Genomic DNA, 62,406 nt, shown 5'->3' with positions numbered 1-62,406 from the left:
ACCGAGGTAATAATTTTTAAAAATTGCTGCCTGGGACCCACATTGTTAGAACCACACACAGTATCTGAGGTGGTTCATAGGCTGTTTGCTCCTAGGCCCCGGAGAGCATCAGAAGGGAGAAGAGATACATTAGCAAAAGGATGGATAAAGCGCACAGGTTGATTCCCCATTGAGCAGGAGGCTTTGCAGACATAGGAGATCAGGGATTCAGGAAGACTGTGTATGGGCCAAACTGCACCGTGTGGGAACTGCACATTCTCCTTTGTGCATCTTAGCTAATTAGACGCCTCTCCCCACCCTCAGCATCCTATCTGTGTGCCTCTGGTTACCTGAAGAGATGTCCCTGGATATTGCAGCCCTCCTGCCCAATGGACTGGGAAGACAAGTATTCTGGTGGGCTCTCTGTAAACTGAGGATATTTCTGGATATTTTAAATTACTCAAGCAGAAGTCTGGAATTCATCCTTGCCTTCATACTCCCATAGCCAATCAATTGATCACTAATATCTGTGAATTCTACCTCCTGTTTATTAGACCTATGCAATTTTCTCCCTCCCTACTCCCACAACTAGTCATCTCTCACCTACACTACATCAACTGCTTCCTAACTGGTCCCCACACTGAGAACCAATTTTGCTCTCTTCCTATCTATTCTCCACTTAGCAGCCAGTGAGCTTCTGAGATGCAAGGATGAACATGCCACTCCTCGGCCTCAAACCCTTTGATGATTTTCCATTGCCCTTAAAATAAAGTCCAAACCCTTAGCAAACCCTTACAAGGCCCTCCTTGATTTGGCACATCCTACCTTTTCAGTTCATCTTATGCCATTCTTCTCCACTCTCTCCCATACTGGCCTTCTTGTGCTTCTCCTTTGACTTGGAATAATTTCCTCTTCTGGCTGACCTTCTCCTATACCCCATTCCCCTCACATAAGTGCCAGTTCCTTATGGAAAGCCTTCCCAAACCTCTCCAGGCTAAATTTAGTTCACTCACATAGCATCCTGTACACCTCCTTCAGATACTCATCACAAATAGCTAAGATCTGGAAATAGCCCAAGTGCCCATCAGTAGATGAATGGATAAAAAAGCTATTGCAAGTGAATAGAGAGCTTCAGCCTGCGGACTAAAGTGTCCCAGGGAAGTGTAGAAAAAAAAAAAAAAGTAGGGAAAATGGCGACGGAATAGAGTCGGGTTTGGAGTCTGTTCCTGGGGCGGAGAGTCGGAGCAGCAGAGGCTCGCAGAGGGAGTGTATGTGGGCAAGCCAAGGGACAGCTAAACTCCAGGAGAAGGCGGGGGAGTGCTGGGCAGTGTTCCTCTGACCGCGCAGCACCCACAGGGGCTGGGTCCCCTCCTGGAGCTGCGGGCTCGCCGGGCGCCTCGCCATCTTGCAAGGAAAGGAGGATTTTAGTGGAAACCTGACTTTCCGCGACAACTGCAAAAACTGAACTGCTGGGAGCACCAGACCACCGGTCCCCTATCAGCGCAAACATTCGGATTCAAAGAAACTCTTCACTGCACCACGGAAAGGTCAGATTTCGCTGGAAATGAGGGGCGGTTTCTAATCCCCGCGGTGGGTGAGGGAAGCGCGGCAGCCGCAGGACCGCAGGAGCCGGGAGGTCTGTGCCTAGAAAAATCGGCGGCAGTTGGAACTGCCATGATCTGTGAATGAGGAGGGGGGTCTTCTGAGCTGCTAACAGAAATGACCTCTTGAAAGCAACTCATTTTAATCTGACGAGGAGGGTCAGACTAAGAATTTTCAAAGGAGTGCAGGCTCCTTAGTCTGGTGCACAGACCCACGGTCCGAACACCTGGGCTCTTTCCGACTCTGATTGCTAAGCCCAACACATAGAAAAACCCAGGTGGAAACCCTGAAAGACTGCAGGGGGAAGGTGTTTTTTCGGCACACCTCCACAAACCGGTAGAGAGTGCCATAGAGGGGAAAAAAAAAAAAAAAAGAGCTAGAGAGGCCCGGAAGTCAATTCAGAAACACTGCCACCCAGGGGCTGAAACGCTAATTGTCTCTGGTGTAATAAAAAATAAATACGAGAAATTAAGAAACGGCTGGCTTAAAAAGCAGGACTGGCTTCCAACACTGAGGAGCCCTGGAATGAAGCTGAACTGAAATACCGCCCAGACTGGGAAAAAGGCGTACCAAACAGAATAATAGAGGAAGTGAATGACAGCCGCTACTGCACATTTTAGTCTTCCTATTTTTTAATTTTCAATTCTTTTTTCAATTTTTTAATTTTTTTATTCTCATATTTTTTATTTGCATTTTTTGCATCTTTTACTTAAGAAACTAATTTTTTTTTCTTTTTCCTCACTCGATTTTCACCTTTTTAATTATTACATTTTTATTTTCAATCAGCAATATTATTACTATTATTTTACTTTTTTTTTTTTTTTTTTAATGTCATTTGATTTTCTCTTTCTTTTATTTTTGGATTAGTGTCCTACATTTGATTTGCATCTTTCCCTTACAATCGCTTTACCCTATCTCAAAGCTAACATTATGCCATCACTCTCCTCCTAACCTTTCCCCCTTGGTCCCCAGTTTATCTTAACCCTTTCTGGCTTTAGATTTTCCCTACTTTTTCAGTTTACTCCCTGCTAAAACTTCACCCTACTTATATATCTAATTCCCAACCCCCTGCTCCAAATCCATACAAACCTCTCTCTATGCTACCTTAAAAAAATTATTTTTCTCTCGGGCCTTTTGTTGTTGTTTGCTTGAATGTTGATTAGATTGAATTTTTATGCTTTTTTATGAGATTGTTTTGATTATTCTTTTTGTTGGTTTGGTTGGTTCTTTTGTTTGCTTTGTTTTTGTTTGTTTTTTACTTTTGTTTTCCCTTGCCTCACTTGATATTAGCTGCTGTTGCAGTTTGTATTAATCTCCAGGCTCGTGTTGCTGGAATTTGCTGGGAATAGTGGTTGTTCTAGTGGAGTTTACTCCCCATATATATAGTTTGTTCCCCTTTTCTCTCTTAGTATCATTCTTGTCTCTCTTACTTTTTTTTTCTTCTTTTCTTTTTCTTTTCTGTTATTTCTTTTTCTTTTCTTTCTTTCTGCTCTTTTCCCAAGTTCAGATTCACACTCTTTGTTTTTTTTTGTTTTTTTTTCGTTGTTGTTCTTTCTTTTTACTCTCCCTCTTCCACTCCTATTCCCTAATTTGTCTTTCTCTGGTGGTTACCTTTATTGGAGGTTATTAATATCGTGAATACAATTCTGTTCAGTGCCTTGTCTGTTGTGCCTGGTTGTGTTGTATTTTATACCTTTAAATCAACGCCAGAGAGAGAAATCTATATAACCAGACATCCGGAGAAGAGAGACAATGGGGAGACAAAGAAATAGCCCCCATAGGAAAGAGAAGCAGGCATCACCAGAAAAGGAAGTAAACGAATTAGAGGCAAACAACCTATCAGAGAAAGAATTCAGAGAAATGATCATAGGGTGGCTGAAAAGGATGGAAGACAAATTCGACAATATGAGTAAGAACCAAGAGGAAATGAAGAAGAACCAAGAAGAAATGAAAAATGACATCGCTGCTGTAAAGAACTCAATAGAAAGCATCAAGAGTAGACTAGATGAAGCAGAGGACCGCATAAGTGAGCTAGAAGACAAGATGGAAAAAAATACCCAATTACAACAGCTTCTAGAAACAAAAATTAGAAAGATTGAGGAGAGCGTAAGGGAACTTCGGGACAATACAAAACAAAACAACATCAGGATAATAGGGGTGCCAGAAGGAAAGGAAACTGAGCAAGGAATAGAAAACCTGTTTGAAGAAATAATAACAGAAAACTTCCCTGATATAGGGAAGAAAAAACCCACACAAATCCAAGAAGCTCACAGAGTTCCAAGCAAAATGAACCCCAAAAGACCGACGCCAAGGCACATTATAGTTAAGTTGGCAAACACCAACGACAAAGTAAGAATCTTACAAGCGGCCAGAGAGAGACAGACAGTTACATACAAAGGAACCCCCATCAGACTAGCAACTGATTTCTCAACAGAAACTCATCAGGCCAGAAGGGAATGGAATGAAATATACCAAGTCATGCAAAGGAAGGGTCTAAATCCAAGAATACTGTACCCAGCAAGGCTATCAATCAAAATTGAAGGTGAAATCAGGAGCTTCACAGACAAAAAAGGACTAAGGGAGTTTATCACCACCAAACCAGCAATGAAAGAAATGCTAAAGGGTCTGCTGTAAAAAAAAAAAAAAAGAAAGAAATAGGAAGCAAAGAAGGTACACAGGGGTATAGAATAAAAATGGCGTCAAATAAGTACCTATCAATAATAACTTTAAATGTAAATGGATTGAATGCCCCAATCAAAAGACACAGGGTAACAGACTGGATAAGAAAACAAAACCCAGATATCTGCTGTCTACAGGAAACCCACCTCAAAAAAAAGGATGCATACAGACTGAGAGTAAAGGGATGGAAAAAGGTTTCCCAGGCAAATGGAAATGAAAAAAAAGCTGGGGTTGCAATACTTATATCTGACAAATTAGATCTCAAAGTGAAGGACATAACAAGAGATAATGAAGGCCACTTCATAATACTAAAGGGAGAAATCCAACAAGAAGAAATAACTCTGGTAAACATATATGCACCCAATACAGGAGCACCAAGATACATTAAAAAACTCCTGGAAGATATCAAAGGAGAGATTGACAGTAATACAATCATAGTAGGAGACTTCAATACCCCACTATCACCATTGGACAAATCCTCTAAACAAAAAATCAGCAAAGAAACATCAATCCTAAATGACTCACTAGAACAGATGGAATTAATCGACATCTTCAGAACATTTCACCCCAAAGCCACAGAATATACATTCTTCTCAAGTGCACATGGGTCATTTTCAAAGATAGACCATATGTTAGGACATAGGCAAAGTCTCTCCAAATTCAAGAAGATAGAAATCATATCAAGTATCTTCTCAGATCACAGTGGCATAAAACTGGAAATCAACTACAATAAAAACAACCCAAAGAAATCAAACACTTGGAGACTAAACAGCATGCTATTAAACCATGACTGGGTTACCAAAGACATCAAGGAAGAAATAAAAAACATCATGGCAACAAACGACAATGAAAACACAACAATCCAAAATCTATGGGACACAGTGAAAGCAGTCCTGAGAGGGAAGTTCATAGCTCTACAAGCCTACTGCAAAAAACAAGAAACAATGGTAATAAATTACCTAACCCAACAACTCAAAGAGTTAGAGAGAGAGCAACAAGATAAGCCCAGTGTAAGCAGAAGGAAAGAAATAATAAAGATCAGAGCGGAGATAAACGACATAGAGACCAAAGAAACAATACAAAAGATCAACAAAACCAAGAGCTGGTTCTTTGAAAGGATAAACAAGATTGATGGACCTCTAGCCAGGCTCACCAAGAAGCAAAGAGAGAGGACCCAAATAAACAAAATCAGAAATGAAAGAGGTGAAATAACAACAGATCCCGACGAAATACAAAGGATTGTTACAAAATACTACGAACAACTCTATTCCAACAAACTGGACAACCTAGAGGAAATCGACATATTCCTAGAAAAATACAACCTTCCAAAACTCAATCAGGAAGATTCTAAACAGCTCAACATGCCAGTAACTATGGAAGAAATTGAAGGAGTCATCAAAAAGCTTCCAGCAAACAAAAGCCCGGGGCCAGATGGCTTCACAGGAGAGTTTTATCAAACTTTTAAGGAAGAACTAAAACCTATCCTCCTCAGACTATTCCAAAAAATTCAAGAGGAAGGAACACTTCCAGGCTCCTTCTATGAAGCCAGCATCACCCTAATACCAAAACCAGATAAAGACAACTCAATGAAAGAGAATTACAGGCCAATATCCCTCATGAACATTGATGCCAAAATCCTCAACAAAATTCTAGCAAATCGGCTCCAGCAGTACATCAGAAAGATCATACACCATGACCAAGTAGGATTTATTCCAGGAATGCAAGGATGGTACAATATCCGCAAATCAATAAACGTGATACATCACATAAACAAATTGAGAGATAAAAATCACATAGTCATATCAATAGATGCAGAAAAAGCATTTGACAAAATCCAACACCCTTTCTTGATAAAAACTCTCAACAAGGTGGGAATAGAAGGCTCATACCTCAACATAATAAAAGCTATTTATGATAAACCCACAGCAAACATCATACTCAATGGGCAAAAACTAAAACCATTTCCCCTAAGAACAGGAACAAGACAGGGATGCCCACTCTCACCACTCCTGTTTGACATAGTACTGGAAGTATTAGCTATCGCAATTAGGCAAGAAGAAGAAATAAGAGGCATCCAAATTGGAAAAGAAGAAGTGAAGCTGTCCTTATTTGCAGATGACATGATATTGTACATAAAAAACCCAAAAGATTCCATCAAAAAACTAATAGACTTAATAAATGAATTCGGCAATGTAGCGGGATACAAAATTAACGCCAAGAAATCTATGGCTTTTCTATACACCAATAATGAACTTACAGAAAGAGAGACTAAAAAAGCAATCCCATTTACCATCGCACCAAAAAAATTAAGATACCTAGGAATAAACTTAACTAAGGAGGTAAAAGACCTATACGCAGAAAACTACAGGACACTGAAAAAAGAGATAGAGGAAGACGTAAACAGATGGAAGAACATACCATGTTCCTGGATTGGTAGAATCAACATCATTAAAATGTCCATACTACCCAAAGCAATCTACAGATTCAATGCACTCCCCATCAAAATACCAACAGCATATTTCACAGACCTAGAAAGAACTCTCCAAAAATTCATCTGGAATAAAAAAAGACCCCGACTAGCCTCAGCAATCCTCAGAAAGAAGAATAAAGTAGGTGGGATCTCAATACCAGATTTCAAGCTGTATTACAAAGCCACTGTTCTCAAAACAGCCTGGTACTGGCACAAGAACAGACATATTGATCAATGGAACAGAATAGAGAACCCAGATATCGACCCAAACCACTATGCTCAATTAATATTTGACAAAGGAGGCAAGAACATACAATGGAGTCAAGACAGTCTCTTCAATAAATGGTGTTGGGAAAACTGGACAGATACATGCAAAAAAATGAAACTAGATCACCAACTTACACCATACACAAAAATAAACTCAAAATGGATACAGGACTTAAACATAAGACGGGAAACCATAAAAATACTAGAGGAATCCACAGGCAACAAAATCTCAGACATATGCCACAAGAACTTCTTCACTGACACTGCCCCTAGGGCAATGGAAGCTAAAGAGAAAATTAACAAATGGGACTACATCAAAATAAAAAGCTTTTTTACAGCAAAAGAAACCATCAACAAAACAACAAGAAAGCCCACTGCATGGGAAAACATATTTGCAAATGCTATCACTGATAAAGGTTTAATCTCCAACATCTACAGGCAGCTTATGCAACTTAATAAGAGGAAGATAAATGATCCAATAAAAAAATGGGCAACAGACCTAAACAGAATATTTTCAAAAGAAGACAGAAGAAAGGCCAAGAGACACATGAAAACATGTTCAAAGTCACTTATTATCCGAGAGATGCAAATCAAAACAACAATGAGGTACCATCTCACACCTGTCAGAATGGCTACCATCAACAAATCAACAAACAACAAGTGTTGGCGAGGATGCGGAGAAAAAGGAACCCTCGTGCACTGCTGGTGGGAATGCAGACTGGTGCAGCCACTGTGGAGAACAGTATGGAGTTTCCTCAAAAAACTGAAAATGGAACTCCCATTTGACCCAGTAATCCCACTCCTGGGAATATATCCGAAGAAACTAGAAACACCAATCAGAAAGGATATATGCACCACTATGTTCATAGCAGCACAATTTACAATAGCTAAGATTTGGAAACAGCCTAGGTGCCCATCAGCAGATGACTGGATCGGAAAACTGTGGTACATCTACACAATGGAATACTATGCTGCCATAAAAAAGAAGGAATTCTCATCATTTGCAGCAACCTGGATGGAATTGGAGAACATTATGCTAAGTGAAATAAGCCAGTCAATGAAAGATCAATACCACATGATCTCACTCATTTAGGGATAGTAAAGAACATTATAAAGTGGTGAACAAAAAGATAGATACAGAGACAGTAAAGCATCAAACAGACTTTCAAGTTACAGGGGGAAAGTTTGGGAAAGGTGGGGGAGTTATGAAATCAAACGAAGGACTTGTATGCATGCATATAAGCATAAACAATGGACGCAAAACTCTGGGGGGGGAGGGCATGTGTGGGTGTGGGGTGGGGGGGTAATAGTAAGATATGTACACATATAATACCTCAATAAAAATATTAAAAAAAAAAAAAAAAAAAAAAAAAGCTATTGCACACTGATACTATGGAATACTATGCAGCTGTAAAAAAGAGGGATCTCTTACCTTTTGGGACAGCATGGATGGACCTAGAAAATATTATGCTAAGTAGAAATAAGCATAATATTTATTTATGAGAAAGACAGGTATCGCATGACCTCACTTAATTTGTGGAATCTAATGAACAAAATGAATTGACCAAAAAATTAACCTTTTGCACTCGGATGTCGAGTGTGACTTGACACGCTTAGCATCGGTAGCAGCTTGAGAAAAAAGCAAGCGAGTGCAAAGGGTTAAGACCTGAAGCACAGAGGCATGGAACAGACTGACATACCTTTATGTGGGGTTGGGGGGATGAGAAGAGATAAACCAAAGAACATATATACTTACTAGAGGACCGGTGCACGCAATTCGTGCATGGGGGGGTGGTGGTGGGATCCCTCAGCCTGACCTGTGCCCTCTTGCAATCTGGGACCCCTCGGGGGGTGTCTGACTGCCTCTCACAATCTGGGAATGCTCACCCCTAACCGTTCGCCTGCCTGCTTGCCTGCTCGCCCCTAACCACTTGCCTGCCTGCCTGCCTGCTCACCCCAAACCGCTCGCCTGCTGGCTTGCTCCTAACTGCTCGCCTGCCTGCCTGCTCAGTGCCCATCATAGCGACTGGTCATTCCCATTGTTCTGCCTTAATGGTCACTTAGGCTTTTATATATATAGAAATGCATAGCCCATGGGCAAAAAGGTAGTGAAGACCTGGGGGTGGGTGGGTAGGGGCTAGGGGAAGGGAAGTAAGGGGGGGGGGAAGTGGGAGATATCTGTCATACTATCAACAACAAAAATACATTTTAAAAAGAGATACTCATCACATTTCTAATCACGTTTAATGTCTTTCTCATTATTCAAGCTTTAAGAAGGTAGAAACACAATCTTGTTTCTTTATGTGTTCCTAGCACCAAGGACAGTGCCTCACACATTAAAAATTATTTATTGAAAGAGAATGAATGAATGAATAAGGACAACTTTCTTTTTCTGGATAATTCTTATTCACCTATCAAGGACCCAGGCCAGATGTTATATCCTCCAGATTGGGTTACATTCAAATCTGATACATCTTTGGATCCCTAGGACCTAGTGTGGAACTTGGTACATGATTCATATATCATAGATATTTGTCAAATAATAATAAACTCTTGGCCAGGAGTTGATCATTGTTGAAACTGAGTGATGGGTATATGAGGGTTCATTACACTGTTCTTTCTCCTTTCACCTATATTTTTAATTTTCCCATAGTAAAAAGTGAAAAACATTTATATTCACCTAAAGTCAAGCGAAAGTGTAGTCAAAGAGGATCTTGAGGTTTCTGGCTGCCGCAAACCAGTAGATGGTGGTGCGGTTCACTGGGCTGGATGAAGCGGGGCTGCATCCAGACTGGAATGTGTATGTGCATGGGCTATCTTGGAGAGGGTTCCTTTTCACCCCAGTGAAAGTTCTTCAAAGGTCAATAACGGGGATGAAAGAATAAATTTTGATTTCAACGCCTTTAGTTTTAATTACTCGAGGGCTTCTCCAGTCAGCTGTGCAATAGTTAGCAGCTACAATAAATCAAAACCTCTGCCTTAAACAATGAGCTACGAGAGGGTTTCTGGATGGTAACCTTCCCCCTCGTGGTCCCCCATGGCCCCTGGGACTCTGATCTGACTGACCACCGGGAACTGTCCTGCAGTAGATACTGTGCCCCACCAACGCTCCCTTCACCCTTCTCATCCACACTCTCCCCTTCTTCTTCACCGCTCTTTCATTTCTCCTGGGGAGCCATTTATTGACATCAGCCAGGCCTGGGTGGGTGTCCCGGCTTTCTGTTCAGCAGCGGGTAGGGTGTCAGGAAAATTCTGGTTCCCTTTTAACTTCACCACCTTCTGACTGCAAGTCGCTCGACCGTTCCGAATCTCAAATGCTGCCCCTGAAAAAATAAGGTAACAGTCGCGGCGACTTCACAGGGCTGAGCGAGGAGGAACGCACGCAACGGGTGCAACACGGAGCCGGGCAGTGTGAGCGGTCGATAAACGGGAGCTATTATTATCGCCAGCGCCGCGTGCCCCTCGGCTCTTCACCGGGGCGCTGGGAGAGCTGCCGCAGGAGCGGAGCAGGCTGCCCCCCGCCACCGCCGCCGGCCCCTGCCCGGTGGGTGCGTGGCCCCGGGGGGCGCGGGGAGGGTCCCGCGGGCGCGCACGGACGACTCCGGGCCAGGGTGGAGGGTGGCGCCGGCCGGGCAGGGTCCGCATAGGCGGGGGCTGCGCTGCGGGACCCGGGAACCGCGCGCAGGGTCGGCCGCTGGCGCGGGGGTGGGGCCGCGGGCTCACCGAGGCCGGAGGGTCGCGCTGGGTGGGACCCTCCGGGACGCCGCGGCCCGGGCCACCCCGAGGAGCTTGCGCCCGCGCCGGCTAAGATGGCGCCCCTCCCCGCGCGCGCCCGCCCCCCGCGCGCCCCCGCTCCGGGCGCAGCCCCGCGGCCCGCGCGCTCCTGGGCGGGGGATGTTGTGATGGAGAAGCCGCCGCGGAGCCGGAGTCCCGCAGCCTGAGCCACCTCCGCCACCTGGGCCTGGGGCCTCCCCGCGCAGGTAGGAGCTGCCCCAGCCCCGGGCCCAGCCCCGGCGGCCAGATCCCGACCCCCAGCGGCCCGCGGACCCGCAGCACCTTTCCCACGGCGTCCCGGGTCCCCCGGCCCGGCCCGGCCCATCCCCGCGGGCAGTGCTTTCTCCGTGCGCATTCCCGCTATCTCCGGCCCTCCCGGTAGATTCCACTTCGGTCTTCACACCGTCCCTCCCCGACCTGTACCTCCTGCCCCTGCGGGATGAATAGGGGGCGAGTACGGGGGACGCGAAGGGAGGGACGGTGGGGGATGGGGCGTGGGGGGAGGGGAGGGGAGGTCAAGGGCTGGGAAGGGGAGGTGCAGCGAGGTAGGCAGAGGCCGCGGGTTTTCCTGCAGTGTCCCAGGCCTGGAATCTGTCAGGCCGCATTCTGTCGCTGTCGGCGACCGAGCAGCGTGCCCTGGGGCCGGCTGTGTCCCCAGCTCGGCCAGGAGGCCTAGCACTCACAGGGCCACACTCGTTAGGAGCGGTTTCCCCACAGACAATTCAGAGGTTATTCCGGAGCTATTTTGATTCTGCCTGTGCGTTTTTTGCATTCCCAGACCCTCTATGGTAGTCCCAGCTCTCTCCACTCTTCAAAGCCAAAACCTTGTCTACACTTGCTGTGTTCATTGCCTCACTTCCCATTCATTCTTAAAGCCGCTTTCCTGGGTCTTCTGTGTCACTCACCCACTGAAACTGCTCAAGCCAAGGTCACCGGAGACCTCCATGTGGCCAACTCCAGTGGGCACTCTCCTTCACCTTTTCATAGGATTCATTCAAAACTCTCCTTGAAGCATTTTCCTGGATTCTCTCCTGGCATTGTTGGCTCCTTCGCGATCTCGTTTGCTACCTCTTTCCTCTTCTTTTAGATGTTGGCGAGGCTCTTCGTTCTGTCCTGAGCTGTCTTCTCTCATTCTGCACTTTCTCCTTGGGCATTTCATTCATTCCCAAGGCTTCATACACACATGCTGATGGTCCCCACATTTATACATCTGGCCTAGACCTCTTTCCTGGACTGCAGATTCAATATCCAACTGCCCTCACGATCTCCGTTTGGAAGTCCAACAGGAATTCCAAACCTATGGGTCCATGCTGAATTAATTATCTTCCCCGCGTTCCCTCTCTACCCTTCTTCCAAGTCTGTTGTTCCTTTAACTCTCTGAAATGGCTACTTTCTAATCAGTTCGTTACCCAGGCTAGAATCCTGGGCAACAGTCTAGGTTAGCCTCTACTTCCTCACCTTCTACATCTAATGTCACCAAGTTCTGTCACATCCACTACCTAAATATTTTTCAAATCCATTCATTTCTCTCCATCCCCACTGCTACCAAACTTAATCTAGGTTACAACCCTTTTTTTCCTTGGCTGGCTACTCTAATAGCATACCTCCCCTCCTTTAAAAAAAAAAAAAAAAGCATCCATCTGATCATTTATTCATTCAACAAATGCTATTTGAGCACCTAATATATACCAGGTATTGTATTGGGCACTGAAGATGTAATTATGCGCAGAATAGACCGGGTCCTTGTCCCATGGAACTGACAATCTACAGGAAGGGGGAATCAGAAAAGAATAAAATTACAGCCCTGACCGGTTTGGCTCAGTGGATAGAGCGTCGGCCTGCGGACTCAAGGGTCCCAGGTTCGATTCCGGTTGAGGGCATGTACCTTGGTTGCGGGCACATCCCCAGTGGGGGGTGTGCAGGAGGCAGCTGATTGATGTTTCTCCCTCATCGATGTTTCTAACTCTCTCTCCCTTCCTCTCTGTAGAAAATCAATAATAATAATTAAAAAAGAATGAAATTACAGATTTAATAGATATCACGAAGGAGCTAAAGTGGTCTTGGGGGTAGGAAGAAAGGGTCAAGGAAGACGCCTTTGAGAACATGACATTTGAACTGAGATGTAAAGGATGAGTAAGAGTTAGGCTGAGAGGGTAGGGGAAGGAGGGTCTAAGCAGAAGTGAAATCACATGCAAACACCTGGTGGAAAGAGACAATAGGGTGTTTTTGAGGAATCAAAGAAGGCCAGTGAGGCTGGAGAACAGAGTGCCAAAGCTGGAGAGGAAGGCAGGGGCCAGACCGAGCAGGACAGTTGAGACCATGTTATAAATTTTGGTCTAAAGGTCTTCGTTCTTGATGCAGATTGTTGATGGTAGTGGATGTGGAGAGTAGATCAAATCTAGAAATGTCTTCAGAGAGAAAATTGTCAGTACCTAGGGATGGGTTGAATATGGGGAATGATGGAGAAGGTAGTGTCAAGGATGGTTGACACTCCCTACTCAGGATGGTTGATCATATCATTCCATGAGCCAGTTAGGGGGTGGGCAAGAGAAACGTGAGTGGGCATGTTAGTCTGAGAAGCCTTTGAGACATCCAAGTGGAGATGCTGAGTAGAAAGATATGTACATGTCTGGAGCTCAGACGAGGGATCTGATGGAGGGGAAACCATTGGTACATAGATGGTAACTGAGGCTATGGGCATGAATGAATACCTATATTGAATGGTAGGTGAGAAAGACAAAAGGGCATAAGGATAACATGGGAAACTCCAGCTGGTAGAGGATGATGAGCCAGCAAAGGGGTCTAAGAAGCCACCAGATAGAAACTAGAGTGTAGGAAGGACACCAGGAGACGTAGCATGTAGAAGCCGTGGATGAAAGTTGGATGAGAGGCCCATGGTGTCAAATGTGCAGAGCGTGCAACCCAGATGAGGACTGTGAGTGTCTGTTGGATCAGTGACCTAGGGGCCATGTTGACCTTGGTAAGAGCTGCTACTGAGGTGTGTCGGGAGTGGAAGCAAGATTGGAAACGGTTAAGAAGTGAGTGTGAGGTGAGAAAATGGCCGTTGGGGGATGTGCGGGAGAGAGAGAGCAGTAAGTGGCACTGGAGGAGGAGTGTTGGGTCAAAAAGTGTGTGTGTGTGTGTGTGTGTGTGTGTGTGTGTGTTTTAAGTTGGGAGATAGTAGATCCCATTGAGAAGGAGAGATTGATTATATAGAAAAGAAAATGGGGTGCTTGTTTCGGCAGCAAATATACTAAAATTGGAACGATACAGAGATTAGCATGGCCCCTGCGCAAGGATGACACGCAAATTCGTGAAGCGTTCCATATTTAAAAAAGAAAAGAAAAAAAAAAGAAAATGGGTAAGCAGTGGTATAAAATTCCTGGAAAGGCATGAAAGGAAGGAACCAAATGGTAGGCGAAGCAGTTGGTTTTAGGAAGGAGAGAAAGGATAGGTCCTGAAGTCAGCAAGTCTGTATGTTTGAGGACATTCCCGACTGATGGCTTCCATTTCCTCTGTGAATTAGGAGTGGGTGGTCATCCTCTGAGAGGGTGGGTGGTGCAGGGGGTGGTCAAAGGAGAGTTGTGTTCTTGCCTTAGCTAAAAAGTCCCTTCCTCAGGAAGGTCTTTGCTGATGTCTAGGCTAGAGTAAGCCTCAGGCTGCTACAGTGTCCTGTTCTTCCCCCATCGTATTGCTCAGTCATGTATTCAACAAACAGGGAGTGGTTTTAGGTTCCACGTACTAGTCTACATACTGGCATTACATTTTATTGTAACGACCTGTCCAATGACTATTTCACCACTAGATTGTGAGTTCCACTGGGGAGGAACCGTTTCTTTATTATTCCTCACTCTCCCCCATGCCATGCCAAGTGCCTGGCATAAGCTACCAGGTTAGAAGACCCTTGACCTTGAGCAGGATACCACCCCTCCCCCCGCTCACACTCTGATATCAGTTTCAGGTCTAGTGGCCTCTCTTAATTTCCGCCCTGAATTCCTTGCCCAACTCCCTGCCTTGAGCCAGAATCCATTCGGCTCTTTCCATCCTTCAAGGGGATCCAGGTATGGATGACCCCAATGAGAGGGGAGAGGTTGGGTCTGGAAGATATTGGGCAGCTGGTCATCCTTTGATCTCAAAGGCAGTGTGATCACCATCACCTCAGAACTTCCCCATTCCTCCCCCGGTACTTTCGGCCTTGCTGGCCAGGGATGGACAAGGCTGCCCTGAAGTCGGCCAGGCTCTTTGCTGTCCCAGCCTCACAGTGCATGTGCCCTTCCCAGGTCACACTTCCAAGTGCTAAGGAGCTTGGTCCCAGCCTGACCTCTGCAACACCCAGCTCATACGCCACTGCCTTAGGGAAGCACTCGGCATGAGCTTGCCAGAGTCGCGGCTCTCCCACCTCCTGAAACTCATGGAGATGGCACTCGTGAACAGCATAAGAGCCAGGATGTCAGTTTAAGTAAAGTCCCTTGCTCCTTTTCCCCCTTAGGTCTCAGCCCACACCTGTCCTGCACCCCAGACCCCTCCTACTTCCTTCTCAGGGACCCTTTGCCATTCCCCAGCACCCTCTCTACACTCCCATTGCCCATCCTCAGCCCGTGGGGCCACACAGGCCTATCTTAGTGTCTCTTTCCAAAGCGTTTCAAGCTTCCCAGTGTCTCTCACCCTGTCTGCCCCACCCATCTTCCCTTCCTTCCACACTGAGGGCCAACTGTGTGGCAGATGCACGCTGTACTCTCACTGTGAGTGGGAAAGTGAAGTTGAGCAAGATGTGGTCTCTGAAGTGCTGATAGGATGCAGTATTGGGTATTGTGAGACACAGAGGAGGGAATGGTCCCTTGAGGATGGGGAGAGAGGACTGAACAAGAAGAGACTTACTGCCCCAGCTGATTTGGCTCAGTGGATAGAGCGTTGGCCTACGGACTGAAGGGTCTCAGGGTCGATTCCAGTCAAGGGCACATGCCTGGGTTGCAGGCTCGATCCCCAGTAGGGTGTGCAGGAGGCAGCCAATCAATGATTCTCTCTCATTGATGTTTCTATCTCTCTCCCCCTCTCCCTTCCTCTCTGAAATCAACAAAAATATATTTTAAAAAAAGGAATAGATTGACTGTTTCGGAGCTGTGACCACTGAGCCACGTTTTGAAACATGAAGCAGAGTTTCTCATGAGGGGAGCTAGAATTCCAAGCTGAGGGCAAACAAAGAGCCAGGGCTGTGAGCGTGTGGCATGTTCTAGAACCCACCATACTTCACGTGGCTGGAGTGTAAGGTGTGAAGGAGGCAGGGCGGAGGAGGTCCGAGGGGCCATCGGGATTGGCTCAGGAGGCTTTTGGTGTCCTGCTAATGAGCACGGATGTTTTATCCTAAAGGCAGGGGTGAGCCATCTTTTTCGAACCGGGGAATTACACAATCCCGTTTCCATTTTTGGAAGATTACTGTGGTTTTGGGTAGAGGCAGAGCTGTTTATTTTTCTCGTTGCCCAGGTGGAGCCACACGGAGCAGACCAGCAGTCCCACGTGAGGCAGACCTAGACAGGAGCCTTTCCCATTTTATCTCACAGACGCGTGCATCGCATTGTGCTAGGGTCTGAGGAGCCAGAAGGCACAGAAAGGCGAGCTACGGCTCCTGCCTCAGGACCACCACACCTGAGAGATGGCAGAGCCTTGCTCGGCAGCCTAAACACCTCGCTGCAACCTGTGCTTGGAGCTGAGAGCCACACTGAGGTGGCAGAGAACTGGGGCAGAGGGTCGGGGAGTGAAAGGACTTCTTAGTGGGGAACAGGGAGACAGAACTCTCAGGTGAGAAATGAAGGAGATGGAACTGTACAGTGGGAGTCAGAGAGAAAGGTGGCGTGTGAGGGGCAGTCAGTGAGGGAGAGCTGTGTTGGGGAAAGGGTCAAGTAGGAAGAGAGAACTCTAAGAGTGCCAGGGAAGTAAGAGTGTCATGGTAGGGGCTGTCGACAAGGGACAGGAAGAGAAAGAATTGGGAAGTGGTTGGTCAGGAGGCATGGACTGTGATGTGGGGGGCTATCAGGGGGCGAGCACTTTGTAGTGGGGGTCAGGGAAAATGGGGAGGGTGGTCTGGGAGCTTGAGGGTGGGGTCACTGGGGTGATGGGGCTGGAAGGAAAGGTAAGTGGAGAAGGTGATCCGTGAATGGCTTGTGAGGAGGGAGGAGGGGTCCGAGGGGTCAGGATACATGGGCTGTCACTGCGGAGCAGGAGGTTCCCTCGGCAGAAGGGCAGGCAGAGTTTGGTTGGGGCACCCTGAGCACTGGTTGAGACGCAGAAACACAATCAAAGCGTGCTTTCTGAAACTGGCAGTGGAGATGCTAAAAGGAGACCTGGAGGAGATGGGAGGGCACATTCCAACATTAATTCTGCAACTGTGTATTGAGTTCCTCTTCTGTGCCAGGACTGTGTTAGCTCTAGGAATACTTCATTGAAGAAAAAAAAAAAAGACAAAATCCTCACAGTATGGAACTGAAATTATTGTCATGAGGAGACAATGAATTATAAAATGCAATAATAGCCCTGGTCAGTTGGTTGGAGCGTGGCCCCCTACACCAGAAGGTGGTGGGTTCCATTCCTGGTCAGGGCACATAGCCAGGCTGCGGATTCAATCCCCCATTGGAGTGCATGTGAGAGGCAACAAATACATTTCTCGCTCACATCCATGTTTGTTTGTTTTTTTTCTCTTTCTCCCTTCCTCTCTCTAAAATAAATTAAAAAGATAAAATTAAAAAAGCAATAATAAAAATAATAATAGCTTGTCAGATGGCATTAGGTGCTAGGGAAGATTTGGGGATTGCTGAGAAGGGGCATAGTGACCTGCAGTTTTTTGTGTTTGTTTTTTTTTTTAATATGTTTTTATTAATTTTTTTAGAGAGAAAGGAAGGGAGAGGGATAGAGAGATAGAAACATACAGCGGCTACCTCCATGCCAACCTACTGGAGACTGAGGCTGCAACCTGGGCATGTGCCCTGACCGGGAATCCAACTGTGACCTTCTGGTTCATAGGTCAGCGCTCAACCACGGAGCCACGCCGGCTAGGCAGACCTGCAGTTTTAAGAGTATTCAGAAAGGTCTCACTGAGAAGGTGACATTTGGGCAAAGACCTGAAGGGTTGGAGGGTCCAGTTCAAAGGCTCCTGCTGTGACCCAGGCTTGGGTTAAAGGGGCTGGTGGAGGGACAGTGCCCGAAGTGAGATACTTTATAGAAAGACTCACCAGAATACAGCGTCAGCTGACCAAAGGAGCCGTGAATTGGAGCTGAGGCCCTTCCCCTGGGACCTGCCTTCCCTGGGCCCTGCCCTGCCCTGTGGGCTGGGTCTGCAGCTCCTTCTTTCCTGGCCTCACAGTCCCTATAGGGAGCAGGCTTGGGGGCTGGTTGAGCCCAGTGATGTATGATGATGGGGACGCATCCTGGGGAGCTCAGAGGTGGGACTCTGGATGGCAGTGTGGCAGGAGGAAGGGGGCAGTCAGCGTCCAGTGTTCAGAACACATGAGCCAGGCCCACGCCAGCTGTGGCCCTGGCACAGGGCGCCCCAGTTGGGTGAGCTGGGGGTGGGGATGCACAGAGAGCCATTGTGTGAAGGCTCTGCTGTTGGGATTGAGGGAAAGGCAGAGGTTGGCTGTGCTCTCCGGGGAAGTCGGGGTTTGTGGATGGGGCGGACTTCGGGCCTGGGCCTAGTCTGGGAGAGGGGTGGTGGAGGACAGGAGTTAAGCTCAGTCATGCTTATGGGAGAGTAGCTCATACACGGAGCGGTGTGTGCTGGCCTGCTGAGAGTAAGGGACAGGAGGAGCTGCAGGGCACAGCCCTGGGGCAGAGGCAGGGGTGCTGCTATCCTGACCTGGAGGCTAAACGTGGTCTTCCCTTTTCCCCCAACCCCCACCCTGCCCTGCAGGATCTGCCAAGGCCATGTCTGTTCCATCATCACTGAGCCAGTCGGCCATTAACGCCAACAGCCACGGAGGCCCCGCCCTGAGCCTACCCCTGCCCCTGCACGCTGCCCACAACCAGCTGCTCAACGCCAAGCTGCAGGTCACGGCCGTGGGACCCAAAGACCTGCGCAGTGCCATGGGGGAGGGCGGTGGGCCTGAGCCGGGCCCAGCCAATGCCAAGTGGCTAAAGGAGGGCCAGAACCAGCTTCGGCGGGCTGCCACGGCCCACCGTGACCAGAACCGAAATGTGACCTTGACCCTGGCAGAGGAGGCCAGCCAGGAACCTGAAACGGCACCCTTGGGCCCCAAAGGCCTGCTGCACCTGTACTCTGAGCTGGAGCTTTCTGCCCACAATGCGGCCAACCGAGGGCTCCGAGGACCCGACCTGATCATCAGCTCCCAAGATCAGGGGCCAGACGAGGGAGAGGAGAAGGCAGCGGGGGAAGCAGAGGAGGAGGAGGACGAGGAAGAGGACGAGGAGGAGGAGGAGGACTTGTCTTCTCCCCCAGGGCTGCCCGAGCCCCTGGAGAGTGTGGAGGAGCCCCCTGCATCCCAGGCCCTGGTAGACGGCCCCCGGGAGCACAGCAAGAGCGCCAGCCTCCTGTTTGGCATGCGGAACAGTGCAGCCAGTGACGAGGACTCCAGCTGGGCTACCTTATCCCAGGGCAGCCCCTCCTATGGCTCCCCGGAGGACACAGGTACCATGTGGAGGCTGACACGGGGGATGTGGGTGGGCAAGAGGGCAGAGGGCAGGCTTCTCCATGCAGAGGCCAGGGCCAGCCTGGGGATGAGTTCTCGGTCCGCAGCAGGCCACGCCCAGGTTTTCCCGAAGGAAGCCATTCCCGCCTCAGAGAGAGCTTGACCACGTTGAGCAGTCCATCCGTCATGCACCCCTGACGGACAGCGGAGCAGGTCCGTTTATGGGGCATTTACCAGGTACTGGCCCCGAGCTCAGCTCTGTCATATTTAACCTTCACAATGCTGTGAAATCGATACTATTTTGTGCCCATATTACAGATGACAGAACGAGGCCTGGAGAGATTTAGTAGCTTTCCTAAAATCCCAGGGAGTCTGAGATCACAGTAGAACGGAGATCTAAACCAGGTCTGAGTCCAGACCTGCGCTCTGGGCGCTGTGTTAGCCTGCCATCAGTGCGCACAGCACAAGGAACCAAGGCGCCTTGGGCCAGACTTGGACATGCGTGGGAGGGAGCAGCAGCACCTCTCCACAGAGGTCTGTTGTGAACACGGGGGAGCGTTGTGTGCAGCACACTGGGCATTGCAGGGGTCATGTTTTGAATCCTTTGTATCTGGAATAGAATATTTACTGAGTTAGGAAGAATAAATATATACTTCTTTGGGGGTGTGGGGGAGAGGAAGAATAGATATTCAGATTCCAAGGATTGATCTTAAATGTGTGTCTTGGAAGTAAGTTGAGTCTCCACATTTGCTGATATCACATTTGTGGAGATGCAGACAGAGCTGAGAGCACAGGGCAGAGTTAGTGGGCTGTAGCTACAAGCTGGGCCTGTGGAGGATGGGGTGTAGGTAAAGATTAGGAAAGACTCCCCTGCATCAGGCAGCAGGCACCATACCCAGGCTCCAAACTGTGGGACCTTTGCAGGAAGCGTGTGGTTCCGATGAGACAAGGGCAGCACACTGTACCCTGTCAAAACTCTTATTATGGACACTTTCAAACATATACAAAAGCAGAGGGAATAGAATAACAAACCTGATTTACCTAAGACCCAGTTTCAACAATTATCAACACCTGCCTAGTCTGGCCACATGTGTACCCCCACCTACTCCTAGGCCGCAGCCTAGGTTATTTTGAAGTAAACATTTCATCCAAAAATGTTTGCCTATCCATTGTTTTAAATTTTATCCTCACTCCATATTTTTTTCATTGATTTTTAGAGAGAGTAGAAGGGAAGAAGGAGGCGGGGAGGGAGGATGGGGGGAGAGAGAAACATCAATTGGTTGCCTCCTGCACTGGGCCGTGGATTGAACCAGCAACTGAGATATATGCCCTTGACTGGGAACCGAACCCGTCCCGAGGCTGATGCTCTAACCACTGAGAAACCGGCCAGGGCAGCGCATACATTTCTAAGAGATGTAACTCTTTTATTTATTTTAAAAATATATTTTTATTGATTTCAGAGAGGAAGGGAGAGATAAAAACATCAATGTTGAGAGAGAATCATTGATCGGCTATCTTCTGCATGCCCCACACTGGGCATTGAGCCTGCAACCTGGGTATGTGCCCTGACCGGGAATCAAACCGTGACCTCCTGGTTCACAGGTTGACGCTCAATCACTGAGCCATGCTGGCCGAGCGAGATAAACCTCTTTTTAAAAATTCACAATACCAATATCAAGTCTACAAGAATGTAGCAACAATCACTTAATATCATCAAATATTCAGTCAATGTTTACATTTTCCCAGTTGTCTAATAAACGTCCTCCCTGCCTTTTAAAACACTTATTGTTTGAATCAACATCCAAATATTGATATTGACCTTTTGATGGTTGATATGTCTCTTAGTTTCTTTTGATCTACACATGGTCCCTCCACCGCTCTGCCTTCATTTTTGGCTGCCGTTTTTTAATGGAAGCCGCGGTGGTGCTTGCCCTGGTTTTTGTGTGGTCCGACTTGCACATCCTCTCTCTGTGGTGGTGCTGAACTTGTTCCCTTCCCCTGAGGTTGCCAGGAATTGGTAGTGAGTTCGAGAGCCGGGCTCAGACTCAGATTGGAGAGTGTTTTTGCAGGAACATTTTATAGGTGCCATTGAGTCCTTCTTTATCAAAGGCAACGTCGGATTGCCTCGCTCCTGTGTGATGTGCTGGCCTTCGACGGCCATTGCTTGGACCCCCTTTAAAGGGAGCAGCTGCTCTTCCAGTCCAGCTCGTTGTTTGTAGGGTTGGGTTTGGGAAAATGTTGTCTCAAGGGAGCCATTTCATGTCCCTTTTCAAGGGAAACGGAAAACTAGATATTGTTGTGAACTATCTCAATTTCTAAATGTTAACAGTCAATTCTGCTGTTGTTTTTTTTCTTAAAAAAAAAAAAAAACAACAACACCTTGCAGGCCACACAAAATTGCTCTGAGGCTTGCACCCATCTGCAGGTTGCTGGTTTGCAACTTCTGCCCCAAGGGTGGGAGTCAGGCCAAATAATGGAGAGGGCTTGGTTGCTCAGGGCTCCTGAGATGGTTACTGTGGTAGCCACACCTATGAACCTTCTGGGAGTAGGAGGATAGAACTGCTGGAGACCTGGGAAGGGTATGTAGACATGGGCAGTGACCTTACCAAGGGCACTGGCGTGGCAAGAGGAAGGTCAAGGATCACACTCCGGTGGAGGCTGTGGAAATTGAGGGTAGCCATGTGGGGCCAGCCCAGGGAAGGGCCTACTGTTTTGTGAATGTGTTGCTATAAGCATGAAAGCCACAGAGCAGTTCTAGACTCCTGTAGGAGTGGGCTAGAATTGAGCAAAAATTATTTCTCCTTCCCACTTTAGTATCTCCACAAAGTTGTTGATTGATTGCATAAGTGAATGAAGGAATGCATGCACTCGACTACCTGCGTGGGGTGCATACTCTGGGCCAGGCCTTGTCCTGAAGGCTGGAAATGCAGACTGCAGGGGACACGTGTTCCTGCCCTCATACACTCCCAGTCTAGTGGGGAGACAGAAGTAACAAGTCAGAATCAGCATGATGCTCTGCGATGGGGCAGTGCATGCAGGAGAGGCATCTAACCCTGCCTGTGTGTGGGTTTGGGGTGGGGTGGGGTGGGTTAGTTTTGAAAAGTGACCTTTACACTGATGCCTGAGCGGGGAGGAGTTGGTAATAGCCAGGTGAGGATAGAAGGGAGGGAGGCTGGGCTGGAGAAGATGGGGGGGGGCCATGCCCCAAGGAAGGGGAGAGAGAGAGAGGGGGGAGGGTTAGGGATGGTCAGAGATAAGGCTGAGAGGCAGTGGTTAGGGCCTCCTGACAACACACAAACCTTGGCGGGGTAGGGCGGGGGAGGATTTGGATTCCATCTTGAGGGCGAGGAGAGGACAATAAAGAGTAATTTCATCAGCTGAGATTTCAGAACAGTCATTCGGGCTGTGATGTGCAGCCCAGACAGGTGGAGACTAGACTAGAGGGAGGCACTGACGCTGTCGCAATGATCCAGGTAAGAAATATGAGTAGTCCGGGTGCTGGTGGTGACTGGGAGGTAGGTAGCGGTTGGAGGAGATGTGCCAGGCTCCAGAAGGGCCTCCCAGATGGTCAGGGCAGGAGAGCGGCCCCTCCAGATCAGATCGGAAGGAAGAAGCCCTTTGAAGCAGGAAGGTACAGACTGACAGGGACGGCAGATGGATTGGTGTGTGTGGCTCAGTCAGAAGATGGAGAATTCGCCCCCCAATTCGAGAGGTGTATGGCTTTCATGAAGACATGTGTGGCTGTGGAGGGCATGGCTGCCCTTCCCGCTGATGTTCTTGGAAGGTTTGGCCTTTGAGCCCGGAAGGCGGGGGGGAGGTCTCTGTGGAAGAGCAGGCATTTTATTTCCCTAGGGCCTGAGGGTGGGGATGGGCCAGGGGGAGGGGAAGAGGTGGTTATGGCTGCCTGGAAGGCTGGATGGGCAGCAAGAGCCCCCTCCTCACTGGGCCCGCCTCATTTGGAAGGTCAGGGCGGTGAGGCACCTGCCCAAATAACTCACCTCAGGTGTTTGGCCACCGCGGTGTAACCACGCCCACTCCCAGCCCCCTGGGCTGGTTGCTCAGCAGCCTGGGTCTAGGGACTGACTGCCTGTCCCTCAGTGCTGCCTCTTTGGACCAGTCAGGATTCCTGGTCTCCCTGGTAACGCGAAGCACGTCAGCAGACTGGGCGCTCCCAGCCGGTCCTGGTGCTGCGGTTGCCGAGGAGACGCTGCAGCCTAGCTGGGCCCTGGCAGGTGAGGGGGGTTGGTACTGGGAAGCCCCAAGCCCAGCCTCAAGCTTACTGGAGCCCATGCCCTCAAGGCCCACTCTCAGACTCACACTGTTGGGCAGGCTCTGGGGAGGGGAGGCATCCCTGGGAGCCTTGAAGCCACACCCTGATTGTGCTGAGCTCCAGGCTTGCAGGGCCCCAGGGGGCTGGGGTATTCCCGAGGGGCTGAGCCTCCTTGTGTCCCTAATATGGGGCATGACTGTGGCACTGATGTGATCACTGTGGGATGGGGTGGGATGGAGATTTGGGATTGGGGGAGGGGAGCCAGGATTGGAAAGAAAAGATGTGAGAAAAAGGGCTGGGGTCTCCTGAGCACCCTCCCTTCTCACCCCAAAGGGGTCCCCTCCCCTGGTGGTCCTGGCCCCTCCCTAGTGAGCTCCAGGCGGAGGAGGATCTTGCCTGGCAAGCACTCTGCCCTGGTGAGAAGGGGGCGGGATGAGCTTTTCTCTGCAGCCCAGCACCAGGCTGTGAGCCCAGCTGGCTGGGCTGGAGGGGCTGCGAGGAGGGAGGGTGCAGGCAGGAGGGGCTGGCAACGAGCGCCATGTTCTCCCAGGACTTTTTCCTGGCCATCATCCTGCAGGACAGCAGCCCAGGTGAGGGAGGGCAGGGGGCTGAGCATGATGTGGGGTGGGGCTGGCAGGGAGGGCAGAGGCGGAGGAAGCATGAGCTGGGCCCTAGGGCTGGAGTCGTGATGTCAGTGGGGATGGGGGGAAGAGTGTGTGTGTGGGGGGGAATGTACCGGTATGTCACAGGTGCGTGGTGTGTGAGCATGTGCACAGAATGTTAGCCTGCATCTGTAAGGGTCCGGGTACGAGGTCTGCAGTGTCTGCATACACATGGCAGAGGTTGACATATGTTGTATGTCTGAGAGTGCATTAAGAATGTGGTACCTGTACATGTGTTGAAGGTTATTGTGGGTGTGGTCTCTGTACTTATGCGTGGCCGGGTTGGTTTATGTACATATATACCTACCTATGTGTGTGCACACGTCTCCTCTGTACATGGTTTCTGCATTAGTATGTGCCTGGAGTTGGTGTGTGTGTTTGCCCGTTTTCTGTGTGTACATACCCTTGTGTTTGTGGTGGCTGCACAGGTGTGGAGTACGGCTTGTGTGTCTGTGTGCACATGTGTGTGCCGGAGCTGGTAAGCGTGTGCACCTGAGATACGGAGCTGTATGACAGGAGGGCACCTAAGCTCCCTCCCTTCTCTCTGCTCTCCTCCTTCCCCCAGTATGGCCTCATTAGCCAGGAGCAGGGCCCAGGAGGAGACCTGAGCCATGTTCCCTGCTGGGGTCCCCCCTGTGGTGACTCCAGACTGCAGGCTCTAGGAGGAAGCAGGAACCATGTTGTACTGCAGCCCTCCCCCCGCCCTTCTTGCCCACCATGGGGTCTTAAGGAGGGGACTGGACATAAGCACCGCTGCCTGCTTGTTGGGTGGGCAGACTCTCACCAAGCCCCCACCTCGCAGATTCCTTCTGGAACCCCAACGCCTTCGAGACGGATTCCGACCTGCCGGCTGGATGGATGAGAGTTCAGGACACCTCAGGGACCTACTACTGGCACATCCCGACGGGGACCACCCAGTGGGAACCCCCTGGCCGGGCCTCCCCCTCCCAGGGGAGCAGCCCCCGAGAGGAGTCCCAGGTGAGGCTTACAGGCCTGTTGTATTTTGGGGTGCAGGGGTGGTGCTGCTGGAGCAAGACGAGCCGCCCACTCACTGCTGCTGCCCCCTCCTAGCTCACCTGGACAGGCTTTGCCCACGGAGACGGCTTTGAGGATGGAGAATTTTGGAAGGTGAGTGGGGGACCTGTTTCACAAAGGGGGAGCTGCAGAAGGGGCAGGATTTTGGTCCTGATTCCTCTCTCCCCTCCCCAAGGATGAACCCAGTGAGGAGGCCCCAATGGATCTGGGGTTGAAGGACCCTGAGGAGGGGACACTGCCCTTCCCGGCTCAGAGCCTTAGGTGAGTGGGAAGGCACGAAGCAGTGGGATGGCTGTATGGGGAAGGTGCCTTGGGACAGCTCCATGTTTGGGGCCTGTACTGAGTGTTACCCCTCTGCCCCCAGCCCAGAGCCATTGCCCCAAGAGGAGGAGAAGCTGCCGCAAAGGAATGCCAACCCAGGGACCAAGGTTTGTTCAAGACCAATGCCCGTTCCCCAGGCTGGGGCCTTTCTGTGTGCAGGAGAGCGCCTCGTGTCATGTCCTGGGGGGCACCTCTGGTCTCAGTACAGCTCCCCAGGTCCTGAGTTAGGAGCTCCTCCAGTTTCCACACAGACCCCTGTGTCTGAGCTGCAGGAGCTTCAGTTTTCATTCGGTCAGCCCAGTGGTCTGACGGGGGGCCCTGGGGGCTTGTACTAGCTGGTCTCTTCTGAGACCACCACCCCTCCCACCACCACCTATCTCCTATTTGGGGAGCTTCTGAGTCTTAGCTTAGAACACCCACCACCACGTTCTGAATCAGGGACTCCTCTGGTCTCAGCAGAACCCCTGTGTCCTGTGTTGGGGGCTCCTCCAGTTGCAACTAAGACCCTCTACCTCCACCCCCTCTTCTGTGTTTGGCAGTGTTTTGCCGTGCGCTCCCTAGGCTGGGTGGAGATGACTGAGGAGGAGCTGGCCCCTGGACGCAGCAGCGTGGCTGTCAACAATTGCATCCGGCAGCTCTGCTACCACAAAAACAATCTGCACGACCCCATGTCTGGGGGCTGGGGGGAGGTGAGGGCCTGGCTGGTGGGGTGTGGTGCTGTGGAAAAGTGAAGGGAACTGTGAGAGATGGGAGAGCTGAGCTGCCCAGGTGGGGATAGGGTGTGTGTGTGTGTGTGTGTGTGTGTGTGTGTGTACCTATCCCAGGTGACGGCTTGTGAGACGGATGCGTGACCCCCCCACCTTGTGGCCTTGGGAGATGGTTGTGTAACCTGGGGGGATGGGGAGAGAATGATGGGTGAGACCTCTACTCTAGTGTGGCCTGCAGGGTGGGTGGTCTGACACCCACGTAAGGGTCCCAGAGCCATGGCTGACCTCCTCTGAGCTGGAGGTGGCAGCGGGGGCCCCAAGAAGTGCCTGCGTCCTGGGCCTGCAGGGAAAGGACCTGCTGCTGCAGCTGGAGGAGGAGACGCTGAAGCTGGTGGAGCCGCAGAGCCAGGCCCTGCTGCACGCCCAGCCCATCGTCAGCATTCGCGTGTGGGGCGTCGGGCGGGACAGTGGAAGGTGGGCGCAGGGCCTGGGGTCTCAGGGTGGGGGCTAGCCAGCAGCTAGAGTGGGCCCTCCTCCCTAACTCTGTTCTTTGCCTCTCTTGTGCTGCCGGACCCAGAGAGAGGTACTATGCCTGTTTACCTCCTCCCTCCTCCCACACCCAGACCAATGCCTCGATGCCTCGAAGCACCCAAGTTCCCCTATTCTGCCCGGCCCCTTCCTGCCCGCTGTGCTCGCCCATGCTCCCTCACCTCGGCATGCTTGCCTGTCTACCCTCCAGCCAGAAGGCAGTACCCACAGGACACCATCTGAGGGCAGAAGCCCTGGAGGAGGGTGTGGGTGTGGTGGGGACAGGCTCGGCATTGGATGGCGCTGGGAGACACTGAGGTGCCCCTCCCCCAACAGGGACTTTGCCTACGTAGCTCGTGATAAGCTGACCCAGATGCTCAAGTGCCACGTGTTTCGCTGTGAGGCACCCGCCAAGAACATCGCCACCAGCCTGCATGAGATCTGCTCTAAGGCACGACCTGTCTGCTCCCTGGATTAGCTGCCACCTTTGCTCTACAAGAGTGGGGGTGGGGGGAGGGGGGCTTTAGGGCTAGGAAGCCCTAACAGACCCTCCTTCGCTCCTCCCTCTCCTCCCTTCCTCTCCTCCCTTCCTCAGATCATGGCGGAACGGCGCAATGCCCGCTGCTTGGTAAATGGCCTCTCCCTGGACCACTCTAAACTTGTGGATGTCCCTTTCCAAGGTCAGTGTCACAACCCCTCCACGTCCAGCATGAACCACTGGAAAAAAGCGGCTGCTACATTCTTTGGGTCACATGAGTGGAGGGACTTTGGTTAAAGGGAGGAAGTGGGAAGGGGTGGAGGTAGGCCCTGGGCTGGAATGTCCAGCTCATGCCCGCATGGTGGGAACTGGGAGTGAGCCAGATCTGCCACCACGACGGAGCTTCCTCTTCTTTCCTGCAGTGGAATTCCCAGCGCCTAAGAATGAGTTGGTACAAAAGTTCCAAGTCTATTACCTGGGGAATGTGCCTGTTGCTAAACCTGTTGGTATGTATGTTCTCCTTCACCCAGGGACCGCCCTGGCCCACCCTCTGCCTTCCAACGCCTCTTTTCCCAGACCTTCCTCATGCATGATGTCACCCCGTCCTTCAAAATGCATCCCACCTGCGGTCCCTCTGTCCCAGCTGCACAGTGTCCTGCCTGTCACAGCAGTTGGCATGCCTTCACTGAGTGTGAACCAGTGAACCAGGCACACAGGGAGACCCACTTTTTGAATCCTACAGAAAAGCTTTGATTGGGTTGGGAGGCAGGTCTTCGATGATTAGAGACACCAGGCAGCAGCTGGGAGCTGGATTTGGTATTACAGCACCAGCTATGTGCCTCTGCAGAGGCAGTGAGCATATTTGTCACATGCTTTATTGTTTGTAAATTACTTCCTTATATGTCATTTAATTCTTGATTAACTTATGATATCTGCATTTTATAGGTAAGGAAATTGAAGGTAGGCTATCTGGCTTACTCTTATATTTCCAGTTCATTCACTAAGCAAATAATACCTATGACGCCTACTACCATGTGCCAGATCCTGGGAAAACAATGGCCATAGTCCTGCTTTCATGAAGGTTACAGTAGGAAAAAATCAGGAGCTGGTAAAATAATCACGCAAATAAATATGTAATTACAAGTGGAGCCATTCGTTGAAAGAAAGTAGCGAGGTGCTATGAAACTACATAATAGGGAAACCTCATTTAGTCCAGGGAGTCAGAAAGGACTTATTTGGGAAAGTGACATTTGAACTGAGATCAGAAAATGAAGAGGAGCTAATGCAGAGTGGGATGGAGGTGGGAGTGAGGTAGGGGAAGATCCTTCCAGTCATTTGAGTACCCAGGGCAGAAGGCACTTTGGTGCTTCAAAGGCACTGAGAGAAGGACAGTGGTGCCAGATGAGGCTGGGAGCTGGGCAGTGGACAGACTGTGTGTGCAACCTCACAGGCCATGTTAGCGATTTGTTCTTCACCCTAAGAGCAGCAAGGAGCTCTGGAGGAGTTTTCAAGAGAGCTCCTGACATGATCAGATTTGAATTTTGTAAAGCTTACTTGTTATTCCATACAGGGGGAATATTCAGTGGCGGAGGTGGACGTAGAGAACTCAGGAGACCTCGCAGTAGTGGTTGCCAGTATGGGGAATAACTTGGACTCTGAAGGAACTGAGAAGGAGTGTGTTGACTCAAGAGATATTTAGACAGATGACAAATCAGAGAGGGAGAGATTTACAATTGAAATTAGTAGGCCTTGGTGATTAATGTGAGGTGTGGGGGCAGAGGCATTAAGGGCGACTCCTGGCTTCCTGGCTTTTGTAGAGTGGTGCCCTCCAACATTTAATGGATAGTGGAGGAGGGTGAAATTGCCAAGGATAGTGAGAGCAGGAGAGAGTTCAGAGGAAAAAAAGACTGCTTCACGGAGTGGTTGGGTGTCACGTCGAAAGACACTTAAGAACTCAACAAAGCTTGGCGAATAGGCAAACAGACAAACGAATGTATGAATGAACGAGACTTGCCTCAGATGACATAGCCAGGAGATGGTGGTCCTAGGACTCAGCCTGGTCACCTTCAGTTCTTTCCTCTTCCCCTCCAACCATGCTGACTTAATGACCAGCACCTTACATTCAGCGAGGGCACCCTTCTTAGGAAGGATAGGGATTGAGCTGGAGTTGCAGGGGACTGGCTGTTCTGGTTGGATCCAATAGCACTGCTGCAGACATGGATTTGGAGGTGGAAAAGGACGCTGAGGAAGCAGAAAGGAGGTGCTTGACCCCTACACATCCCCTCTCATTTCCTCTCCCTCACACCCTCAGCTTCTAAGTCCTTGTTGCCTCTTCCAGTTATTACCCCCACTCCCATATCCACCTTACACGGGCTCTCACTACACTGAACCATCTGTCTGCAACCCTGGATGGCCCCTCTGTTGTCCATTAGCTCAGTGTGTCTGCTCTGTTGAAGCCAGGTCATTCACACCAGTACTCTTTAAGCCCACTTCTTGCTTTAGTTTCTGCTGCCTTTTTGAACTCTGGGAGTTTATTTATTTATTTAAAGTATATTTTTATTTATTTCAGAGAGGAAGGGAGAGAGAGAGAAACATAAATGCTGAGAGAGAATCATTGGTCGGCTGCCTCCTGCACGTCCCCCTACTGGGGATTGAGCACACCACCCAGGCATGTGCCCTGACCGGGAATCGAACTGTGACCTCCTGCTTCATAGGCCAACACTCAACCACTGAGCAGCACCTGCTAGGCTGAACCTCTGGGAGTTTAACATTGGCTCCTGCTGAAGCTGCAATATTCATTCACTCAACAAATGACTGCTGACTGCCTGGTTTGTGCCAGACACTATTGTGGGTTCTTGGTGTACATCAATGAGCAAAACGGACAAAGATTCTTGCCTTCAGGTAGCTGACACTCTAGCCAGGAGAGACAGACAATAAAATAACTAAGTTATGTAGTATGTTGGAAGGCAACACCTGATATGAAGAGAATGCACATCAGGATAAGGGGGATGGGAGTGTGGGGCTAGAAGTTAGGGTGTAGGTTTCAGCTCTGAGTTGTCACCAACTCAGGCTTTTTCCAGGCCCATCTTCCACTGCTTTCCCCTTCCCTCCACGCTGGTCCTCCCCGCCCTCTGAGGCCAGGACCCACCCTCACAGCCCCATTTGTTTTCCCCCACCATATGCTTTTTATTAATTTTAGAGAGAGGAAGGGAGAGAGAGAGAAAAAAACAAACACACCAATTGGTTGCCCCTTTCCCCCCTCCCCAAAACGTGCCCCGACCAGGAATTGAGCCTACAACCTAGGTATGTGTCCCAACAGGGAATCAAAACCGTAACCTTTTGGTGGATGGGACAATGTTCCAACCAACTGAGACACACTGGCCAGGGCCTCATCTGCTGCTTAAGCAGTTTGATTTCAGTGTCGTATCCGCATCTCATGATCTTTGGGACTCTCTATTGGCTGAGCTTAATGTCATACACATCACAGCTCTCTGCAGTCTGACCTGGCCCACCCACTCCTGCTTGCACTGACACCCGTCTGTGGACTCCCGGGTTGCTTGGTTATACCAGTTTGGGTGCATTGGCCCATGTTGCCTTGAGGGTGACTTGCTCATGCATCTGGAAATCCTTCAGTAGATAAGCCCTGTGCTAGGATTGGCAACATAGAGATGAATGAAACTTGGTTTCTGTCCTTGAGATGGCCAGCCCAGTGTAGGGAAGGTGTTAAGCAGTATTAGATGTTTTGCTAAGAGTTGACCCAGCAACACCCTCTCTCTGCCTGCAGCAGGGAAGGCTTCCTAGGTGGCGTGTGGGTGAACCTGAAGGGTGAGAATCAGGAGTTTCTCAGGCAGTCAAGGGGGGAAGGTGCACTCCAGACCGAGGCCTTACCCTCAGTAACATTCCGTGTCCCTCGAGGGTATCCTCTTTCATTTTGTATTCCCCACCTGCTTGCAGGGCATTTGCCCAGATGAGATGTCAATAAATGTTCCATAAGTCATCTGAAGCTCAGGGAGCAGTAAAATAGGAGGCTTGGCAGCTCAGATGAGGCCAGGTTTTTAGAGGCCTAGCGTGCTTGGGAGTTGGGCCTTGATCCAGCCAGAGGTCAGATGAGCCAGGCCAACATGAGGGAGGACTGTGGAGGAAGACATTTGTCCTCTGCCCTAAGAGGGTCCATGTGGTCTGTTCCTGGTGGGAGCACAGAGGGCCCCGAGGGACCACAGAGGCGTGTGCTTTTGCGTGGGATGCTTTTGTGATGGCACTGTTCACCACTGCAGGGGTGAAGACACGTAGGTCACACAGCCAGTCCTGAGTGGTGCAGGGACTGGAACCCATGCCTCCACCACGCCCCGTGCTGCTGCCTGGGCTCTCGCTGAGTGCCAGCAGAAGTGGAAGAAACCGTTGTGTTTCAAGGAAAAGCTGGTTGATCTAATAAAAGCCAGGGACCTTGGGTTCCTTGGCCTTTGAGCACATTATAGACATTATTAAGCACAACTTAAGATTTTGACACCCCATCCCTCGATGTGACCTAAGGTTTATTTCCTGATTTCTGTGAGCTTCCTTATCTGTAAAAGGATCTATTGTGAGACTGTTGAAAGGCACTCAACGATTTAACACAGTGTGACACAAGAGTAAACATTTCCTTAAATGGGTATCTTTAATAAAACAAAAGGTTGGGTCTTGGGAGAGGACTGGCCTGAGGGGCTGATTTCGGAGTCAATGTTGTGTGAAGCACAAGGTCTGAATGTGGGTCAGTCAGATACGGCCGAGGTCAGAGCTCCAGGGGGTCAATGGGGTTAGGGGGCTGGGTTCTCCTCTGAGTGCAAGCAGAAGAGGGAGAATGGTGAAGAAAACCAACCAAGAGGCGAGTCACTGAAGCCCAGGAGGAAAGCACCGAGGCAGGGCCGCTGTGCAGCTCCATGGGGGCTGGAGGCTGGTGAAGGGGGGTTAGAGCAAAGGCCCTGGGGTTTGACTGGGCAGAGCTGGAAAGTCTAGGGTAGATCCGGGGTGTCCTCTCCCCACCTCCAGTGGTGCCGTGTGTGTGTCTGTATCTTCTAGGGGTAGATGTAATAAATGGGGCCCTGGAGTCCGTCCTGTCCTCCAGTAGCCGGGAGCAGTGGACCCCAAGTCACGTCAGCGTGGCCCCTGCCACCCTCACCATCTTGCATCAGCAGGTAAAGACCTGGGATGGGAGGTGTGGCAGTGCTTTGCCGTGGAGGGGAGACTGGGGGGTGAGGGCAAGAGCTGCCAGTGAGATGCATGTGCCTGAGGAACAGAGTCTGGCTGTTCCTTACTAACGGGGGACCCCTCCCTCCAGACGGAGGCAGTGCTGGGAGAGTGTCGGGTGCGCTTCCTCTCCTTCCTGGCGGTGGGCAGAGATGTCCACACGTTCGCATTCATCATGGCTGCCGGCCCAGCCTCCTTCTGCTGCCACATGTTCTGGTGCGAGCCTAATGCCGCCAGCCTCTCCGAAGCTGTGCAGGCTGCGTGCATGGTAAGTGGGTAGGATGGTGGGGTGGTGACATCACACCCCCCCCCCCCCCCCGGCGGGGCAGGCTGGAGAATGACTGCCCCACCTGTCTTCTCTGCAGCTCCGCTACCAGAAGTGTCTGGATGCCCGCTCCCAGGCCTCCACCTCCTGCCTCCCTGCACCCCCTGCTGAGTCCGTTGCCCGTCGTGTAGGGTGGACTGTCCGCAGGGGTGTCCAGTCGCTGTGGGGCTCCCTCAAGCCCAAACGCCTGGGGGCCCACACCCCCTGAAGCCCTCAGTTCTTCCTCCACCTGCTTACATCAGGCCCCAGGGAACTCCAGGGTATGGGGCAGGGAGGGGCCCTAGAGGCTATTCTTAGGCCTCAGCCCCACTCCCCTCCCAAACTGCCCCTCCTCTGTAGCTGGGTTCCCAGCCTGGGGGCTGGGGAGGGAGACATCTAATCCCTTCAAGGAAGTGACAAGACTGGATTGATAAGAGGAACAGGAAGCAAAGCCAGCCCCGTCTTCTCCATCCCCACATTTCAGGTGAAGCAGGAGGAATGCCAAGCCAGGCCCCATCTTTGTGGGGTCCAGCAGGGGCTGAAGTAGGGGACCAGTCCAGACATGGACCCCCTCCCCGCTGCTCCATGGCACCTCTGCTGTACTGATATCACTAATAAAGTCTGTCTGCCCTGCTGAGCTGTGTCACTTCCTGTGCCCGCACCACACCATCACCCCCATTACCCTGATCCCTCTGTCACTTCCTGTGTCCGCACCACACCATCACCCCCATTACCCTGATCCCTGTGTCACTTCCTGTGTCCGCACCACACCATCACCCCCATTACCCTGATCCCTGTGTCACTTCCTGTGCCCGCACCACACCATCACCCCCATTACCCTGATCCCTCAGTTAGGATCTTGTTCCCAAGGTCCTCTTGCCCTGCCTGCCTTGAAAGAAGAAATTGGGGCAGTCACAGAGGGAGAGGGTCTGGAGTCCAAGTCTCTTAGCTTTATTAACCGCCTGGCAGCCAGGCAGCAGCGACAGTAGGGTTCCTGGCTGGCCAGCACGGGCCTGGGGCCACAGCCCCCGTCCGGTCTGCCCAGGGCACTGCCAGCTGAGACCTCTGCTCCTAGTCTGTGGAAGGACAGCAGCCCCAGGGCAGCCTCCAACAGGCGGAGCCGCCAATTCCCGTCCATGTCTTGCCACCCCAGCTCCAGGCAAGGAGCAGGGGCTGTTTCCCCGTGTACTTGGGGCCCAGCAAAGGCTCTTCACTGACGTTTCTCACCACTGCGGCCTTCTGGGGCTTCTGCTCCCTTCCTAAGACACGCACTTTCCCAACTCGAGTGGGTGCTAGCAGAGCGGCCTTCGCTGATGGCTCTGGACGTCGGAGATGCTTGCGTCTGGCACCAGGTGGCGGCACAGAGCAGGGCTGTCGGAGCGGGCGGAGAGCTGGGCACACAGAGTAGCCAGGCGGCAGGGCGTGCCACAGGGCTCGGAGGGCGGGTGGCCCTTATGGTAGAGAAACCAGAAGGTCTGGAATAGCTGCGTGTCGCCCCGCATGCGGTATACCAGGTCGTTCCAGGCGGCAGGCAGCGCATTGGGCAGCCCGTAGGTCTCTAGAGCCCGGTAGAGGAGATGCCAGTGCGGAGTGGCCCCTGGCTCATTAGCTTGAGTCAGGTTCAGGATGTAGGTCTCATGATCCAGGACAACGTGAGAGCTCCCGGGGTAGTTGCCGTCTATTAGGTAGACCCGGTAACCTACAGGGAGGGAGGGGCTGGCTGGGAACTCAAAGAGCAACGGCAACAGAGGGGAGAGGCCTCGTGTCCAGCCCCTTGCTGGCCTAGGCTCGACCCCGCCCCTTTAACCCCCCAACCCCCCTATTTCTAGAGCTGCTCTCTGCCTCACTCACCAGGATTCAGGCTGATGTAGGTGGTGGCACTGGGCGCCAGGAAGGCTACAGAGAGCGGCCGGCTCAGGGTCTCCTCGTCATAGAAGATTTCAAACTCATCCACGTGGGTGTGGCCAAAGAACTGACCAGCCAAGGTGTTCTCGTACCTAGCCAGGGACAGGAATCATATTCAGAAGGTTCTAGGGAAGAGGAAGAATGGACGCCTTCTTTTCCATCCTATTTAAGTACGAGGCCTCCCCACCGGGTTGGGGCAGCAGGAATGTTGAGAGGCTCAAAGGAATTTCAATCTTCACTCTTCACCCTCCCACCCTCACCTCCCTCCTACCTGGCTACAATTCGGTAATAATTCCAGCTCCAGCTTTTCAGGCAGTGCCCTGGGGGGATGTGGCCAATTATATGCACCTGTGGAGAGAGGTAAGGATGGTTATCAGGGCAAGGAGAGGTTCACACAGCCCAGGCCAGCCAAATTGGTACTCAGCTATACTGACTGGCATTTCTGGCCAGAGAGAGGGTGAGTGAACAAAAGGACTTCTAAGGATGACCTTGAGCAGCACCCCGAGAGAACGCTGTTGTTGGAAGCGTCTCTGCTCACAGATGCTCCAGCTCCAGGCAGGAGTCTATTGAGAAGAGCCTGCCTGCTGCTCCCCCTCGTTGGGCACCGACACCATCATGCTCCCCACTCTCCCTCACCTTGTCTCCTCGATCCTCAGCAGCCTGAAGCTCTCCCACCAGCCACTGGAGCTGTCCAGCGGGATCTGTGGAGTTGATCAAGAGCCAGAAGTTCTCACGGGAACAAAAATTCATATTGAGAGAGATGAGGCGGAGGCCGGGGCTTGGGGAAAGGGCATAGAACCCCCCAATTCTGAAATAAAGTGAACACAAGGGGTCAACACTCACTCATAACCCTGGTCCTGCATGCCCAGTCCTATTGAAAAGACATTTGAACGGAAGTTGGAGGCCTACAGAACATCCTGTCTACCCTCAAGAAGCTGCAGACCTAAGAGCAGGATGACAGGGCCTGAGTGACTGCGGAGCGTGGTTCAGAGGGCTGAGGGCTCTATGAGTACAGGGCAGAGAGAAACGTGAGCTGGAGCGGGAAGCAGTGGCCCCTCGGGAAAGACGGCACGGGCCTGGGTAAGTTGGGGAAAGGCAGGATGTAAACAGGAGGGGAAGGCATTCTGGAGAGGGCCAACGTGAGCAAAGCAGAGGCTAGAAGGAGAGGGAATGCTGCCAGCCGTGTGGAGGAGGGTGGCGGGAGATAAGGGTGGGAAGGGAAGGAGGGGTCAGATTAGGGAGGCCCGAGAGGAGAGCAGAGGAGTCCCCACGACAGCGGTCGGAGATAATGCCCGGGTTCCCTGCTCCCTTCACGTCCTTCCCCCTTGCTCTTCCACTCCCGTTTTCCCATGGCCCTCAAGTACCTGAGGGTGTGAAGGGCTTCCGCAGGCAGCCAGGGCTCCCATGCCTGGGCCATGGCCTCGTAGAGCCAGCGGGAAGAGTGGTTGCCCTCTATGAAGGGGGGAGGGAAGCCATTGACGGGTGTGCTTTCGTGGTTGCCCACCGCAGGATACACCGGCACGGGCCCCAAGTACTTCTTCACCAGGGCCGTCACGGTGGTCAGGGCCTGCAGCTGGTCCTGACGAGACTGGTGCCAGACGTTGTGGGCGGGGATGTCTCCCGTCCAGTACACCATGTCAAAAGGGCCGGCGGGGCCCAGCCCGCTCAACAGGCTCTCCAGAGTCCGCAGGGGCAGGTCACACTTGCTGTACTCGCCCCAGTACCCAGCACCTGGGCGGGAGGCGGGTGGCGGGCCAGAACCCCGGCGGCAACACAGTGGGTCTTCACAGTCAGGGTCTGTGCCCTCCAGGTAGTCCCGATCCCAGTGCAGGTCAGTGAGGAAGAGGACTCGGCTGACAGGGGCACCCGGGGCCGGCGGGTCGGGAGGCTGGGGAGCCGGCTTCGGCACGGCTGGCAAAGAGATGTTCCAAGATGAGAAAATGTCCCAGTGCCCGCAGGTGGAGCCCAGGAGCAGGCCACAGGCCTCAGATGGGCTCAGTACCGAGCGTCTCCACACCTCCACCATGTCATCCTCAAAGAGCTGAACAGCCGACTGGCACACGGCCGGGGGCGCGATCTTCAGCAGCTGGCACAGCCTGGTGGCCAGGGAGCCCACCCGGGCCACATTATTCTCCTTCTGTGGTGGGAAGACCCAGTGGTGAGAGGTCAGAGTCAGAACACAGGGGCCAGGCCGTCCCCTGGCCACCACCCTTTGCGCCTCCACATCCAAACTGGGGCTGCACTGGACCGGTGCCACCGTGGCGACGAGACCTCAGCGCCCCCTCTGCCTCCCACAGATACTGCCCCGTGACTCAGGCAGCACCAGCCAGCACTCCTCCTCAGTCCCGTGGCCAGAGGCATTTCAGGCCTCTGTTTGCCCGGTTGGCTTTCTCAGGCACAGTCCTCAGTGTGCCCTGAAGTTTGGGCTGGGCGCACTGACAGGCTGTCCAGGGTTTGGAGACACACGCAGGGGCAGGGCCCTGCTTATCTGGGGAGCCTCACAAAGCTTGCCTAACAACCAGCACTCATCATAACCGGGTCAGGGTCAAGGCGGCCCCAGCTGGTCCTACACCCCTGGATATGTCTTCATGCAAGTCCCCTTTGAGCAGCTAGAACCAGGCACACCAGGATGGGAGTCCCAGTCTCCCCCTGGCCAGTCATCTGCCCTTGGACAAGTGACTTCACCTCCCTGGAAATCTATTCATTTGTAAAATGGAGACAGCAGCAGCAATGAGACCAGCTCGCAGGCCTGCTTTAACCTGGATGAAAAGGCTAGCCCAGTGCTCAGCCTATAATTTGCTCTGTTCCCTTACTTCACAAGGTCACCATGGAGGTAGGGTGGCGTACAGCCACGGGTGTCCTTAAAGGAGAGCGAATTCAGTGAAGGCTTGTGGAGGCCAGCCTTTCCCCATGGGGGTGCTCTCCGGGGACCCCAGGCCCTGGCGCTCTCGGGCCAGGCCTGCTTCCCCACAGCCCCTTCCGCACTCACCTGCAGTCCGAAGTCGAGGACGGTGAACAGGCTTTTGCAGGCCGGGCAGGTGAGGTTCCTCCACCCGAAGGTGTCCCCCCCGTTCTGGGGCACTAGGCCACTGAAACTGGCGAAAAAGCCTTGCGCGGGGAGTGGGTGGGCCGCCGCCGGGGTCCAGAGAGCCAGGGAGTGGAAGAGGGCCAGCGCCAGCGCCATCCCCAGGACCCCCAGGCTGGGGGCCCCGCAGGATCTGTCGGATCGCCGCTCCGCGCCGGACCGGAGGCGGCCCCGGCCGGGAGTTACGCCGAGGCCCGGCATTGCCAGCCGGGCAGGTCGCCTGTCCCGGCCCCGCCGGTCTAGGCCCTGGCTGGCCTCGAAGCCGCAGGGACAGCGCGAGGGACCGCCGGCTCGCCCCGCTGGGGGCTGACAGCTCCGCGGCGAGCCGCAGAGCAGCTCCACCCCTTCCTCTTCCTCCGGCCCCATCAGCTGTGCGCGGCGGAGGCGGGGGACCCGGACGGCGCCCGGGAGGCGGAGTGCGGCGGGCGCGCCCGGGACCCGCCCTTGACCCCGCCCCGGATCCCGCTGGGGCCCTGCCTGCTAGGGCGGCAGGTGAAAGGCCCGTCGGAGGTGCCTGGGTGCCGCCTCTCTCCAGACCTGCGCTCAGATTCCTGGAATGGCTAACCGCCAGGCCCACCCGGCATTTAACTCGGGAAGCGAGGCTGGGGGCGAGCGGGCTGGGCAGGGATCCTCCCCCTGAGTGTGCTGCCCCGGCCGAGAGGGCGCCTCCCCTCCATTTCCCACCTGCTGGCCCTGGCACCAGCCCCCTGAGTCACCCTGCCTGCGAATCTTTGAGTCACGTTTGATTCAGACTTCTGAAGGAAGGGACCCTGGGCTCAGGTGGGGACGCCCATACCTTTAATTTTGTGGATGAGGAAACTGAAGCCTGCGGATGGTGAATGACTATAAGAAGGGCTGGGAACATGGACTAGAGCTTGGGTCTCCCACCTCCTGTAGCCATGATAGGAAAAGCTACCATTTATTGAGCTCGACACATGTTTCCCGCACTGATCCAGACACTGTAATGACTAATCTTCCATTTTACCAACCCTCAGAAGCAGGTATAAATAATACCATTCTCGCCCTGACTGGTTTGGCTCAGTGGATGGAGCGTTGGCCTGAGGACTGAAAGGTCCCAGGTTCGATTCCGGTCAAGGGCATGTATCTTGGTTGTGGGCACATCCCCAGTAAGGGGTGTGCAGGAGGCAGCTGATCGATGTTTCTCTCTCATCGATGTTTCTAACTCTCTATCCCTCTCCCTTCCTCTCTGTAAAAAAAAAATAAAATAAAATAAAATAAAATATAAAAAAAATAATGATATCATTCCTTCCACTTTACAGAGGGGAGTTCGGTGGCAGAACAGAGATGAGAACATAAGCTGTTTAACTTCTGGAATACTTCTCCAAGACCCACAGAGTCCTGCTGATTCTCTCCTTTGAGAATTTCTTCCAAGTGACTCTTCCTCATGTCTGTGGGCATTATCTCAGAGTAATTGTGTTACAATAAATATATTTGGTCTTTGTCTCCAGTTCCTGGCACAGAGCTCCCCACATCCTTTGAGTTTCCTAAGTGATAGAAGTGTCTTTTGTTATTTATGTTATGCTAATTAGGTGACTTAGGGTGGGGTCCCTAGATTGAGAATGGGGCTGGTCACTAAAAAGAAAATGTGAGTAGAGGGTGAGAAATTTCAGTCCCATCCCCCAACCTTCAAGGAGGGGAGTAGGGCTGGAGATTGAGCTCTCTAAAAACTCTTTGGAACTGGAGAGCATTATGCTAAGCAAAATAAGCCAGTCAGTGAAAGAGAAATACCACATGATCTCACTCATTTATGGAAATTAAAGAACATTATAACCTGATGAACAAAAAGATAGATACAGAGGCAGAGAAGCATCGAACAGACTGTCAAATTACAGCGGGAAGGCTGGGGAGGGGGAGGGAGGTAAGAGATCAACCGAAGGACTTGTATGCATGCATATAAGCATAATCAATGGACGCAAGACACTGGGGAGTGAGGGCATGTATGGGAGTAGGGTGGGGGGGCAATGGGGGGATATGGACACATGTAATACCTTAATCAATAAAAAAAATGGGGAAAAAAACAACTCTTTGAGCTCTGGCCAGTTTGGCTAAGTAGATAGAGCGTTGGGCCTGTGGACTGAAGGGTCCCTGGTTTGATTCTGGTCAAGGGCATGTACCTAGATTGCAGGCTCAAATCCCCAGCCCTGGTATGGACACAGGCGGGAGGCAACCAACCGATGTCTCTCTCACATCCATGTTTCTCTCCGTCTCTCTCCTTCCCTTCTACTCTCTCTAAAAATCAATGGGAAAATATCCTTGGGTGAGGATTAACAAAACAACCAAACAATCTCTTTGAGAGCCTCTGGCTGGTGCAGAGGGTGCTGGGAGAATGGCACATCTGGAGAGAGCATGGAAGTTGCATGACATCCCCCTTCTATACCTTGCCCTAATCCATTTAGTTATTCTTGTGTAGCACCCTTTATAACAAACTGGTAAATGTAAGTAAGGTGTTTTCTGAGTTCTGTCCCAGCAAATTATCAAATCAAAATTTCTAGCTGGTTGGTCAGAAGCACAGGTGGTAACCTGAGACTTGTCACTGGCTTTGGAAGGGGGTCTGGTGGGACTCAGCCCTTTGATTTGTGGGATCTCACACTAACTCCAGGTAGATGGTATCAGAAGTTAATTGAATTGTCCTACACCCAGTTAGTTTCAAAGAATTGGTTGGTGTCAGAGAAAACACCCCAGGATTGGCATCAGAAGTAGGATTTGCCAGACTGGTCCTGGCTCATGGAAGCACATGGTTTGGGAAGAGGAAGGATGAAAGGGGAGAGGATGAGGAACTTGGTTCCTGGTGGTGACATGGTAGGGAACAGCAGCTGTGCTGCAATTACTAAAGAATGAGGAATAGAGTGAAGAAATAAAATGAAGTCGCTATAGCCAACCTGCCAAATTACTAAAATCAAGTAGGTTGAGGCAGGAGGAAATGATTCAATTCCTGTTCTAACTAGCCTGGGAACTAAAACGATTGAACTTTCCAGTCCTGTGTCAATGCCTGTATGTACATTGAATTTCCAGGTAACCTTCTGGTTACTCCATGAAGAACTAAGGAAAGAATGTTCATGTATCTAGATGACACCTGTGGATGAGATAAAAAAGGATTCTAGGGAAAGTAACCTCACAGCGTGATCCGATCATAAATTCCTAACTGGACAAGTTATGGTGCATACCTATGCCCCAGGCATATAACTTTTTACTAAAAAGTTTATTTTTTGCCTTAAGCAAGCTCTGTCAATTGTTTCTATGCATGTAGGTTAACACACCTTTGAACTGAGCCATAACCACCCTCAAGAGAGCACATAATTTTGTTAACCATCCTGTAATCCTGCTTTGCTTTCCCCTACCTCCAAGAAATCTTCCTTTGTTTCCCTAATTTCAGATGCAGGGGGAAAGCTGCAAAACTATTATTTTCTGAAGCATTTGAGATCTCGTTTCCTGGCATATGTTGGCTCAAATAAACTCATAAAAATTCTCTACCAGTTTGGGCATTTCTTACATCAACACATATCCATTATCCAGACTACTGGTCAGCTAGAAGATTACCATCTCTGGACCAATCCAGAGGCTAAGAATGCAGGACTAATTCTTCTCAAGAATGTTCTTTTTAACTATAAGAACTCTCAGCTTTTTTCCTCTCTTTTGGAACACTCTGGGTATTACCTAGTTGAGTTTCTGAATGCTTGAGGAAATGGAAATGAATAAGACAAGAGCAAAATATATAATCTCTTCATTATTGCTACCTGTGGTAGTTAAAATGAAAATAAGAGAGTGCTGGGTTGGACCTTGATTTTGGCTGAGCTTGGCCACTAGTCTCCAAATCACCCCAAAGGGAAAAATTATTTGGTGACAACTGAGAGTTCCTCTAAGACTCTAGTCACCAAGAGATGGTCCATGTAGGGAGAGGACAAAACCAAGAAATGACTAAAACCAGGGGGTATAATGTGAATGAGTTGTTTTATTTTGAAGATTAACATCATCCAATTCCCAAAGAACTTTACTAAAATGGGTGGTGAGGGTGAGTAATTTAGGGGCAATATTTTTGCTTTTAATGTTGGAGAGTGGGAATTTTTGAGCATGCTTCCAGAGAGGCCGTGGACTATGCCCCAGATAGAATTGTCAGTGCTGACACCAGGCCAGGCCTTGAGATATGGTCTCATGGCCCCTTCCCAGCACGTAGGCCTTCTTTCATAGAACACTGTCAGCTTTCTGAAGAACAGGATGACCCTGTGAATAACATGGTCGTCATTGGCATGATCCTGACGTTGCTTGGGAAAAACTGTTTTGTCTTGGGTTACTTGTTCTGCAAAAACCGGATGTGGTTAATGTGCTTAAAAGCAGTCCTACACAAAGGGTCGCTGCTGCTCTCTGGTCTCCCTGCATGGAGAATGGCAGAGCAGTCGCCGGGTCATCTGGCCACCCGGCTAATAAAGGCTCCCTAAATTTTAATTTGGTCTGGGCTCCAGTGGTCATTCACTTGCATCTGCTCCACAACATTTAAGTGCTACAGAGTGGAAGAGCAGGCTTGGGTTGATACAGGACTCACAGCTTGCTATGGAACAATCATGCTGTCAGATTTGTTTACCCCGGACCATACGGCAACCCCTATAAATGTCAAGTAGAACACCCCTGATGAAGCAGCTGATCTGTTTTGTATGGCAGCCAAGTAAGGCTGGCTTAGCGATGACTCAGATCTTCACTCAGGTCATGGTGAGTGCTATGGTTCCCTGGCCCCTTTTACATGGGCACCGCTCTGGCACTGTCCCCCCATGTGACTTTACAGCTGCAAAATCAAGCAACAGTCACCTATATAGCAACCTACTAAACTGCAAATTAAATCCCTAATTCCAGTCAGCAGCTGAGAACTGAAGGGGAAAGGTCTCCCTCTTGTGGATATTTTTAGGGAGTACGAGAGGGCTAAGAATCTTAAGAACTTTTTTCTGTAGGAAAAAAAAAAAATCTTAAGGAAGCCCTGAAGAAACAGTATTTTCTAATAGGCAATTCTAACACAATGTATACAGAACCCTGAATGGCAGGGGCAGAAGCTAAGGGGGTGGACTTTAGATGCAGGAACTAAAAAGTGCATGTCACTTTCTGGGATTCAGTTTCTTCCCGTGTGACATGGAGATAATAATAGTACATGTTGTGAGGCTTCAGTGAGGAAGAGTACTTAGAGCAACATACGGTGCAGAGGAAGCCTTAGTAGTTGATGCCCCAGCTTTAAGATGCATCTTTGAGACGTATTGACTGCCAGTAATTTAATGAGGTCCAGCTCCCCGCTTTTGCTGACTTCCCAGGACCCATTCACCGTGTTCCTTGTCAGGGGAGACAGACTCTGGCTGCAATGAGGTGGAAGGCCAAAGGGAAGAATGTAGGAAACTTTGAAAAATCCTATTAGTACCCCTCAGTGGAATTTGTAGGGAGCATTTATTTAACAGACAGACACTTAGCTTCTTTTATTGCCAGGCAATCATACACTTGTTCATTCAAAACACACACACACACACACACACACACACACACACACACACACACACACACCCCTCACTAAATTTATCCTCCCCAGAAAAGCCCTGTTGTCATCTATTGTTATGCATGCAGCCTTTGGAGGACCCCATTCTCTCCACCTAAACTTCTCACTCATCAAAAGATTAATGCAATAAAACCAATTATCTTCTGAAGGGATAGGGAGAAATTCTGCATATATATATATAATTTATTAATTTCTCTATATTGCTATACTAGTAATTGAGCAATTCTGTTTAGTCTGATAAGAACTTCCAGGGGGAAGTGTGGGGAGTTGTGGGAGCAAAGAGGAGGCTGATCACCTGGAACGAAAGGCCTTCCTTAGTGCAGGTTCCGAGCAAGTGATTGTTGTCTACACTGAGGCCAGAGGAGAGCCTAGATGAAGAAAGACCGATGCCCCTGGCAGAGGAAACTGCTTGCACAGTCCTCTGGCAGGGAGGGCTGGGCAGGTTCAGGAACTGAGAGAGAAGACAATAGGACTGGAGCCCTGAGGAGGAATCAGGAATTGAAGAGTGCTGAGAGCTGAGGCTGGAGAAACTGGCAGGGCCACATTAAGAGGATTACATTAAAGTGTTTAGTCTTAATCTTTAAAGGAATGGATGCATTTATTATTAATTTTATTCATCCATCCAGTCAGCCAGCCAGCCATTCCTGTGACAAATACTTCAGAAGTCTACTCTGCACCAAGTGTAGGAACCATGAACACAGAGCCCCCCTAAGACACCAGTACCTCCCTCAGATCCTCCCTCATGGACCTGTGGGAAGAAGCAGACCTGAAAGCACAGACCTACCATAAAGGGCTTTTGAGGTCATGCTTACTTGGTACTGTAGGGGTCAAAGGGGTCAAAGGAAAAGTGGTTGGCTCCTGCTGATTAGGGAGTAAGGGTTGGTGGGGATGAGAAAAAGTTTTCCAGTCTTTAGAAATAAGTTAGTATTTGCCTGGAGAACAAGATTGGGAAGAGGTTTCCCTTTATGTCTCAATGCTTGTGATGCACTAACCTTCTTTCAGAATTTATACAACATGCTTCCAGCTTTCTCAGGGCCTTTGCACATGCTGTTCCTCCTACCTAAAAAGATCTTCCCTCTCTTTTTACTTAATTAACTTCTACTCATTCTTCAGTTCCACTGTGATTTCCTTGGGGGTACTTTCTTGGATCGCTTTAACTCTTGTTCTTTTTTCTGCTCATTCCCTTCCCTCCTCCTCCTTTTCCCTTCAGCATATTTCTATTTACAGTTATAATTTTACATTTATGTATGTGCATATTTGATGCCTGCCGTCTCCAATAGACTGTAAGCTTCATGGGGGCAGGGGCAATGTCTGGGTTTGCTCCCAAAAAATATCCCCAGTATTTACCACAAAGTCTGGCAATGTCACAATAAGAATGGTTGAATAAATTAGAAGTGAGATATAAGCAAAGTGTTGGCAGCAGCTGGAACAGTACCAGGTGTTGGTCCAGTGGGGTCAGGCAGGGCCTGGGTTCAGCAATCTCTATACTTGAGTTCTGGTTAGGAAAGAATTCAGAGCCAAGACTCAAACTATGAGAGATTTCATTCATTTGGAAAATCACAGAGGAAGGAAAAGTGATTCACGGAAGAAATGGGCTCAGGCCTAGGAAAAAAGCTATAGAGGCAAAGGAAGGGCCCCTTGGAGCTCAGAAGTGAGGAAGGTAAAGGTAACATGCCGGGGAGGGGGGGGGGGAGGGGAGGGGAGGGTAAAGGGAAAGGCTCCAGCACACTCCGGGGAGGGAGAGCGCTCTGGGTCCTCCATCCTAAGGTTCTTAAGGTTGGAATTTTAGGGGGAGGTCTGAGGGGGAAGATCTTAATAGAATGCTCGGCAGCTTTCAGATCTGGGTCTCCACTGATTGGTTGGTCTACACCTGGGCAGAGGGTCATTATTCAATGCAGCTGGTCCTGAGGTGGTGTCCCTTGTCTAGTTTTGCTGCTTTTCTGGGCCTGCAGCTGAAATACAGGAGAGGCCTAGATGTTATCTCTAGGGAGGAAAGATCAGGGGGTCTAAACCCCATGATCAGCCATATGCTAGGGGAGGAAAGGTCACCCTGGGGATGAGGTTCCACTCTACAATTGTTCTTTGCTAGTCACCTGGGGCTGTCCACCCTGGTGACCTTCTGTACCTGGCCCATTGTCCTTGCTTTGCTCATGCCTGTTTAACTGCTTACCACAAAAGGACCAATGGCAGAAAACACTATGCAACAAGGAGAAATATTTAAAAGTTTAGATGAAGGGTGGTTTTGAGAGGAGATGCAGGGAAGTGGGTAGGCAGGACCAATCTTTTTTTAAAAAATTATTTTATTTTTATTGATTTCCGAGAGGATGGGAGAGGGAGAGAGAGCTAGAAACATCAATGATGAGAGAGAATCAGAGATCAGCTGCCTCCTGCATGACCTCTACTGGGGATCAAGCCCACAACTGGGGATGTGCCCGTGACTGGAATCGAATCTGGGACTCTTCAGACCACAGGCCGATGCTCTATCCACAGAACCAAACCAGCTAGGGCGGCAGGACCAATCTTAAAGAATTTAGTTACAATCCTGTGGAGGAAAAGGGGCCACATGCTATCCTGACAAGCCCAGGGAAGACCTCTGTGGTGGCCTTGCAAACTCAAAGACCTACAGTGACCACTAAGGATGGTCTGAAATTACAACTTTTAAACTAAAAGTAGTTTATGGTGGGTAGTCATGTTCTAGGTTAGAATCGTCTTTGACAGAGGTCAGTCTCTACCTTAACTAAGCCTGTCTTATTATCTTTTGTATCTATAACATTCTTTCGAAAAAAGGCATACCCAGGTTGGAAACCATAAATCCTCTCATTGTTTTATCATGTTAATTATTGACTGTTAACTATCCTGTACCCATCTATGTAAAAGATGTGTCTATCATTTTACTTTTCATCCAATCCCAGAGGTTTCCTCGTTTGCCTTTTCCCACCTCTCTAATCTATCACCAATGGATTTTATGTAACCCACTTGCATCATCTCTTTTGATTGTAATGTATAAAATAAGGTGCAAAACTGCCATTCTCCAGAACATTATCTCAATTCGTTGAGATTTTGCTTCCTGGCGATTGTTAACAGTTTGGCTTAAATAAACTCACAAAAATTCTCTATTGGTTTGAATGTTTCTTACATTGTCAATCTGACAACTGAATCATTAAATAATTTTATTAGAGTTTTTCCTGCTAAGCAATGGAACTTCAGTGAGGATAGGTCGGGGAGATCAGCTGGTGAAAATGGTAATAAGTGCCAGGCTGGTGTGGCTCAGTGGTTGAGCATTGACCTATGAATGAGGAGATCACAGTTTGAATCCCTGTCAGGGCACATGACCGGGTTTCAGGCTAGATCCCCAGTGTGGCGTGTGCAGGAGGCAACCAATCAATGATTCTCTCTTATCATTGGTGTTTCTATCTCTTTCTCCCTCTCCCTTCCTCTCTGAAATCAATAAAAAAAAAATTTTTTCAAAAAGAAAATTATAATAGGTAAAGGTAGAGATGGTGAGTTCTGAAAAGTAGGACTGAAGAGGGGCATTCGGCAAGGGAATAGATAGAAGAGATATTAGAAAAGCGACCTCAACACAACCTACTGGATGCTATTCTGCATGGAAAAAGGGATTCTATGAAAAGTAACCTCATTGGGTGATGTGATCATAAATTTCTAATTGGGCAGGTCATGGTGGGTAGTCATACCCCAGGCATTACAAGTTCTTTAATAAAAGGTGTATTTTTGCCTTAAGTAAGCCCTGTTCTTTGTTCCTATGCATCTAGGTCAGTGATGGCGAACCTATGACATGCGTGTCAGCACTGACACGTGTAGCCATTTCTGATGACACGCGGCCGCATGCCGAGAATGAAACATTTGCTGCTCCTGAGGATGAAACATTTGCGACTAGAGTCTTGGAGTTAGTTTTTTTCCTCAAAGTGACACACTACCCGAGTTATGCTCAGTTTTTTGGCAAAGTTTGACACACCAAGCTCAAAAGGTTGCCCATCACTGATCTAGGTTAACTCACCTTTGAAATAAGCCATAACCACCCGCAAGAGAGCACATAATCTTGTGGTAGACAGATAGACATGAGCTAAGCAAGGATGATGGTCCAGGTACAGAAGGTCACCAGGGAGGAAAGCCCTGGGTGCATAGCAAAGGATAATTCTAGGGTGGGGTCTCACCCCCAGGGTGACCATTCCTCCCCTAGCATATCTCTGGTCAGGAGGTTTGGACCCCCCTGACCTTTCCTCCCTAGAGATAACATCTAGGCCTCAGCTGTATTTCAGCTCCAGGCCCAGAAAAGCAGCAAAACTAGTCAAGGGACACCGCCCCAAGACCAGCTGCATTGAATAATGACCCCCTGCCCTGGCTCAGACCAATCAATCAGTGGAGAGCCAGATCTGAAAGCTGCTGAACATTCTATAAAGATCTTCCCTGCCCTAGTCAGTTTGGTTCAGTGGGTAGAGCATCAGCCTGAAGACTGAAAAGTCCCAGGTTCAATTCTGGTCAAGGGCACATGCCTGGTTTGTGGACTCGATCCCCAGTAAGGGGCATGCAGGAGAGAGTTGATCAATGATTCTCTCTCATCATTGATATTTCTAGCTCTCTTCCCTTACTCTCTGAAATCAATCTATATACTAGTATATAAAAGCCTAAGTGACCGAATGACTGACTGACCAGTTGACTGGTCGCTATGATGTGCACTGACCACCAGGGTGCAGACGCTCAATGCAGGAGCTGCCCCCTGGTGGTCAGTGACTCCTACAGCAGGAGTGCCGCTCAGCTGACTGACCTGTCCTAGTAGCCCACCAGCCAGGTGGCAGCCACTCCCTCCCTCAGTAGTCCTGCTGGTCCAATCTCTGGAGAATGGGCCAGGCACCAAGGAACCAGTGCTGCCGGCCTCCTGGAAGTCAGCCTCGGGCACCGCCAATGCTTCTCCTCCCTAGACGCTCCACAAGGAAGAAAGGATATAAAAGCGACTGCCCTGTGACTCCCAACCTCAGCAGGCTGGATCCAGATCCTGGGCCAGCAAGGGCATCCCACAGCCTGCCCAGAGGGCCTATCTTGTCTCAGCGCCATCCCCAGCCCCCTTAGGATGGGTGCTAGATTCAGGGCTCATGGTTGTGTGGGTCAGTGCTCCCATAGCCCACCTCCTGCGGTCCTGCCCCCTGGCCAGCCGGCCCCATCAGCCTGATTGCCAGCCAGGCTGAGGGGCCCCACCAGTGCATGAATTTATGCACTGGACCTCTAGTAAAAATATATATATATGGTCCAGGTACAGAAGGTCACTGGGAATCAAACTGTGACTTCTGGGTTCATAGGTCAATGCTCTTTTTATATATTTTAAAAAAAGATCTTCCCCTGGATGCTTGGCTGGTGTGGTTCAGTGGTTGAGCATTGACCTATGAACCCAGAAGTCACAGTTTGATTCCCAGTCAGGGCATATGCCCCAGTTGCAGGCTGGAGCCCCAGTGGGGTGCATGCAGGAAGCAGCTGATCAATGATTCTCATTGATGTTTCTATCTCCCTTCTCTCTTCCCCTCTGAAATCAATAAAAACATAGAAAAAAACATCTTTTCTTGGGTTCAGCAACCTCAATACTTGAGTCTGGCTAGAAAAAATTCACAGCCAAGACTGCAACTATAAGAGAACATTTATTTGGAAAATCACAGAGGTAGAAGTAATTCGTAGGAGAAGTAAGGGGCCCTTGGAACTTGGGAATGAGGAAGCTAATGGTAATGTGTCTAGGCCCTAGGGCAGGGGTCCTCAAACTTTTTAAACAGGGGGCCAGTTCACTGTCCCTCAGACCGTTGGAGGGCCGGACTATAGTTTAAAAAGAACTATGAACAAATTCCTATGCACACCGCACATATCTTATTTTGAAATAAAAAAACAAAACAGCAAAAACACCCGCAAGTGGCCCTGGGGCCGTAGTTTGAGGACGCCTGCCCTAGGGGGAGGGTAAAGAGAAAGGCACACCCATGCTCCTGGGAGGGAGAGTGTTCTGGGTCTTCCATCCTAAGGGTTTTAAGGGTGGAATTTTTAGGGGAGATCCCAGGGGAAGGTCTAACACCTGGTGCTGTTCCTGCCTACCACAATCTTCATGATCCTGTAATCCAATCTCCACCTTGCTCTCTCTCTCCCACCTCTTTGTAATCTTCCTAAATTTCAAATGCATAAAAGAAGCTGCCAAACTGTTACTCTTTGGAGCTTTGGCGATCTTTGCTTCCTGGCATTTGTTGTCAGTTTGGCTCAAATAAACTCATAAAAATTCTCTCCAGGTTTGGGCTTTTCTTACCTTGACACCACGGGGAGAGGGCTACTGATGTCTTCCAAGTAGCCATTTTAGCTCCGTAAATAAACAAGTGAGAAAAGTAAATACTTGAATTAAAGACTTGAGGGCTTCTGGTTTAGGAGATAAGCAGATGGAGCACACGTGTAAGTTTTGGATTGGGATAAGAAAAGGGTTATAGCTTCTTCTGAGGTTGAAGGTAGTGTACTTCTGTTTTTTGTTGCTGTTGTCTATTCTTCTTAATTTATATTTATTTATTTTGAAACTAGTGTACTGTTGTCTATGTAAGAAAGAGATAAAGAAGATTACATGAAGGGAGAAAGCAAGGTGGGGGTTGGATTACAGGATAGTTAAGATTCTTGAGGGTGGTTATGGCTTTGGGGAGTGGGGAGGGTGAGGGGTGGTATTACTTCTGGCATTTCAAAGGTGTGTTAACCAGATGCACAAGAACAATGGCCAGGACTGTCTTAAAAACCTTTCGCTAAAGAAGTTACAGGCCTGGGGCATAACTACCCACTGTGACCTGCCCAGTTAGGAATTTATGATATATTATAGCACCACATTTTCACCCACACTTCAGATTCATGTAGGGGGAGGAGGAAGAGGACAGAACATGAGAGGATTTCAAAGTCCCCATGATCTTTGTCAGGTAGGAATTGAGGTCACGAAGGCCTTGGTCTGTGCTGTCCCCTCCCCCTTATCTGCCTAATTTCTTGTCTTTCAAGTTTCAGTTTAGCCGCTTCAAACCTGGGGGATTTCCCCATGCTCTACCCACAACACACCCTCCAGGAGACAATTGCTCAATGTCTTCCCCACTAGACCAAGAGTTATGGGGGCGGAGATGTTCAGTTGCACCATTTTATCCTCACTCCCTGGCATGGTGCCTGGGGCATGGTAAAAGCCCACTGCCTGTTTGTTCTGAGAGAAAGGAGTGGGGCTGAGGTGGGGGTCTGGAGGAGAACTTGACAGTAGAGATGAGGGGACTGGGAAGAATACAAGGGGAAACAGCCAACTTCATTGACAAGTAAGACTGGGAATCCAGCTGTTAGAAACAGAAACAAAAAATCTCAAACCTGAGAAAAGGTGAACTCATATGCTATTGCACTGATAATAAACAACCCTGATAGACTAAGGGGAAAGAAGTTTGTTGTTTGATCTGAGTAACAGCCCCTTGTGGAAAGTTAGACTTTAACCCTCTCAGCTGACCATTAGTCTTGTAGTGAGGAGCCTAATGGCCTTGAATCAGCCTTATTTTTCTTGAATCTCATGTAACAATTTTATCTACATACCCACTTTTCCCCTCCCAGTAAAGCCTACTTCCCTCAAATACATTTTTTTTTCAGTTGGGTTTCTTGTAAGCTTAGCTCCCTTGAGGGGAAGTTTGAAATATAAACTTTAATTCTTGCTTGAAATCTACTTGTCTGGCAAGTTGCTTTAAGAAAGGCATTACTTTGCTTTGTGTAATACCACCCACACTTGTTTGTTACACTGGTGTAACAAAACCATCTTGGAGACTGAAGAGAGAACAGGAAAGCTTTCAATTTTTTTAATGCCCAGTTGTGTGTGTTTTTAACTGAAAAAATAATATATGCACAAGTTAAATTTCTTTTTCTTTTCTAGAGAATACTTCCTTCCCCCAATTTCTGAGCCTTTTTCTTTGGAGAGAACCATTACTCCTTTGTGTGTTTTTAGAATGTTTCTACCATAATAAGAGTAAGTGTGTGTGTGTGTGTGTGTGTGTGTGTGTGTGTAACAGAATGACACTTTAAAAATATGTATATTTTTATTGATTTTAGAGAAGGAGAGGGAGAGAGAGATAGAAATATCAATGATGAGAGATAATCATTTATTAGCTGCCTCCTGCATGCCCCCTACTAGGGATTGATCCCGCAACCCAGGCATGTGCCCTGATTGAGAATTGAACTGTGATCTCCTGGTTCATCATAGGTCGACGCTCAACCACTGAGCCAATCTGGCTGGGCAGGATTTCTGATATCTCAATATTTTGACCAAAGCTCTAATCTTAGGCAGTACACATACCCAACGGATTTCTTAAAATTTGAGGAAACAAGTCCTTTGACCCTCACCCTAACATCCACCTTCAGTATATATAAATGAAGTCTAAAAAGTCTATGAAAGTAAAAGCACAGGGCCAAGTGCTATGGTTTTCTAAGTAGGTGTGTGGTGGGGGGATGGTGCCAAGAAAACCACTCAGTGGTTGGGAATCTGGTTTCTTTCTTGTGGAGAAAGGCTTGGGGAGTTGCAGAAACATACCCAATGCAATCCCAATGCAGTTACTGGAGCAGAGGGTGGTGGGAGAGTTCTTGAAAGAGCTTGCCATGTGACAGTCTGCTGCCTATTTCCCACCTGTATAATTTCAAGTGGGGAGGCTGGCTGGAGCAGCCCTGTGTTAGAGCAAGGAGGGAAGGCAGCAGTGGCATAGTCTGCATGCCGATAGCTTGAAGTGACAAAGTCAAGTGGATGCTGCAGAAGACAGCTGAACGTGAAGGAGCCTTGTCCATGGGGGTACTTGGTACTGACAATAAGAGACTATAGAATATGCATCAGTGGAGAGGAACTGAGGAGGAGGGGTCTCAGGAGATCAGCAGGAGGATGCGTACCTCTTTCTGCCCATTTCCTTCTCCATCTCCCATGTGAGAAAACTGTACAGGGTTGAGATCCCTCCTGGGCCTCTGAAATCCACGAATGTCCCCAAGAGAGAGCCAAATTCCAACACCTCTATACAGAGGGTGTCAATTGTTCAGTTACAACAGGCTCCTGCTATACAGAGAAACTCACATTCAAACACTGGTGGGGACTCTGGAGGAGCCAGTTGTAGGGTGAAGGAGGTGGATAAAACATGAAAGAGCTATCCATGTTTGTTTTCATTATTACAAGTTTCAAAACCACAGAACTGGCCTGAGCTGGAAGTGCAAAGTGGGTAGGGGAAATTTGGAATTGGAAATGTTTTATATTTTGATTTAGGCAAGACTGAATTATTTTAATACTTAGAAAGGAGTTTAGTTTTAATTACCAATGTGTGACCTTTTCCATCTGCAAGTGACCAAATCTGTGGGATCTGCTTGAGACGTCATGGGAGGGGTGGTGTGAAAGGGCATTCAACACAGAATGTGTGAAGGCTGTGGTTGGAAAGAAAGCTGAGACCTGTTACTATTGCAGTGAGTTCAGTTCATTCTGTAAATCCATTACATGTGTATTGATTGGCAATGATAGAAAAGACACTAAGGAAAATGGCACCTTGTTTTTTCCACTTAGCAAAGTGTCTTTTCACATCAAATTGGAGAAAGCTAACTTCTGGGTAGTTCCAGGAGCCATTTAATCACAGGGCTCCCAGCATCAGATGAGGATCTAGGTACACCAGCCTCATGGGGGTCCTCAGTGGGGCCTGGCAATTTTTCTCTAGTCAGCTTGCTCTACCTTTTTCTATAATAACTCTCCCATTACTTTGCAAATCTTCTCATTATCTCTGAGTCCTCTGTCCCCACACACCACCCAGTCTCCTTTAAGGATTTGCTTTCTATTTCACAGATAATTCAGGATCCTCTAGACAGAAACATCCTTGTCTTTGTTATAACAAATTAGTAGTCTACTTGTTTCTCTAACTATCCTGAGCATTCCTGAACTGACACAACTAACTCATAATACCTGCATTATGCCTTGGTTGGGGGAGGAGGGGTTCCATCTTAACCAAAGCAGCTAATTTCAGCCTCTTATCACCTAAAAGTATAAGCAAGTCCCCTAGCATAAGGACATGTGGAGGAGGAACAAACTCCTCTACCCTCAAGGTTCTTTTGGTTGGTCTAATAATCAAACAGCCATGAAACAGATAAGCAAGGGACAATAACCAAAATTAATACATACTATATGTATGAGAACCCCACATATATGAGAGAGTCAGAGACCCCACACGCAGGAGAGGTTCAGAGATAGAAGGGGGATTGAGGAATATAAGACATCATGAGCTAGGGATGAGGTAATGCACCTTGGGGGCTTCAAAGGGTCCTTGCAAGACGATAAGAAGAACAGATGGCCTGGCCAGTGTGGCTCAGTGGTTGAGCGTCTACCCATGAACCAGGAGGTCACAATTTGATTTCTGGTCAGGGCACATGCCAGGTTGTGGGCTCCATCCCCAGTGTGGGGCATGCAGGAGGCAGCCAATCAATGATTCTCTCTCATTGATATTTCTATCTCTCCCTTTCTCTCTCTGAACTCAATAAGAACACTTTTTTAAATTAAAAGAACAGGTGTTTAGTAAATAAAAGTTTGCCCTGCCATATTGTTTACCTCTGATAATCTCTTATGGGCAAGGCCTCTAATTAAAATACATCAAGGCAATTAAGGGGGTGGAGAGGACAGATGTTTCTCCTGAGCCTGTGGCTAACGTGGCCTTTAGCTCAGAACAATCCACGTACCACAGAAGCACATCTTGGGGTGACTCTTTCTGGACCCCACAGACATAGCCCATAACTGGGTATTTTGCCTGCCTGGCTCAGGACCATACTTTTTGGTATTTCCCTTGTCTTTTATGTCTTCCTTGAATCTAAGTCAAGAAGAAAGTACATTACTTTTCTGCAACAGTTTTCTTCCTTTTTCTTTCTCTTAAAAAGTACCTTTTTTTTCTATTCCTCCCTTGTGACATTGTCTGAGATGTTACGGGTAGTCAATGATAAACTTTCTTTTGCCTTTTCCCTGCTACAGAACTCCAGCCAACAGCAGGCTTCCTGATTTAACTTTCATGAGTTAAAGCAGACATGAACCCACGAACCACACAAAGACACTTGAGTGTTACTGGGGCTGAGGCCTGTAGGCCCTGCCTTACTCCTGAGCTGGCTGCTTTCCAGGGCCTGGCAGCTTCACAGTGTGGGCAGGGCAGGCGACCTAGAACTTGCCAGGCTTGTCCTAGCTTTTCTGTTGAAATCAAATTTGTTCCTCTCACCAGTTCTTTGGATGCAAAATGGTCCAGTTCTATTTTTATTTTATTTTTTGTTTTGTTTTATGTGTTGTTTTTTTCAAGTTCTAATTTTTATTCACTGTGGTCATAGATTGGATCCACCCAATCTGGAGTGTGTGTGGGAGGGGTTACAAAATCAGATTCTGGGGCTGGGCTGTAGTATCTTAGCAGCTAAGAATGGGGGGAGGAAGCCTGGAAGGGCCAGAAAATTTAGTCAGATCATCACGAATGACCCTGAGACAGGTATGAGTATTACGGTATCCCTACTTCTCGGAAAACAGGCTTAGGGAGACTAAAATTTGACCAAAGTCACACAGCCAGTGAGTGATGGAATCAAGACTTGGGATTTGCTTTCAGATTGTCCAAACCCCAGCCATGCTCTCAGGGATCCCAATTCATTGGCTCTCTGTCCACATTTCTCTGTGAAAATCTGGCCAGTCACATAGGCCTCGGAGATGTTAAGATACCAAGACACCATGTAAACCTTTCAGACGGTGTGTCTCTCATTATTGGACATTATTGCAAAGGTGGGAAATGTGTATGACACTACCAACAACAGAACGAGAACTTTCAAACAAATAAACAGAAAGGTTTTTTCTCTACTCCTTGCCTGGGTAAGAAGAAATGACTAGGGAAGTGGTCTGATTCCTTAGCTTAAGGATGGGCTTTGGTTTCTGTCCCTGCATGCACAGAGCCCTGTCACTGTAGTATGAAAACATAAATGAGGAGCGTGGATGGGAAGCTGGTGATCTGAGGAAAGTTAATTGGCACAAAAGCCAATTGATTAGGGAAACAGTAATACTTTTGAAGCAGGATGAATTTGAATTTACTCTGTTTTCATACTTGTATATTAGTCAGGATGAGTAACACTAGCCGCTTTAAGAAACAATTTTAGAATGTCAGTGACGGAACACAGTACGGGTTTATTTTGGGCTGTCATTGTCCAATGTGGGTGTGTGGTGAGAGAGAAGTGAGTGGGACCTGGGTAGACAGAGGTCAGAGGTTCTATCATAGTATCATAGTCAACTCATGACTCCTGAAGTTGCCCTAGATGTTGAAATTCAGATAGAGGTGGTGGTGGTGGGGGGGAGGGGGTAGGAAGGGGGGGAGAAGAGAGACAGAGAGAGATATGATCATTCAGATGAAGCAATTTTTATGCACCAGGCCTGAGACTGGTGTCCATTGCTACTGCCCAGATTCCCTTGGTAGGAAGTGGGGCAAGGATGCCTGGAAAATCTAGTTTAGCTGTGGGCCAAGATAGGAGAAGAGGGATCTTGGAGAGCACTGTAATTCACAATGTGTGATTTTTTAGTGCCAGGTGTAATTAAATTTATCTTAATGTTTCATCTCTGCATTTTCCTATCTATACGGTGTCTGATCTACAGAAGCTCAGAGAATGTGCTGAAACTTTGAATTACTTAAGTGCTACATAAGAACTCAAGCTTTCTAATTTTCATGTTGGTGTTCCCTTAACCTGACCCAGATTGTAGAAAAAGGTCACTGTGTTCAGGTCACTTTAGGCTGAGGTGATCAAGAAAGGCTTCAGAGGAGAGCGGTGCCTGAACTGGGCCCTAGAGCACTTGGATACACCAAGCAGAGGGCAGCATGCTCCAAGCAAGTTTGGAAACAGATTTCAGACAGTGTGCCTCTCAAAGAGCATATTCATTTACTTAAATTTCTATTCTTTTATAACTAAAACTAGAGGCCTGGTGCACGAAATTCGTGCACTCGAAGGGGGGTCCCTCAGCCCAGAATGAACCCTCTCACAGTCCGGGACCCCTCAGGGGATTTACCATAGGGAGCGGGCCTAAGCCATCAGTCGGACATCCTTAGCACTGCTGCAGAGATGGGAGAGGCTCCCACCACTGCTGCTGCGCTAGCCAGCCATGTGCCTGGCTTCTGGCTGAGCAGCGCTCCCCCTATGGGAGCACACTGACCACCAGGGGACAGCTCCTGCATTGAGCATCTGCCCCCTGGTGGTCAGTGTGTGTCATAGCGACCGGTCATTCTGCTGTTTGGTTGATTTGCATCTTAGCCTTTTATTATATAGGATAATGTCTTATTATGGGCAAGGCCTCTAATTCAATTTTTTTAGGTAGTTAAAGGGAGGGGCAGAATTTTCACTTGAGCCTGAAGCTAAAATTGCCCTTAGCACAAAAATCTGCATACCACTGAGACATATCTTGGTGAGGCTCATTCTGAACCCCCATACTGCTCTATTATGTGTATAAGTATTCGGAACCATCTCATCTATTTAGCGAAAGGAACCTTTTGTTATGTTACAATGACTAACTTTATCTCATGAGTTGTGTTTTGGCTTCAAGCCTATATCCAGTATTCATGCAGCAACTTCAGCTCTTCTGTTCAATATTTATCTGTCACATCTTTTATTTTATTTTCTCTATATCTTTCTAGATTTTTATGTATTATATAGGAATAGCCCATGGACACAGACAATAGTCTGGCGAAGGCCTGGAAGGGGCGGGTGCAGGGTGGAGGAGATCAATGGAAAAAAAAAAAAAAAAACTAAAACAAAGGGACACATGTAATACTTTCAACAATAAAGATACATTTTAAATAAAGGAAAACATCTTAGTTGAAAAGAGTTTTATGTGAAATAATATAAGTAATTGCTCTACACTGTACTTTATATTCTCAATTCCTCTCAAAGAGATATTGACACTGTGTTCACTTAATATTAATTGACTCCATGTTCACTGACTGCAGGACTTACTTCTGCCATGCTGACCCATCCGGGCCTGATCGCAGCCCCCTCGGCAGTCAGTGCTGGGTTGCTGAGGTGCCCGCAGCATGGCAGTCATTGACTGCAGGACTGACTTCCGGTGTTTGGTAGAGCCTTTGGTCATTTTGGGCACTACAAATCCTGGATCTTTATATATATAGATAACTTTTTAAAAAAATAAATCTTTATTTTTCAGATTATTACAATTGTTCCTCTTTTTCCCCCCCATAGTTCCCCTCCACCCGGTTCCCCCCCCACCCTCTGCCCTTACCCCTCCCTCCACTGTCCTCATCCATAGGTGTATGATTTTTGTCCATTCTCTTCCCACACCCCCACACCCCTTTCCCCCCAGAGAATTGTCAGTACACTCACTTTCAAGCCCCTGATTCTATTATATTCACTAGTTTATTCTTTTTAAAAATATATATATTTTATTGATTTTTTTACAGAGAGGAAGAGAGAGGGATAGAGAGTTAGAAACATTGATGAGAGAGAAACATTGATCAGCTGCCTCTTGCACACCCCCTACTGGGGATGTGCCCACAACCAAGGTACATGCCCTTGACCGGAATCGAATCTGGGACCCTTGAGTCCGCAGGCCGACGCTCTATCCACTGAGCCAAACCAGTTTCGGCTCACCAGTTTATTCTGTTCATCAGATTTTTTATTCACTTGATTTTTAGATTCACTTGTTGATAGATATGTATTTGTTGTTCATAATTTTTATCTTTACCTTTTTTTCTTCTTCCTCTTCTTAAAGAATACCTTTCAGCATTTCATATAATACTGGTTTGGCGGTGATGAACTCCTTTAGCTTTTTCTTATCTGTGAAGCTCTTTATCTGACCTTCAATTCTGAATGAAAGCTTTGCTGGGTACAGTAATCTTGGTTGTAGGTTCTTGCTATTCATTACTTTGAATATTTCTTGCCACTCACGTCTGGCCTGCATAGTTTCTGTTGAGAAATCAGCTGATAATCATATGGGTGCTTCCTTGTAGGTAACTAACTGTTTTTCTCTTGCTGCTTTTAATATTCTCTCTTTGTCTTTGCCCTTGGCATTTTACTTATGATGTGTCTTGGTGTGGTCCTCTTTGGATTCCTTTTGTTTGGGGTTCTGTGTGCTTCCTTGACTTGTAAGTCTATTTCTTTCACCAGGTGGGGGAAGTTTTCATTACTTCTTCAAATAAGTTTTCAGTATCTTGCTCTCTTTCTTCTTCTGGCATCCCCATAATTCAGATGTTGGTACACTTGAAGTTGTTCCAGAGGCTCCTTACACTATTTTCAACTTTTTGGATTCTTTTTTCTTTTTGCTTTCCCAGTTGGGTGTTTTTTGCTTCTTTGCATTTCAAATCTTTGACTTGATTCTTGCGATCCTTTAGTCTGCTGTTGGATCTCTCTATATTATTTTTTATTTCAGTCAGTGTATGCTTAAGTTCTAGTTGGTCCTTTTTCATATCCTCGAAGGTCTCACTAAATTTATCGGCCTTTTCTAGAAAATTCTTGAAAAACCTTATAACCGTGGTTTTGAACTCTATATCCAGTCATTTGCTTTCTTCCATTTCTTTCATTTGTGACCTGTTTCTTTGTCTCTGCATTTTTGCTGCTTCCCTGAGTTGATAGAGTGGCTTTGTGTGCTAGGTGTCCTATAGGGCCCAGTGGCTCAGCCTCCCCAGTTACCTGAGATGGACACTCTTGGTGGACCCCTTTGTGGGCTGTGTGCACAGTTTTGTTGTAGTTAAGCCTTGATTGTTGTTGGTATCACTGGGGGGAATTGACCTCCAGGCCAATTGGCTGTGAGGATCAGCTGTGTCTACGATGGGAGAACGTCTGTGCTGGAGACACCCTTATGAGACAAGACTTGTTCAGTGGGGCTTTGGTGCTCACTGAGTCTGCTCCCTGAGTGTGTCCCTTATGGATCTGAGGAGTTGTAATCTGGATGGTTCCACTCTGACCCCTGGGTACACTGGCTCTTGGATCTCCAAGGAGGTGCTAATTTAGCCTCTGCCTGAGGCCACCCAGCAGGAGCTACAGAGAAGTCTGCAGATTTCTCTTCTTTGTTTGGGTTTTGGAGGTGCCCAGACGAGGCCCAGCTGTGAAGCAATGCAAGCTGCTGCAGAGCCTTGTGCCTTCTTTTGGATGTTCTGGGTCTCACTGACTCAGCTGCAGTTTGTTAGGTAAGTTTAAAATTCAAAGGACCAGGCCATTCATATGCAAAAGCCTCTGCACTCAGCTTAGATGGGGCTGAGTCTCAGAGGGGAGCAATCAGCAATGGCTTTGTGGGGCGGGATCTCAGGGCGGAGCAAACAGTGATGGCTTCCCGTCAGCCCTGCCCTCAGAGGCCCCTAGTTCTCAGTGTCCCGTGGTAATTGCTGCAAGCACCTCCGAGAGAAAGCCACCCTCGAGTTTCACCTGCTGCCAGACAGTCCAGTTTCTCCCTGTATGAGTCTGGATCCCCAGAGTCTCGCCCAGAACTGGAGTTCAGAGCAGTTGGGAGCTTTTGTCTCCCTCCCAATTGAGAAAGCCAGCCGCATACTCAGTTGCCAGCCCTCTCCGTGTGTGCGCCTCCATACCTCTGCCTTCCGCAGCTCCTGTAAGTCTCAGTGTGCTTTTCTCTTTTCTTCTAGTAGTAGAATTTCCACTCAGCCAGCCTTCCTGTGGTTCTGGATGATGTCCATTTTGTCCTTTAGTTGTAGTTTTGAAATTGTTGTGCAAGGCAGCAGTTTAGGTGTTTACCTATGCCGCCATCTTGGTTTCTCTCTATATAGATAACTTTTTTAAAAAGGTAACACATTCACATGGCTCAAAAGGTACAAAATGATATAGAATTGAAAAAAAACATCTCAGTGGATAGAGCGCCAACCTGTGGACTGAAGGGTCCTGGGTTTGATTCCAGTCAAGGGCATGTACCTCGGTTGCCGGCTCAATCCCTGGCCCTGGGTGCTGGCGTGTGTGGAAGTCAACCAATCGATGTGTCTCTCTCATATCGATGTTTCTTTCTCTCTCCGTCTCTCCCCTTCTTGTCTACTCTCTCTAAAAGTCAATGGAAAAATATACATGGGTATGGATTAACAACAAAATTTCTCTTCCATCCTTATTTCCTCCCTGCCCCTCCCACACCCGGCCACCAAGTTCCCCTTCCCAGAGGCAAACATTACCTGTTTCTTTGGTATCTTTCCAGAGATCTTCTTTGCATATATACATAAATAGATGGGCCCAGCCTGTGTTGCTCAGTGGTTGAGCTCTGACCTATGAACTAGGTGGTCATGGTTCAGTTCCTGGTCAAGGCAAATGCCTCGGTTGCTGGCTCTATCATGAGTGTGGGGCATGCAGGAGGCAGCTGATCAATGATTCTCTGTCACCCTAGCTGGTTTGGCTCTGTGGATAGAGCATCGGTCTGTGGATTGAAGGGTCTGGGTTTGATTCCAGTCAAGGGCATATGCCCGGGTTGCACATCCCCAATAGGGGGTGTGTAGGAGACAGCCAATCAATGATTCTCTCATCATTGATGTTTCTCTCTCTCCCTCTCTCTTCCTCTCTGAAATAAATAAAAATATATTTTAAAAAATTAATAGAATAAATAAATACATGGGCCCTGGCCAGGTAGGTAGCTCAGTTGGTTGGAGAATTATGCTGCTATGCCTAGGTTTCAGGTTCGATCTCCAGTCAGGGCACATACAAGAATCAACCAAGGAAAGCGTAAATAAGTGGAACAACAAATCGGTGTTTCTCTCTTTCATTCTCTCTCTCTAAAGATCAATAAATTAAGAAAATTGTTTTTAAAATAAGATAAAGGGAATCTAGTTGTCCACAAAGTGATGAAGATCTGCTGCCTATTAATGGAATATTTTTTTTTGGTAAACTTGACCCAGAACCAGGAATCCTTCCATCCCCTGAGGGCCAAGTGAACTCAGCCACACCCACAGCTTCCCATACTTTTTACATGTTGATGAGTTCCAGGCTTATTTATATCTCCAGTTCTGCCTCTGAGCTCAGACATCTCTAACTTAACTGTGTCCACAATGGAACTTTTGATCTTCCTTCCTGAATTTGGCACGGCTGCAGTCTTCCTAGCTGGGGATTAGGTGCCTCAATCTACATAATTGTTTGTACCAGAAACTTGGGAGTCATTGTTGCCATTTCACCTCCCTTTATCCCTAAATTTTATTCATCACCAAGTCATGTCTATTCCCTCCCCTGCAAAACCTACCCTAAAGCCTGCTGCTGCTAAACCCTCTGCAGCAACTGACAGCCAAAGTCCCTATCACCTCTTGCTTACATTGCTCCCAGTGATCTTCACTGGTGTCCCCACTTTCCCCCTTGCCCCCCCTCTCTGTCTGAGTCTCTTTTATCTCCCTCCTATCCCCATGGCCACTTTTCTCTGTGCTCAGCACATGGTCGTGGGGTCTCTGAACACCCCAGTTCTCTGTGCATTTGTACATGGGTGTGGTTCTATCTTAAAATAATTTCTTATCCTTTGACCTTCTGGCAAACTCTACTCATTTTTCAAATTTCAGCCCAAATGCCTCTTCTGTGCTGCTGTGCCCTGTGTGTCCTCAAACCCCCATTCATGGATTTCATGTAGAAGCTCATTTAGTGTTTGTATGAATACGTAGGTGACCTTGAGCGGGATGAGGACTGAGCCTGGAGGACAGGCAGGACAGGAAAGTCAGCACTAGGGCCTGGGTGGGAGTCAGGCCAGGTCAGTTGCTGGGTCTGAGGAGCATTGGCCTCTGTGTGACAGGACTGTGCTGTGATGGAGGACTTGTCTGTGTGGGAGAGGGAGTGAGATGATACCGACATGTGTGACTGGTATTGGGGGGCCAGCAGAAGTGAGCTCCAGGTGGTGGCAGGTGAGCTGTCCTGCGATGGAATCTGACCTTCTCAGGCCTGAGTTTCTGGGAAAGGGTTAGCCATCCCAGCAGAGCACATACTCCTCAT

At 49.0% G+C, this 62,406-nt stretch overlaps 2 protein-coding genes, 1 long non-coding RNA gene and 1 pseudogene across 4 annotated transcripts; 2 read left to right on the top strand and 2 right to left on the bottom strand.

Moving 5' to 3' along the window:
* Positions 1-9,224: 9,224 nt before the first annotated feature.
* On the bottom strand, positions 9,225-10,815 carry LOC129151211 (uncharacterized). Its single transcript, XR_008557951.1, has 2 exons — positions 10,721-10,815; positions 9,225-10,320 (listed from the first exon to the last, which is right to left on the bottom strand). It is a non-coding gene; the product is annotated as an uncharacterized LOC129151211 (long non-coding RNA).
* An 85-nt stretch (positions 10,816-10,900) lies between these two features.
* Positions 10,901-33,563, top strand: APBB1 (amyloid beta precursor protein binding family B member 1). 2 transcript variants are annotated; one of them, XM_028136797.2, is made up of 14 exons: positions 10,901-10,977; positions 18,672-19,406; positions 25,142-25,317; positions 25,411-25,467; positions 25,550-25,635; positions 25,739-25,802; positions 26,235-26,384; positions 26,749-26,876; positions 27,267-27,381; positions 27,526-27,610; positions 27,831-27,914; positions 32,464-32,579; positions 32,723-32,899; positions 32,997-33,563. In XM_028136797.2, exons 2-14 carry the CDS (start codon positions 18,686-18,688, stop codon positions 33,162-33,164), a joined length of 2,127 nt encoding a protein of 708 aa, XP_027992598.2. In that variant the 5' UTR covers positions 10,901-10,977; positions 18,672-18,685; the 3' UTR covers positions 33,165-33,563. The 2 variants fall into 2 exon arrangements, with proteins under 2 accessions (XP_027992598.2, XP_008158077.1); XM_008159855.3 differs by lacking the exons at positions 10,901-10,977; positions 18,672-19,406 and adding an exon at positions 24,201-24,267.
* On the top strand, positions 14,005-14,104 carry LOC114229089 (U6 spliceosomal RNA; annotated as a pseudogene).
* Positions 33,564-33,865: 302 nt separating the features above from the next.
* On the bottom strand, positions 33,866-38,343 carry SMPD1 (sphingomyelin phosphodiesterase 1). The gene is made up of 6 exons (XM_008159859.3): positions 37,830-38,343; positions 36,205-36,977; positions 35,477-35,648; positions 35,112-35,188; positions 34,787-34,932; positions 33,866-34,634 (listed from the first exon to the last, which is right to left on the bottom strand). The coding sequence occupies exons 1-6, from the start codon at positions 38,289-38,291 to the stop codon at positions 34,228-34,230; spliced, it is 2,037 nt and encodes a 678-aa protein (XP_008158081.3). The 5' UTR covers positions 38,292-38,343; the 3' UTR covers positions 33,866-34,227.
* Between the last annotated feature and the right edge of the window lie 24,063 nt (positions 38,344-62,406).

Source organism: Eptesicus fuscus, chromosome 13 (genome assembly GCF_027574615.1).
Source record: "Eptesicus fuscus isolate TK198812 chromosome 13, DD_ASM_mEF_20220401, whole genome shotgun sequence".
Lineage (NCBI taxonomy): Eukaryota > Metazoa > Chordata > Mammalia > Chiroptera > Vespertilionidae > Eptesicus > Eptesicus fuscus.
This window is presented reverse-complemented; position numbering and strand designations above follow the sequence as displayed.

Coding starts and splice junctions, on each gene's coding strand:
- APBB1 (XM_028136797.2), top strand. CDS start 18,686: ATGTCTGTTCCATCATCACTGAGCCAGTCGGCCATTAACGCCAACAGC. Junction 19,407..25,141: donor TGGCTCCCCGGAGGACACAG/GTACCATGTGGA, acceptor CCCACCTCGCAG/ATTCCTTCTGGAACCCCAAC. Junction 25,468..25,549: donor AGGATGGAGAATTTTGGAAG/GTGAGTGGGGGA, acceptor CCCCTCCCCAAG/GATGAACCCAGTGAGGAGGC.
- SMPD1 (XM_008159859.3), bottom strand. CDS start 38,291: ATGGGGCCGGAGGAAGAGGAAGGGGTGGAGCTGCTCTGCGGCTCGCCG. Junction 35,189..35,476: donor CTGAGGATCGAGGAGACAAG/GTGAGGGAGAGT, acceptor CTCTCTCCACAG/GTGCATATAATTGGCCACAT. Junction 34,635..34,786: donor CTACATCAGCCTGAATCCTG/GTGAGTGAGGCA, acceptor CCCTCCCTGTAG/GTTACCGGGTCTACCTAATA.